This window comes from Equus asinus, unplaced genomic scaffold (genome assembly GCF_041296235.1).
Source record: "Equus asinus isolate D_3611 breed Donkey unplaced genomic scaffold, EquAss-T2T_v2 contig_615, whole genome shotgun sequence".
Classification (NCBI taxonomy): Eukaryota; Metazoa; Chordata; class Mammalia; order Perissodactyla; family Equidae; genus Equus; species Equus asinus.
The window spans coordinates 2,266-73,843 of record NW_027225311.1 but is presented as its reverse complement, the minus strand read 5'-3'; the positions used below and the strand labels follow the sequence as shown (position 1 = coordinate 73,843).

The 71,578-nt window shown below is 43.1% G+C and overlaps 2 protein-coding genes and 1 long non-coding RNA gene across 4 annotated transcripts in view; 2 read left to right on the top strand and 1 right to left on the bottom strand.

The window, feature by feature from the left end:
• Positions 1 to 5,844, top strand: part of LOC139044128 (uncharacterized) — a 13,565-nt gene extending 7,721 nt beyond the window's left edge. Inside the window, exons 5-6 of one of the 2 annotated variants that reach the window (XR_011501172.1) lie at positions 842 to 1,005; positions 2,886 to 5,844. This is a non-coding gene — a long non-coding RNA (uncharacterized lncRNA). The remainder of the gene's footprint in view (positions 1 to 841; positions 1,006 to 2,885) is intronic. The other variant, XR_011501171.1, reaches the window with a different exon arrangement.
• A 22,820-nt stretch (positions 5,845 to 28,664) lies between these two features.
• On the top strand, positions 28,665 to 56,178 carry LOC139039775 (protein piccolo-like). The gene is made up of 3 exons (XM_070503685.1): positions 28,665 to 29,312; positions 42,721 to 42,896; positions 50,364 to 56,178. The coding sequence occupies exons 1-2, from the start codon at positions 28,965 to 28,967 to the stop codon at positions 42,802 to 42,804; spliced, it is 432 nt and encodes a 143-aa protein (XP_070359786.1). The 5' UTR covers positions 28,665 to 28,964; the 3' UTR covers positions 42,805 to 42,896; positions 50,364 to 56,178.
• LOC123284029 (disks large-associated protein 5-like) lies at positions 42,817 to 55,035 on the bottom strand. Its single transcript, XM_070503686.1, has 4 exons — positions 55,021 to 55,035; positions 49,945 to 50,037; positions 48,141 to 48,357; positions 42,817 to 42,968 (listed from the first exon to the last, which is right to left on the bottom strand). The coding sequence occupies exons 1-4, from the start codon at positions 55,033 to 55,035 to the stop codon at positions 42,817 to 42,819; spliced, it is 477 nt and encodes a 158-aa protein (XP_070359787.1).
• Positions 56,179 to 71,578: the final 15,400 nt, after the last annotated feature.

The following is a 71,578-nucleotide window of genomic DNA, read 5'->3' as shown; positions in this document are numbered from 1 at the left end:
TCTTTCTTAACTTTGATATTTTTGAGGAGCACAGGCCAGTTATGTTTTTATAAGGTCCCTCAGTTTGGGTCTGTGTGATGCCTCCTTATGATTAGATTAAGGTTATGCATTTTTGGTAGAAATACAACAGAAGTGATACTGTGTTCTTTTTAGTGCATCTTGATAGGAGACACATGATGTCAATTGATCCCAAGACTAGTGATGATAATTTCGATCGCTTGGTTAAAGTGGTATCCACCAGATTTTTCTATGTAAAGTTAATTATTCCCCATTTTTAACCACTAAATAATTTGTGGGGAGATACTGAGACTGTGTAAATATCTTATTCCTTAATAAACTTTCACTTACTAGTTTTAGCATTAATTTATTACTATGACTTTTAAAAAATGTGGTGATTGATTTCATTTATTTTACGCTTACTGGCATTTACAAAGATGCATTTGAAGAACAACATTTTTAAAAGTTATTTTATCGTGGAGAAACGATGGTGTAAAACAGTAATAGGTCTCAAATTTGAAAATAAATTGCTATGATGAAACAAATGAGAATGTGGAGTCATAAAATATAATAGAAAATAGGGGTGCATGGGATTCTTGGGATTGCTGATTTCAGGTTCTTAGGATAGATACCCAGTAGTGGCATAGCTGGGTCATAGGGTATTTCTATTTTTAACTTTTTGAGAAATCTCCATACTGTTTTCCATAGTGGCTGCACTAGTTTGCATTCTCACCAACAGTGTATGAGGGTTCCCTTTTCTCCACAACCTCTCCAACATTTGTCACTTTTTGTGGTTTTGGATCAGCAATCCTAAGAATCCCATGCACCCCTATGTTCATCGCAGCATTATTTACAATAGCCAAGACATGGAACCAACCTAAATGCCCAGAAACTGACGACTGGATAAAGAAGATATGGTATATATACACAATGGAATACTACTCAGCCATAAAAAAGGACCAAATTGTTCCATTCGCATCAACATGGATGGACCTTGAGGGTATTATGGTAAGCAAAATAAGCCAGACAGAGAAAGACGAACTCTATATGACCCCACTTATAGGTGGAAGTTAACATATAGACAAGGAAAACTGATCGGTGGTTACCAGGGAAAAGGGGGGGTGGGGGGAGGGCACACAGGGTGAAGTGGTGTACTCACATCATTACTAACGATAATGTACAACTGAAATCTCACAAGGTTGTAATCTATCATAATCTTAATAAGAAAAATCATAGAAAAAATATAATAGAAAATAATACAAAGCCAACATATGGATAGGTCTATGGAAATTGTGTTAAAAGCCTGCCAATTCCAGATTTGTTCTATTTCTTGTAATTTGTTTAAGAACAGTTTGCAGAAAAATAACCCATGTGTAACAATTTGCTGCTTTTCCCATTTTTGACCTTTGGTTCCCGACCTTTCTCTAGAATAAAAAATACGGATTGTGGGGGAGATTTGTAGGGGAAAGAAAAAGAGACCCAACTGCTGAGCCTTTAATGAATTTTTATTTACCCTGCAGTCGTTAAAAACAATATAGACACATTAAATAAAAGAGAACTCTCCAAAAATCTTGTTAAAGCAGGATTTCTCAGCAGGATCACTGTTGATGTATTGGGCCAGATGATTGTTTGTCGTGGGGGCACTCTTGGGTGCGTCGTAAGATGTTTAGCAGTATCCTTCGCCCCTTCCCCACTATATGCCAGTGATGACCCCATCCGCTGTTGTGATCTCCCAAATAGTCTCCAGACATTGTCACATGTACCCTGGGGGCAAAATTGCCCCCGGAGAGAGCTGCTGTCCTCCAGCGGTGTTTTGCTCCAGCTCCCGTGGTGCTTTAAAATTCCTTGGACATGTGCGTGTATAATGTTCACATAGTTAGAAATAGTTTTGATTAAATTTGAGAATCAGTATTTTCACTTAAAAATGTAGTTTACGTAGTTATTTTTTCCATCTTTTTTATTGTGGTAAAAATATACGTAGCATAAAATTTACCATTTTAACCATTTTTAAGTGTACAGTTCAGTGTCTTTAAGTAAATTCATAGTATTGTGTAACCATCGCCACAGTCTATTTGCAGAACTTTTTCATCATCCCAAAGAGAACCTGTGTATCCATTAAACAGTAATTCCCCGTTCCTGTTCTCTCTATCCTCTGTTAATTTCTGTTCTGATTTCTGTTTCTTTCAGTTGTTTTTAATCCATTTAGCTATAGCGTAATTTACTCTATTATTCTCTGTGACAATGGCTTCATTCATTCTTATAAGGCGTTTTAAAAGGTTATTTCTTTAGTTTATATTCCTAAGAGAGGGATTAGTGAATCAAAGGTTATGACGTTTATGATTCTTCTGTAATTTACCAATTGCTTTCTAAAGGGTTTATACTTATTTACACTGTTAGCATAATGTGTGAGAGTACCCATTTCACTGTACCTTCATTGGGCATTATATTTTCAGTTGTTGGGTGTAAAATGGTACCTTGCTATAAAGAGGTTAAAGGTAGTTCAACACATTTTACTAATTGCATCTTTTGTGAGAATTGTTCTATTCTTTGTCCTTGATGTCCTTGTCTATTCCTTTGATGACAAAATTTTTTAAAATGTATTTGATATCTTAATAGAAATAGATGTTAGTTTTTCATCATATTTCTGGGGGTATTTTTCTTGGCTTGTTTTCCTTTTTATTTAAATTGTTACGGTCTTGAAACTTACAAATATAACTTGGCTTGGCTTAGGTCTTTCACCATAACAGATTATAGTTGGCAGGGATGGGGAATAGCATTCTGTGAAAATCAGAAGTAATTTTTATGTGACTGGAAATGTTCTTTTAACATGTTCATAGTCATGTCTAAGAATATACTGTTTATACTGTTTTACCTTTTTTTTTTTTGAGGAAGATTAGCCCTGAGCTAACATCTGCTGCCAATCGTCCTCTTTTTGCTGAGGAAGACTGGCCCTGAGCTCACATCCGTGCCCTTCTTCCTCTACTTTATATGTGGGACGCCTGCCACAGCATGGCTTGACAAGCGGTGCCATGTCTGCAGCCAGGATCTGAACCCGTGAACCCCGGGCCCCCAAAGAGGAACGTGCAAACGTAACTGCTGCACCACCGGTCTGGCTCCTGTTTGCTTTATCTTTAATAATTTAAGTGGATTTTTCTAACTTTTGTTTTATTTCTAGTGTTGTATTTGAATTTGCTATTCCTTTCTCTAAAAGAGAGCTCTGCAAGTTTTTATGTAATAACGATTTTAGAAGTGAAATTTTCATGGTTTTGAATCTTGTAATGGTATGGCTAGTCTTTTGCTTTCTAAGAACTGGCTAAGACCATATGCGTAGATACATTTATTTCCTCTTATTTACTGTATTTCTGTTTTTCAAGAAAAGTACCTGAGGACAGGATTTTTCCTCCATGTGGACGCTAGACATATTTAATGATATCCTTCTAAGGAAGCAAGGGTATGGTTCATATTTCCTTAGTTTTGAGTAGTGTGGCCTAGTTGTGATCCAGTTATAAAAGAGTGAGGAGTTCAAAACATTTCCTTTTATTCATAAATTTGTTTCATCAAAGTTATTGTTAAAGCCAACATTTATTTGTGTAACGATAGATAATAAATCTTTGTTATTTGTTGCATGTGCTTTTCTAAAAATTAGGAAACATGGTAGGGGGAGGAAGTCTGTCTTTACTCTTGGGCCAGATCTCTGTGAGGATTATTGAGTCTCTTGCTTTTGAAAAGATAATTAGTTAACAATGATAAACAGTGGAATGATGGGCAAAGTAGATTTATTATATGACACAGCTCCCGTTCAGCGATGATAGCTAGCTTGATTTACACTTAGACTTAAATAGTTGGTGAAGGAATGAAATAACTTTGAAACTTTGGGTGATATAAAGTAAGTCAAGGTATTATCAGGTTATGGGTAGTGTTTTTAATAGAATGAAATATTGAAAAAGCACTGGAGTAATACCATGCTTTCTGTAACTTAGTTCTGGGTCTTCTATTACTTGTGTGTCCCTAGGTCTCAATTCTTTCTTTCTTTCTTTTTTATTTGTGTGAGGAAGATTGGCCCTGAGCTGACATCTGTTGCCAATCTTCCTCCTTTTGCTTGAGGAAGATTGTTGCTGAGCTAACATCTGTTCCAACCTTCCTCTATGTTATGTGGGATGCTGCCACAATGTGGCTTGATGAGCAGTGTGTAGGTCTACACCCAGGATCCAAACTGGGGAAACCCATGCTGCCAAAGCGAGTGTGTGAACTTAACCACTTGGAAAGTCAAATATAAAGTTGGATTGATGATCCCTTTCAGAAGCAAATTTAATAGCTGGAACGTTATCTTAACAGTCATCTAGTAAAGTTCTCTCATTTTACAAGTGAGGAAATTGAGCTCTACTGAGGTTGCAGTTTGCTTAAGGTCATAACTCTAAGTAGTAATTAGGACTAGAACCAAGATTATTTGACTCCCAGATCAGGGTTCTTGGTGCAGTACTATGCTTTTAATAGCCCATTAGGATTTTTTGTATGTATTTTATAACAATGAAGAATGTAGAATATTTTTCTGTAAGTCATGTCAGAACTCTTGTTCAAGAAACCAAAGGACACTTGTTATGTCTTAAAGTAATTTTTACAGTTTTGTGTCATTGCTACAGTCTCAAGGAAGTAAATTAGCTACAATTCTATTGTTGTGACAGTGGATTATTTAGAATCTTCTTGATTCCTTGTGTTTTTGTTCATATGCTTCAGAGTTGTTTCCTTACTATTTAAATTAAGATAAGGTGATTATTTACTGAAATCACTACAACATAACTCAGAAGCTAAGGGAACTTTCTAGGAGTGTGCAATTAGTGACATAGTTGTTTTCGATCAGAAAAGTTTCCTTTTCTAATCTCAAAGTAGTTTGTATGTGTTCTTTGTTCTGATGTACAGTTTCTACTTTGGATTTGCATGCTCCATAGTTTTGACTCTGTTTTAAGTTCCATAACCAGTTTAACAGTATGACCTTTAGGGGTCAGAATAAATTCCATTTGCTAGGTAGAAAGGTCTTGATGCCTACCTATAGCAGGAGGAAGTCTGGAATAGGAGAAAAAAAGTGAGAGTAAACCAATTCTAGTCTTCTATAAAATTTGAGTAATTTAAACTAATCTTTCTGCTGTGAAAAAATATTCCTTATTTGACCTTTCCATCGTATGTCTTATATTAGAACTTGGAATTCCATTTCTTTATTACCTATGTGATTTTATTATGGTGAAAAATGTGGAATAAGTTAGAAGTTGGCCAAAGAACAGTTACCCTTCCCTTACATTCTTTGATCAGAGTGGGGAAAGTCCAGAAGCTTGGATCAGATTTATGGAACTCATGTCAAGTCCTGGTAACTCTCTTACTACTTTCCTAAATGCACACTATAATAATAGATCAAGAAATATGGAGGTACCCAGAAGATTTAGAACTTAATTGTCCATAAAAACAAGGATCAGTATCTTTCTACAAGATTATCGTTTAATGGGGAGCCAGGATTAGTTACACCTTTAATACTATAAATAGTTGAAACAGCTTATTTTATCTGCAAAGTAAAAAACATCCAACTATACAAATAAGATAAGGATTGTTTTAACCATTCAGCTTATTCAGCAAATACTTATTAAATGGCTATTTATTTACTAGGGGATACAGTCGTGACGTCCATACTATCCTGTGGCTCTAGAGAGCTGTTTCTTTCTAGTGTCATATGTATTTGTGGAATTTTTATGTAATCAAGTAGAATATGTTTAATTATAGCTGTGTTTGATTTGCTGTAAATTCAGGACATTGGACTCACTTGTTTAAAGCCCCCATCTAATTAAAACATTGCTAAGAATTGTTTTTCCTGAGTACTTTCTTTTTTTTCTTTTTTTCCTGAGTACTTTAAAAATCTCTCCCCATTTTTTACTTGCTATATTAAATGAAAGCAAACCTCTACTTCTTAAGTACTTTGTAATTCAGATCTGGCTAAGGTATGATTTGGGAGTTATCAACTACATTTAGATTCTGGCTCCACAATTTATTTACATTGTGACTTCGGGCAAGTTACCTAACCTCCCTGTGCCTCAGTTTTCTCATCCGTACAATGGAGATAATAATAGTACCTATCTTATAGGGTAGTTCTGAGGATTACCTGAGATAATGCGTGTTAAGCACTTAGAACAGTGCTTAACCCAGTAAATGTTACCTATGGCGGTTGAATCTTCTCTAGGAACACCCAGTGAGGTGTAAGGGCAGGGGACGCTTGAAATGAATGACTTGTATGTTTTTATGTCATGAATTCACAAATAAGCATTAATCCATGTTTAACTGAATATAATCAGAAGTGTGTGAGTTTAAATTCTAGATTTCCTTACTTATATAAATGCTTATCTATACAAATTTGAGTACCTACTGTTTATAGGCCACTTATTCTAGGGTATAGAACACTGAGCTAGGTGTTAAAATAATATTCTTTATATATTTAACTTTCTTATTCTGGAAAATCACAAGTGTATTCAAAAAGAAGAAAATAGAACCCTGCCAAGTACCTGTCACCAAGCTTCAACAATTACCATCTCATGGTTAGTTGAATTTCATATATACCCACCCAGGTCCCCCCTCACTGGATTATTTGGAAACAAATTCCAGACATCATATTATTATATTGAATTTTTTTGTTTTTTAAAAAAACTGTGCCGTAGAGGGTTTGCCTAAAATGAACTATTTGCAAAAAGACAAGTTGATTTTTTTTTATTTTCTTTTGGTGCCAATACAAGAAACAGGTAGCATTCTTGATTTCCTTTAAGTGGTAGTATCTTTGGTGTTTGGCGTCCATCATAATTGTAGTTTAGAGGTTATTATACTCTTCATGTTATTTTTTTAAAGATTTTTTATTTTTTTCCTTTTTCTTCCCAAAGCCCCCCAGTACAGAGTTGTACGTTCTTCGTTGTGAGTCCTTCTAGTTGTGGCATGTGGGATGCTGCCTCAGCGTGGTCTGATGAGCAGTGCCATGTCTGTGCCCAGGATTCGAACCAACGAAACACTGGGCCGCCTGCAGTGGAGCGCGCAAACTTAACCACTCGGCCATGGGGCCAGCCCCTACTCTCATATTATTGAAGTATAAATATTTCAACATTTTATTATGAAAAATTTTCAAACTTACAGCTAGATTGAAAAAATTTTACATATACTTACTGGAGTCTACCTTTAGTATTTTACTGTACTTATTTCATCACATATTTATCTATCTATCCAACTCTCCATTGATGTAACAATCCATCTTGTTTTCTTATTCATTTCAAAGTAAACTGAAGAGATCAGGATAATTGAAGTTTAATTTTTAAAGTTGCCTTTTCAACTAGATTTTATCAGATTTCTTGTTCTGCATAAAATTTGTTGTTGTGAATGATGGTTTATATCTGAAGTTCTGAGTTGTGACAACTCATTCTCTGTGGTTTCAGTGCTTCTCATTTTGAACTTTGCTTTCATACACTGGGAACCTTTCTTAGAGTATTTAGCTTATGTCCCAGTAATTCATATTTAGCCAACACTAAATAGAATGAATAATGAGGGTTTTGCATGTGTGTTTTCACTGGTCTTTTAAAAAACACTATTCTAGGAAGTCCTTGTGTGTCCCAGGGTGATACAGCAAACTAATATGCTATTTTAGGAATCTCCTTTAAATTTTTCCATTTAACGATTATTTTGAGGGCCAAAAGTCGCTGTTTTGGTGTGTAGCTCTTTTTCTTGGATCTTGGTATTCTGTAAAGTGCCTAAATATACTTTGATCTCCACATGACTGTGTAACTTGTGACAGAAAAAGCTGTTCTCCACACCATGAGCTTCTTGAATGCTAATGATAGCCATGTAGTAAATGCTTATTGAGTAAATAAGTAAGGCAAATGTATCAATTTTTATCTTTATTTTGTTTTTTGAAGTTTTCGTTTCCCTTAAAACTTACATGAAGGAAAGAAGGCTACTTTTATTCTCTGTAGAACAAAGTGAAGTAAGTTGTTTATATTCTAAATACTTCGTTAGCATATTTTCAGACTTAAGTTATTGTAAGGTAGAGGTAATGAGAGTTCTAGAACATGCACACTCTGAATTTATTTAATTGTGAAATATTCCAGACAAGAACACAATATAAATACCTTTCCACCTACTACCCAGCCTTATGAAATCTTATGTCACATTTGCTTCAGATTTCTTTTAGAGAAGTAAAACATTACAGGTAGACATGAGGTCTCATGGATTTTAAAATATTGTCTACATATATGAACATATAATGGACACGTTTTTACGTAGTCATAAACATTATTTAGAATTCTTTTGGTTTCCTAAGTTTAAGTTGCACCCTACAGTACATATTATTTTACAGCTTGCTTTTTTGTTTAGTGTTGTTTTGGGGAGTATGAAGTAGCCTCAGATCAGCACTATCCAAAACAATAGCCACTATCTCTGGCTATTGAGTATTTGAAATGTAGCTAGTGTGAATTGAGATGTGCTGGAAGTGTATTTGCACAATGGGTTAAGACAAAATGAAAAAATTATGTAAAATCTCATTACGAATTCCTTTATATTGTATATTGAAGTGATAATTTGGATATATTGGGTTAAATAAGATATTAAAATTAATTTCACCTGCCTTTTCAATTTCCTTAACTTGGCTTCTAGAAAATTTTACATTATATTTGTGGCTCATGTTTGTGGCTTACATTACATTTCTTTTGGACAACACTAATCTAGATTGCTCACTTTTCATTCCTGTTTAGTATTAAGTTGTATGAGTAAACTGTAATTTATCTACCCTTGGTGGATTTTTGAATCTTTTTCTAATTTGGTGCTATTAAATGTGGTTCCATAAACACTCTTCATCATGTCTCCTTTGAACATATGCTAGCGTTTCTTCAGGAGATCAATTTTACTTAGGTCATAATAGTTTATAACATTGTGAAATTCCAGTTGTACATTATTATTTGTCACTCACCATATATATGTGCCCCTTTAGCCCTTATCCCCACCCCCGAACCTCCTACCCTTAGGTAACCACTAATCTGTTCTCTGTCCATGTATTTATCTTCCACATGAGTGAAATCATACGGTGTTCATCTTTTTCTGTCTGGCTTATTTATCTTAACATAATATCCTCAAGTTCCATCCATGTTGTTTCAAATGGGAAGGTTTTGTCTTTTGTTATGGCTGAGTAGTATTTCATTGTATATAACTACCACATCATCTTTATTCAATCATCAGTCGATGGGCACTTGAGTTGCTTCCACATCTTGACTATTGTGAATAATGCTGCAAAGAACATAGGGGTTCATGGGTCTATTTAAATTGTTGATTTCAAGTTCTTTGGATAAATACCCAGCAGTGGCATAGCTGGATCATATGGTAGTTTTATTTTTAATTTCTTGAGAAATCTCCATGCTGTTTTCCATAGTGACTGCACCAATTTGCATTCCCACCAGCAGTGTATGAGGGTTCCCTTTTCTCCACACCCTCTCCAACATTTGTTCTTTTTTGTCTTGGTGATTATAGCCATTCTGACAGGTGTAAGGTGATACTTAGTGTAGTTTTGATTTGCATTCTCCTGATGATTAGTGATGTTGAACATCTTTTCGTGTGCCTGTTGGCCATCTGCTTTGGAGAAATGTCTGTTCATATCCTCTGCCCTTTTTTTTTTTTTTTTGGGTGGCTCAAACAGCAGAAGTTTATTTTCTCATAAGGAGGCTGTAAGTCAGAGATGAAGGTGCCACCAGAATTGGTTTCTGGTGAGACCTCTCTTCTTACCTTGTGGACAGCCACCTTTCCCTGTGTCCTCACATTCCTCTGCCCATTTTTTGATTGGGTTGTTTGTTTTTTTGTTGTTGAATTGTATGAGTTCTTTATATAGTATGGAGATTAACCCCTTGTTGGATATATGACTTGCAAATATTTTCTCCCAGTTGGTGGGTGGGTTGTCTTTTTGTTATGTTCTTGGTTTCCTTGGCCTTGCAGAAGCTCCTTAATCTGATGAAGTCCCATTTGCTTATTTTTTCTTTTGTTTCCCTTGCGAGAGTAGACATGGTATTTGAAAAGGTACTGCTAAGACCGATGTCAAAGAGTATACTGCCTATATTTTCATCTAGGAGTTTTATAGTTTCACGTCTTATCTGCAGGTCTTTAATCTCTTTTGAGTTGATTTTTGTGTATGGCGAGAAAGATAATGGTCTACTTTCATTCTTGTGCATGTAGCTGCCCAGTTTCCCCAGCACCATTTATTGAAGAGACTTTGCTTTCTCCATCGTATGTTCTTAGCTCCTTTGTCGAGGATTAGCTGTCCATAGATGTGTGGTTTTCTTTCTGGCTTTCAGTTCTGTTCCATTGATCTATGTGTCTGTTTGTGTACCAGTACCATGCTGTTTTGATTACCATAGCTTTGTAGTATATTTTGAAGTCAGGGATTGTGATGCCTCCAGCTTCATTCTTTTTTCTCAGGATTGGTTTCACTGTTTGGGGTCTTTGGTTGCCCCATATGAATTTTAGCCTTCTTAGTTCTCTTTCCCTGAAGAATATCATTGGGATTCTGATTGGGATTACATTGGATCTGTAGATTTCTTTAGGTAGTATGGACATTTTAACTATGTTTATCTTCCCAATCCATATGCCTGGAATATTTTTCCGTTTTATAATGTCATTATTGATTTCTTTCAATAATGTCTTATAATTTTCATTGTATAGGTCTTACCTCCTTGGTCAAATTTATTCCTAGATATTTTATTCTTTTTGTTGCACTTGTAAATGGGATTGTATTCTTGAGTTCTCTTTCTGTTAGTTCATTATTAGAGTATAGAAATGCAACTGATTTTTATAAGTTGATTTTGTACCCTGCAGCTTTGCTGTAGTTCTTCATTATTTCTAGTAGTTTTCCAGTGGATTCTTTAGGATTTTCTATATATAAAATCATGTCATCTGTAAACACTGAGAGTTTCACTTCTTCATTGCCAGCTTGGATTGCTTTTATTTCTTTCTCTTGCTTAATTGCTCTTGCCAAAATATCCACTACTGCATTGAATATTAGTGGAGATTGTCTTCTTCCTGTTTGTCTTAGAGGGATGGTTTTCAGTTTTTCCTTGTTGAGTATGATGTTGGCTGTCAGTTTGTCATATATGGCCTTTATTATGTTGAGGCACTTTACTTCTGTACCCATTTTGTTGAGAGTTTTTATCATAAATGGCTGTTGGATCTTGTCAAATGCTTTCTCTGTGTCTGTTGAGATGATCATATAGTTTTTATTCCTCATGTTGTTAATGTGGTTTATCACATTGATTGATTCGCAGATGCTGAAGCATCCGTGCATCCCTGTATAAATCCCATTTGATCATGGTGTATGATGCTTTTAATGTATTGCTGCATTCAGGTTGCCACTGTTTTGTCGAGGACTTTTGCATGTATGTTCATCAGTGATACTGGCCTCTAATTTTCCTTCTTTGTGTTTTCCTCATCTGGCTTTGGGATCAGGGTGACAGTGGCCTTGTAGAACGTGTTAGGAAGTGTTCCATCTTCTTGAATTTTTTGGAAAAGTTTGAGAAGGATAGGCACTGACTCTTCTTTGAATGTTTCCTAGAATTCTCCAGAGCAGCCATTTGGTCCTGGACTTTTGTTTTCTGGGAGGCTTTTGATTACTGTTTTAGTCTCTTTGCTTGTGATTGGTCTATTCAGATCCTCTGTTTCTTCTTGACTTAGTTTTGGGAGGTTGTATGAGTCTAAGAATTTATCCATTTCTTCTAGATTGTCCCATTTGTTGACATACTGTTTTTCACAGTCTTCTCTTATAATCCTTTGCATTTCTGTGGTATTCGTTGTAATTTCTCTTCTTTCATTTCTAATTATATTTACTTGAGCCTTTTTCCTTTTTTCCTTAGTGAGTCTGGCTAAGGGTTTGTGAATTTTGCTTATCTTCTCAAAGAACCAGCTGTTAGTTTCATTGATCTTTTCTACTGTTTATTTGATTTGTTTCATTTTTTTCTGAACTTAGTTTTTATTATTTTCTTCTTTCTGCTGACTTTGGATTTTGTTCTTCATTTTCTCTGTTAGGCATAGTTTAAGATTGCTTATTGGAGATTTTTCTTGTTTCCATGGTGGACCTGGATTGCTGTGAATTTCCCTCTCAGGACCTCTTTTGCTGCATCCCATATGACTTTGTATGATGTGTTTTCATTTTCATTTGTCTCCAGATATTTTTTGATTTTTCCTTTGATTTCTTCAGTGATCCATTGGTTGTTCAGTAGCATGTTGTTTAGTGTCCACATATTCATGACTTGCCCAGCTTTTTTCTTGTAGTTGACTTCTAGTTTCATAGAATACAGTTGAAAAAGATGCTTGATATGATTTCAGTCTTAAGTTCTTGAGGCTTGCCTTGTTTCCCAACATATGGTCCGTCTTTGAGAATGTTCCACGTGTACTTGGGAACAATGTGTATTCTGCAGTTTTTGGATGGAATGTTCTATACATATCTGTTAAGTCCCTCTGCTCTAGTTTTTCATTTATATCCCATGTTTCCTTGGTGACTTTCTGTATGATCTATCCATTGATGTAAGTGGGGTGTTAAGGGCCCCTACTATTATTGTTTTGCTGTTAATATCTCTGTTTAGGTCAGTCAGTAGTTACTTTGTGTACTTTGGTGCTCCTGTGTTAGGTGCATATACTTAAAAGTGTTATATCCTCTTGGTGTAGTGTCCCTTTTATTATTATATACTGCCTGTGTTGTCTCTCATTGCCTTTTTTATCTTGAAGTCTACTTTGTCTGATACAGGTATGGCAAGACCTGCTTTCTTTTGTTTTCCCTTAACTTGGAGTATTGTCTTCCATCCCTTCTAAGCCCGTATTTGTGTTTAGAGCTGAGATGTTTCCTGGAGGCAGCATATTGTTGGGTCTTGTTTTTTTAATCCATCCAGCCACTCTGTGTTTTTTGATTGGAGAATTCACTCCACTTGCATTTATAATGATTATTGACATATGAGGGCTTAATGCTGCCATTTTATCACTTGTTTTCTGGTTGTTCTGTATTTCCCTTGTTTCTCAATCCGGTGTATTTCTGACTGTGAATTAAGTTTGGCGACTCTCTATGAGGGTTTTCTCAGTTTTGTCTTTATTTATCATTTGTGTCTCTGTTCTGAGTTTTTGTTCAGTAGTTATCGTGAGGTTTGTATAAAAGATCTTGTAGATGAAATAGTCCATTTTCTGATAGCCTCTTATTTTCTTAGTCTGAGCAGGTTCCATCTCTTCCTTCTTCCCTGAGTTATTGTTGTCACAACTTAATCCGTTTTGTGAGTTTTGGTTAAAATGAAGTGATTATAGTTATTTTTGATGTTTTCCTTCCCTTTTTCTTTAACGTTATAATTGTTTGCTAACCTGTTGTGATAGAGAGTTGTAATATTCTGTTTTTGTCTATCTCCTCGCTCAAGGCTTGGTTAACCCTTTTTTTTTGAGGTATGAGGGCCTTCGTGATCATTTCTTTTATGTGAGGTTTTGTGGCAGTGAACTCCTTTAGCTTTTATTCATCTGGAAAAGTTTTTATTTCTCCAGCATATCTGAAGGATATTTTTGCTGGGTAGAGTATTCTCGGCTGAAAGTTTTTGTCTTTCAGAATTTTGAATATATCATTCTGCTCTCTCCTAGCCTCTAAGGTTTCTGCTGAGAAATCTGAAAGCCTGATAGGGGTTCTGTTGTAGGTTATTTTCTTCTGCCTTGCTGCCCTTAATACTTTTGGTCTTTGATTTTTGCCAGTTTTACTAATACATGCCTTGGAGAAGGTCTTTTTATGTTGATGTAATTAAGAGTTCTATTGACTTCATTTACTTGTAATTCCAGCTCCTTCCCTGGCTTTGGGAAGTTCTCAGCTATTATTTCTTTGAACAAGCTCTCTGCTCCTTTCTCCCTCTGGAATACCGATTATCCTTATGTTACATTTTGTAATTGAGTTGGATATTTTTTCATTTGTTTGTAGTCTTACTTCTATCTCCTCATCCTTCTGAAGCATTTGCATATTTCTTTCTTCTAAATTGCTAATTTTGTCCTCCATAATATCACCTCTGTTTAAAGACTCCAAATTTTTCTTTATCTTATTCATTGTGTTTTTCATTGCCAGCATTTCTGATTTTTTTTTTCTATATCTCATTGAGTTTTTTTGTGATAGTTATTTTGAATTGTCCGTCAGTTAGATTGTAATTTTCTGTGGCTTCAGGATTCATTTCTGGGTCATTTACTTTCTGGTCTGTAGTGTTAATATATCTCTTCATACTATTTGATGGGGTGGATTTGTGCTGTTGCATAGTGGTAGTATCTAGTCACAGCTGCCTCTTCCCACCACGGGAGGGCCGGGCAGAACCTGTGTATTCTGAGCCCACTGCAATCCCTGGCAGGTGTGCTTGTCCTTTGGAAGTTGTGCTGACAGGGCCCATCTGCATTTGCCCACTGGCCACCGCTGCTTTACACACATAGGTGTGCAGGCGCTCTGGTGAGAGTCCCTTGCTCTGGATGAGCTGATGTGCCAGGCAGGGGAAGGCTGCTTTCTTTTGCTGCGTGATCCTGGGGGTGCTCCTGCTCTGTACTCACTCTCTGCCCTTCTGGGCTGCTCAGCTTGGGGAAGACGCCCCCGTGATTGCTAAGCCTCCTCTGTGTGGAGTGTTGCCACAGGCTGGGAGACAACTCTGAGATTGAATGCGTTCCCCTGGAGGGCTGCCCTTTCCCCCTCTCTTCTCTCAGAGCCATGCATGGTGTTATGCTCTAGATTGCTGCCGTTCGAGGGGCGACAGGAGATCCCCTTACCTCCTTCCGCTGCCTCCTGTGTGGTCCAGCACCTTCATCTTCAGACATATGGCTGTGTGGATCTCTCAGACATCTCTTGTATTGTGTCAGTTTCCTCTGTTGGTTTATGAGTGTCCTTTTCATTGTATCTTAGGGGGGGAGAGTGTAAGGCAAGACCTCACTCTGCCATGATGCTGATGTCACTCCTTTGTTTCTTATTAGAATTGCCAAATTGCTCTCCATAATGACTTTATTAATTTACACTTCCACTGGCAGTTTGAGAATTTTCTTGTTCTGCAGTTCTTTATTGTGGCCAGTGTGTTTTTGTAGACACCTATAACTTACCACTGAAGTTTTTAACAGCGCAGACAAGCATTGGTAATTCTTTAAGTGAAGATAAAATAAGTGTCACCATATTTTTCTCAGCGAATCTTTTGTAATAGTTAATACACGTAGCCCTTATTTTTGTGGTACTTATGATCTGAATAAATAAAAATTGATTTTAAAATTTACCAGCTGTGCTATATATCCTATTAGTATGCAGCTGCAATTCTTACAATGAAAGCATATCCCTCTTTAAGTGCTGTTAGCTGGAAAAAAATCTTATGGCATCTTTACATGATGGAATACTATGCTGCCACTAAAAATTATGTTTTAGAAGAATATTTAATGATGCAGGAAAATATTTACAGTATATTAATGGACAGGAAAGGTTACAAACCAGTAGAGTAACCATTCAGTTTTGTTAAAACCAAATGTGTGTTAACATTTTCCCCTACGATTATCTCTGGATGGTGGGATTTTAGATGACATTCTATTTTGTACTTCACACTTTTCTTTATATTTTACTTTCAGTAGTGGATTTATCATCAGGGAAGAAGGATGTGGAGGAGAGTCCTTAGTAACCATATGCTAAAACTTCCACACCTGGACTATTGTTATAGAAAAGATAAGTGAGTAAATGAGCTGTAATTGTTTTCATTTTCAAAGACGAATTAGTGCTTTTCTTTTATTAAATATCAGGCTTTCCTTAAGATGCAAATGGAACCAAGCTATATTATTGTTTACCGGTTGTTTTTCCATTATTAGAGGAATATTTCAAAGAATATCTCATAAATTATTGAGGGATTGTCATTTAACTTAAGTAAGAGGTCTATTTGCATTTGGTATTTTCTCTTCTCGGGGAAAGGAAGTAGAGGAAAATCGATTAATCTCCAATCCTTTGGAATACAATTCAAATAGTTTGAGCTCTACTCTCAACTTGCTTTCATTTGGAATTACATGATATAGCGATAGATTTGGGTTCAAATCCAATTCTCTTGCTTTGTAACTTTGGGTGACTTTGGAAAGTTGGTTTTTCATCTGTGCAATGGAAACAATAACACCTAAATGAAAATCTTTATAAGATGTTTAGCATAGTGTACGCTCTTAACAAAATTGACTAGCTTTCTTTTCTTTTTTTTTGAGGAAGATTAGCCCTGAGCTAACATCCGTGCCCATCTTCCTCTACTTTGTATGTGGGACGTCTACCACAGCATGTCTTGCCAAACAGTGCCATGTCTACACCTGGGATCCGAATCGGTGAACCCCAGGCCTCTGAAGCAGAATGTGCACACTCAACTGCTGTGCCAATGGGCCGCCCCTCCCTTTTCTTTTTCTTAAGATTTTATTTTTCCTTTTTCTCCCCAAAGCTCCCTGGTACATAGTTGTGTATTTTTACTCGTGGGTCCTTCTAGTCGTGGCATGTGGGATGCCGCCTCAGCATGGCTTGATGAGCAGTGTGCCATGTCTGTGCCCAAGATTCGAACCAGTAAAACCCTGGGCCACCAAAGCAGAGCCCGTGAACTTAACCATTAGGCCACGGGGCCAGCCCCTTGACTTTCCTTTTTTGCTCCTTTTCTATTTTTTGGAGTGGATTTACTTAATAGTTGGAGAGAGAATTGATTAGGTATGAATTCTATGAAAAGAGCTATGAATAGCTGTGATGTACATATCCCAAAGTATGGAAGTTACCATATAAGTTGATTCTGATTTTTCATACCTTCCTTCTCAGGTGTCTATCACCTGGAGTATCGAGTTCACTACATTCTAAAGATGAGCTGAACACTGTTTTTTCGAAGATGATCTAATGTGTTTATATATCTTTTGCCTCTGGCATGATGGTTTTATTGCTTGTGTAAAAAGCTTAATATTATTTCAGAGCTTAATTAATATTTTTCAAAACTCTGTTTAGTTAGCCACTTGTGTTGCAGATTTTATCTGATTCAGTTTTTATTGATTAGGGAAATAAGCTTTGTTTTTATCTGGAGAGATTTGCTTTTTAGCACTCTCTCAAAATTGAGTAGTAGTCCACAAATTAAATGGTTACCATAGTAGCTTGTGGATGGGCTTAGTTATGACACTAAATATTTAGCTATAGAATAGGAACGTGACTTTTGTTTTCTCTCAGGAAATCTAGATTTTGGTTTTCTCCACTTTCTTCTTTACCAAAAGAGAAATAAGGCTTTTATTTAAACTGGGTTTAAGTACTCTTTGTATGACAATATATAGGGATATAAATTCACTCTGAATCAAGTTCTAGAGGAAAATAGATTTTGTTACAATGAGTAGAAGTAAAATTGTATTTCTGCTTCATTTGAGGGTAGTTTGTCTTTTAACTTACTTAAATCTAAATTCATTCCCTTTGAGCTAAAATAAACTTCATCCTGTTAAAAACCTCCTAAAGGTTTCCTTTTTTGAAAGAATTTAGCATGCTTTTGTAGAAAATAAAGGCAGTAATACTTGTTTACTTTTTGTGTTAAAGTGAATAGAATGTATTGAATTTGGGTAGATTTGCCTTGAATGGAATGATAAATCTAAGCTTTGCAAATATTTACCACCTTCAAGTGATCTACGTTTTCCCTTGACTTTATGTTAAACCATTACACCTTTCTCTTTTAATACAGGAAACATTTGTGGTTCAGTGTTTGCTTTTCCAAGGTATTCTTTCAGGAAATTCCTGACCCTCTAGCAAATTTTGGTTCTTAAAATGGAGGTTAGCAGTTGTTGGAAATAAGGTAAAGAGTTTTAACCCTAAAGGAAGCTATATAAAAATTAGGTGTAGTCAAAGATTTAAAAAGCATTAGGTAATTCATAGTTATAGGGATGGACCCCCCCTTTCTTCCCTAGATTACTCCTGGGCTACTTAACAGCCTTTTTTCACTATTAGATTGTGAGTTCCTTGAGGTGAGGTCTTAATATATTTTTTATTCCAATACCAAGTGTCCAGAATAGATTCAGCATTTGGTAAATATTGTAAAATGACTAAGTGAATCTAACTCCTCATGAATAAGACGTGAAATCTGACTGGTTAACTGGGTTTAAAACCCTTATCAATTCGGGAAGAGTTTAAATGGAAGTTTTCCAGGCAACAGATATTTGTGAAGGTGACCTGAATTGCCTTTGCTTTGTAATTTTAATGCTACACGGTTACTTTAAAGGATTTTCAAAAAAGCATCAACCATTAGAAAGTTATATCTATTAGTCTTGTTTCCTTATTATATTGTTACTCCTAGATTATGACTCATCTTTCCCCTGAGGCATCAGCCTGCTAAAACAGACCCATATGACTTTTTCATGTGTTAAACCAGACTGGAAAATTCGAAACTCAGGATCTTTGGCCATTTCTGAATCTCTTTTATTAATCATAATGGAATTATAAGAAAACCATTTAATAGTTAAAGAAGATAGGCTATTTGCATTCTGGGAGTGGTATTAATTTTAGTTTTCTGAGATCGGTGCCATCAGCTGAAAAGAAATGAATGAGGAAGTTTAACCAGAGTGACAAGGAATGAGTTGTAGTTTTGGGTGGTAAGACGAGAATTAGGTTTTACGTACAGGGCAAGATGCTCAACTATCAGAATGAGTACACACAGACTAGGAACTCTAGTTGTCTTGAGGTAGGAGGATTAGAGCTGATGTTGGACAGGTTTGTTGGGTTGTATTCTACTCCTCATCTATCAGAATTGCAGAACTTACTGATTTTCTCTTGTTTCTTCTTAGTTGAGCCCTCTCTTTATGCTAATCTTCATGTAACTTTAATGGTTAGGCACGGCGTACAGAATTAGTTTGCTTCTGATCAACTCCTTATGAATTCTTCCGTTTACTTCTGCAAAGTCTTAAGATGGCTTCTACAAAATGTAGAACCGCTATTCTGAGTTTTTACTCAAATGAGTTAGATCCAAGGTTTTGTGAAAAAAAAGGATCGCCTCCTTTTTGTTTTTAGAGAAATCTTCAGTGGTATTCAAGAGATTTTCCGTGGCTCTTTGTATGCAGGATACTTATTTGTGAAGGACTACCTTTTAATGTATCTTGTGTGAGGACTCAAAGAGAAGGTCTTACGTTTCAGTAATGCCATGTTGGTTGTGGTAAACTTTGGACGCTGTCTTTAGAAAAATAAAATTAATCTTCTAAGATGACTATTCTGTGTTACCCATGCTGGTGTGACCTGTTGTCTCATATACTTAATTTTTATATCCTTAGATGGCTGGGAGGCCTGAATGATTTTTTGAGATGATGTAGAATAGACACCAGTCTTGTTTATTTCTTGTTTCAGTATTTTCTCTTCCCCTCCTTTTTTTTCTTTTTGAAAAGGAACAAAAGTTTGTTATATTCCCAGAAATTTTTGAAGTTTAAGATGTTAATATTTCTCAAGGGTCAAGAGAAGCACGTGGGTTTAAAAAGTCTAGGTCTTTTAGAGGATCTCTAGAGAGATCTCTGAAGAATTAAAAAGGGAAGATACCATTTGACTTCCCTTACTTGTGGCACAAGCTTCCTGCCAGACTGTCTGGTACTTTGGTCCTTTCTGTGTCCCAGTACAAAATTAATATTAAGCAATTAATGTTAAATAGAAAGTAATACAATAATAAGATTCAAGTAGAGTTGAAGGCCAAAAAATCTTATTATAGAGAACAGAAATTGTAAAATCACATTGTAAAAACCTTGTGCCCTTGATGAACATAAAGTGTGGACACTTGGTTTTTTTCTTAATACTGAATGTGGAATTTTTCAGAAAGCAGAGCTTCATTAAAGAGTTGATATCCTAGGGTGAGATCCTTGGTGGAAGGAACTTGTGCTGCTTCTGCTCATTTTTAATATAGTCAATCAATGTTCACTACTGCTTGGCCTCAAAAGGCAACAAAATAATTGTCTTGACAGATAAGTTAAAAAATATGTATATTTATAACAGATTATTTTAATTTCTATTTCCATTCCATAATTTTATAATCTCTGCTGAAGCAAAAAATTCAAGCAATTACAGATTGATTACTTCCTATTTATTCCTTTTAAAGCTCAGGATTCAAATAATATTTTCAGATCATGTTAAATCTTTTAGTTTGAGTTAGGTTTTTCCTCCCTCGTTCTTCTTTGGGCTAGAAATTGTATTAAAGGACAAAATTCCAGTGCAATTACTGTCAAAAGATCTATCAGCAATTCAGTTAATGTGCGTCATTTTTTTAAAATAACAGCTTTATTAAAATAAATCACATTCCACACAGTTTACCCATTTAAAGAGTACATTTCAGTGGTTTTAGTATAGTCACCACAATATTTATCACTCCAACAAGAATCCCCATACCAATTAGTGGGCATGCCTCATTGCCCCTCACAACTTCTACCCTGGATCCTAACAACCACTCTTTTACTTTCTATCTCTATGTATTTGTGTATTCTGAATATTTTATATAAAAGGAATCATACAACATGTGGTCTTTTGTGACCAGCTACATTCATTTTAACATAATGTTTTCAAGGTACATCCACGTTGTAGCATGACTTAAAACTTCATTTCTTTTTATTGTTGAATAATATCCCATTCATCATTTGACAGATATTTGGTTTGTTTCTACTTTTTGGTTATTATGAATCGAATTATGAGTGTGTATAAATTTTTGTCTGGGCATATATTTTCTCTTCTCTTTGGTATATACTTAGGAGTGGAATTGCTGGGTCATGTGGTAACTCTGTTTATCTTTTTGAGGAACTTTCAGAACTGTTTTTCAAAGTGACGATACTATTTGACATTCATATCAGCATTGTATCATGGTTCCAATTTTTCCACATCCTTACCAACACATCCTATTGTCCATCTTTTTTTATTATACCCATTCTAGTGGATGTGAAGTAGTATCTCACATTTATTTTTATTGTGGTAAAATATATCTAACACAATATTTATAATTTTAGCCATTTGTAAATGTGCAATTCAGTGACATTAAATGCATTCACAGTATGTAACAATCACCACCATCTATACTCAGAGCTCTTTTATCATCCCTGACAAAAACTGTATACCTTTCTTGATAGTCTCTTCAGTGAATGGTGCTGGGTCAACTGGATATCCACATGCAAAAGAATGAAGATTGGATCCTTACCTTATACTTTATACCACAACTCACAATGGATCAAATACCTAAATTAAAGACCTAAAACTATAAAACTCTCAGGAGAAATCATAGGGGCTAATCTTCATGACCTTGGATTTGCCAGTGGTGTCTTAAATAAGATGCACAAAACACAAACAACAAAAGAAAAAATAGTTTGGATTTCCTTAAAATTAAAACCTTTTTTCACATCAAAGGGCACTGTTAAGAGAGTGTAAAGATAATCTACAGAATGGGAAAAAATATTTGCAAATCATATATCTGATAAGGGTTTACTATCTAGAATATATAAAAAACTCTTACAACTCAGTGACAAAAAGACAAACAACTCAATTAAAAAATGGCAAAGGACTTGAATATACATCCCTTTACTTTTTAAAAAAATATTGTGGTGAACTACCCATACATAACATAATATTTACCATTTTAACCTTTTGTTGTTGTTGTTGTTGTTGAGGTAGATTCACCCTGGCAACATCTGTTGCCAATCTTCCTCTTTTTGTATGTGCGCCACCACCACAGCGTGACCACTGACAGAGGTCTGTGCCTGGTAACTGAACCCGGGCTGCCGAAGTGGAGCGTGCCAAACTTAACCACTGGGCCACCTGGGCTGGCCCCCATTTTAACCTTTAAATGTACATTTCAATAGTGTTAAGTGCATTTACATTGTTGTGCAACCAATCTTCAGGACTTTCTCTTCTTGCAAAACTGAAACTTTATACCCATTAAACAACAAGTCCCCATTTCCCCCATCATCCCTTTACTTAAAATCACTATGGTTATGTTTATTTTTATTTACTTATTTATTCATTTATTTATTTATTGAGGAAGATTAGCTCTGAGGTAACTGCTGCCAATCCTCCTCTTTTTGCTGAGGAAGACTGGCCCTGAGCTAACATCCATGCCCATCTTCCTCTACTTTATATGTGGGACGCCTACCACAGCATGGCTTGCCAAGCGGTGCCGTGTCTGCACCTGGGATCCAAACTGGCGAACCCTGGGCCACCAAAACGGAACATGCGAACTTAACTGCTGTGCCACCGGGCCAGCCCCAATATTGTTATGTTTCAAGTGGGTTTCTTGTAGACAACATATAATTGAGTCTTGTTTTTTAATTCATTCTGACACCTGATTGTATCCACACTGACACTCTGACACACTCTGACTCTTAGTTGATGTATTTAGATCATTTACATTTAAAGTTAATTTTTATATATTTGGATTAATATCTGCCATGTTTGTAGCTGTTGTTTATTCATTGCACTTGTTCTTTGTTTTCTTTTTATCTTCCCCATTTTGCCTTTGGTTTTAAACATTTTATATGATTTCATTTTCTTTCCTCTTTTAACTTATAAATTATACTTCTTTAAAACAATTTTTATTGGTTGTCTTACAGTTTGCAATATACATTTATAACTAGTCTGAGTCTACTTTCAAATAAAACCATACCATTCACAAATAGTGTAGGTACCTGATAATAGAGCGTTCCCAATTCTTCCTCTTATCTGTAAGGGGATCACACTCACCCGATACATTTTTGCTATTAGGTAAGTTAAGAATAAGAAACATAAAAGATGTTATTTTCCCTTCATTTATTCCTTCTCTAATGCTCTTCCTTTCTTTATCAGATGTGTGTTTCTGACGTATATAATTTTCTTTCTCTTTGAAAAACTTCTTTTAACATTTCTTGCAAGGCAAGTCTCCTGGCAACAGATTCTTTAAGTTTTCATTTGTTTGAGAAAGCCTTTATTTTTCTTTCGCTTTCAAAGGATCATTTTGCTGGATACATTGTTCCTGCTTGGTGGTTTTTTTATTTCCTTTAAACACTTTAAATATTTTATTCCGTGCTCCTCCTGCTTGCATGGTTTCTGACCACATGTCAGATGGAATGCTTATCCTTGTTTCTCTTTAGATAAGGTGTCTTTCTTCTGCCTTCTTAAAATTCTTCTCTGTCTTTGTTTTTTTGCCTGTTTGCATATGATATAGCTCGGTGTAGATATTTGGTATTTATCTTGCTTGATATTCTCTGTGCTTCCTGCGTCTGTGGTATCTATCATTAATTCTGGAAGATTTTCCACCCACCATTATTTCAAACATTTCTTCTGCTCTTTTCTCTCTCTTTCTTATTCCATTATGTGTATGTTACAACTTTTGTAATTGTCCTATAGTTACTAGTTTTTCTGTTTTCTTTTTTTCTCTCTTTTCTCTTTTGCATTTCAGTTTGGAAAATTTCTGTTGACGTATCATCAACCTGACTGGTTCTTTCCTCTTCGAGCTCATTGATTCTTTCCTTGCCTGTGTCCAGTCTATTGATGAGCCCATCAAAAGCATCTTTATTTCTTTTACAGTGTTTTAGATTTATAGCATTTCCTTTTGTTTTATTTAATAGAGTTTCCATCTCTCTGCTTATATTACCCATCTATTCTTGCACGTTACCTGCTTTTTTTTATTGGAGACCTTATCATACTAGTCACAGTTATTTTTAATTCCCCTGTCTTATAATTCCAAAAACCTGTGTCTTATCTGAGTCTGGTTCTAATGCAGTCTTTGTCTCTTAAGATTGTGTTTTTTCTTGCCTTTTAGCATGACTTGCAATTTTTTTTGAAAGCCAAATATGATATTTCTGGTGATAGGAACTGAGGTAATCAGGCTTTTAGTGTGAGCTTTTATGTTAATCTCACTAGGAACTGGGTTGTGTTTAATATTTGCTGTACCCGTAGGTGACAGAGGCTTCATTTTCTTCTAGTTTCCTTGTTTTAATTTTTTTCTTCCTGTTTTCTTTGGATTTCCCTAAGTAAAAACTCCTTCTTAAACAGAGTCTGTTATCTTGCTGTATTCTCACTTGTAATTCACTGTTGTTATGGTGGATCCCTGTTGATGGGGTGATAAGCAGTTGGGGAGGGAAAGTGTTCTGTAATCTTACGATTAAATCTCATTTTTTTCTAGTGGTCCTGAGTCCCTGGACTGTGACCTTCAAAAGTGTCTTTTAGCCCTCCCTCCCTCCCCCAGCTTCGGTGAGACAAGAAGGCTGGTGGAGGCTGAGGTTGCCTAATTGCTCTTCCTCCAGGTAGATGATGCTCTGCTAAAGTACTTTATCTTCAGGGTGTGACTTTGTTAAGAAGAGAATGTTCTGGGCATATTTCAGTATGGTTACTTTCCCCTTCTCCTGCTCAAAGCAGAAGAGGATTTTCCTCAGATCTTCATTGTGAAAACCTGAAAACCTCCTAGGGTTCCTGGACGTAAAACCCAGGAAAGTGTGGGCCCCCCCCCAAAACTGGGACCCCAAGATATTTTAACTCTCAGGCTGATCCATACTTGGTCTCCTACAGTTTGTCAGTTACTGTTGAAGTGTTCCCACTCCAGATAAGCTGTGATTCTCTGTATCTGCCTGTCTCCAGTGTTTTCAGTGGTGATTTGCCCTGTGACCTCAGTTTTCTAAGATGTTATTGATTTACAGTTTCCTTTATCTTTTTTCTTGTTGTGAGCATAGGAGTGAGGACTTATAAGCTCCTTATGGGCTGTAGCTGACTGGTTAGTGTTTTTTGTTTTTTTTTTAAATGGTCCTATGTGAAATGCCATAGCTGTCTGTGGCTTTAGTTTTCGTACTGTCCTTTGTTTGAAATACTTTTGTAACGCCTGTCAAGTCTTGGTCTTTGTGAGGATCGGTTCCAGTTTTAGTTGGAAGTTTTAGGAATTGATTTTAAAATGATTTACTTTTCTTATTGTTAGTGATTTATCTTTAGTTGCTGCTATGTCCAAGTGAAAATAGTGTGGTAAGCACAGTGGCTTAAGCATGAGCAGTAAAGCCAGAGAACTCGGGTAATTTCATGTGTCCATAAAGTGTCTTATTAAAAAAGTAAATTAAATCAATGAGCGTATATAAAACAATAAAGATAGCAATGAACAAAGATGAAAAACTTTGGAAAAGTATGCTCTAGTAACTGAAAGCACTTTCATGGACGTCTTAGTTTGTCCATAGTCCTTTTAAGTACAGACGGTTCCCAACTTAATGGTGGTTCAACTTAACGATTTTTTGACTTTACAATGGTGCAAAAGCGATACACATTCAGTAGAAACTGTACTTCAGATTTTGAGTTTTTTGAGGATTATCTTTTAGGGTAACTACTTTTTCTATTCATTAAATTATATTTGTCACTGTGCCTGGAGTTCCCCTAAGGGGTGCAGTATAGCGTAGGCTTTGGTTGGAGATAGAATTCCTAATTTTCCACTTAGTAGCTGTAAGTGCAAATTATTTAACTCCCTTATTGCATTCAGCAAATAAGTGCCTTTCTGAGCCTCAGGTTCCTGTAATAAAGTTCTCATGAGGTTTAAATCAGGTCAGTGTGCATAAAATGCACATGTTAAAATTTGGTAAGTTTTTGTAAGGAAACCCAAGACACGTGGACCCACTGAGAAAAATTCCACCATTTACCCTAACAACCGGAAGCAGTGGTTAAGTATTCAGCAGCGTAGTGGAAACCTGTATGGGCCTGTATCACATTTGCGACTAAAATCAAGGCATAAAAAGTTTATAGACAATTAGACTTTATTTTATATGCTTATGTAATTAATACTTGGAAGATTTTGATAGAATTTCTTATAATTTTACTTGAATAAGGACATAAGATTTCTAACACTAAAGCAAGGAGTAAACTTGTAAATAAAGGAGGTGTGAAAAGCTAACTATCAAATACTGTTTGATTTATAACTGAAGTTATTATGGATACTAACAAATAAATGAGCTGTATATTTTATAATGCATTGTAAATAGATACTATAATTTTAAAACTAAAAACACATGCACATATGAGTAATTTCTTGAATGGGAGTGGATTACCTTGCAAAATCTTAGGAAAATTAAGTTTTCAACTTTTAAGTTTAGTTTACCTCATACATCTCCAATCTTCATTTATGAACTATAAAAGAAAATTACATGAATTAAAAAAGAAAACAGAACTTTTACAGCATAAAAGCGATAAATTTATAATATGAAAAGGTAGAAAAAGATCACCTATAATATTATCATCTAGATAACACCTACTATTAATATTTCTGACAGTATTTTACTGTAATAGTTTTATTTTATTTTATTTTATTTCCTTTTTTTTTTGGTGTGTGTGAGCAAGATTGGCCCTAGCTAACATCTGTTGCCAATCTTCCTCTTTTTGCTTGAGGAAGATTGTTGCTGAGCTAACATCTGTGTCAATCTTCGTCTATTTTATGTGAGATGCCGCCACAGCGTGGTTTGACAGTGGTGCTAGGTCTGTGCTCAGGATCTGAACCTGTGAACCCCAGGCTGCTGCCAACTTAACGACACTATGCCACCAGGCTGGCCCCCTATTGTATTTTTTTTTGTTGAGGAAGATTGGCCCTGAGTTAACATCTGTTGCTTATCTTCTTTTTGCTTGAGGAAGATTGTTGCTGAGCTAACGTCTGTGCCAGTCTTCCTCTATTTTGTATGTGGAACACCGCCACAGCATGGCTTGATAAGTGGTGTGTAGGTCTGAGACTGGGATCTGAACCCATGAACCCCGGGCCGCTAAAGTGGAGCACGTGAACTTAACCACTATCCCACAGGGCTTACCTCATGTGCTTTTAAACATAGTTGTGATCATATTTTGTCTACAACTTATAGCCTGCTATTTTTGGTTAGCATTGTAGTGTGAACTATTTTCCATATTATAATTGAACTTTTTTGAATTATTTTTAATGGATGGTATGATATTGTATGACTTTTATGCATACCTGTTTATTTAGCCATTATTATACATTTTAATTATTTACAGTGTTTTCGCTGTTGTAAATAACTCATAGATCAGTATCTTTTGTGAGTAAAGTTATTTATTAAGAATTATTTTCTTTGTATAGATAAAAAGAAGCAGAATTACTCAAGAGATCAAAGGCTTATTGCCAAGTTGTTTTCTAAATCCTTTTATTACCACTGTCCATATGTGAGAGTGTCTACTTCAGAGTAAGTTGTCCTACAATGGGTAGTCTTTTTTTCCCTTAAGTATTTGATAAGTAAAAAAAGATATACATTTAACACTTTTTTATGGAGTTAATGATAGGTTACAATCTTGTGAAATTTCAGTTGTACATTAATGTTTGTCAGTCGTGTTGTAGGTGCACCACTTCACCCTTTGTGCCCACCCCCCACCCCACCTTTCCCCTGGTATCCGCTAAACTGTTCTTAGTCCATAATTTTAAATTCCTCATATGAGTGGGGTCATACACAGATTATCCTTCTCTTGCTGGCTTATTTCACTTAACATAATTCCCTCAAGGTCCATCCATGTTATTGCAAATGGAATGATTTTGTTCTGTTTTACAGCTGAGTAGTATTCCATTGTATATATGTACCACATCTTCTTTATCCATTCATCTGTTGCTGGGCACTTAGGTTGCTTCCACATCTTGGCTATTGTAAATAGTGCTGCAATAAACATTGGGGTGCATAGGACTTTTGGGATTGCTGACTTCAAGCTCTTTGGATAAATACCCAGTAGTGGGATGGCTGGATCGTATGGTAGTTCTATTTTTAATTTTTTGAGGAATCTCCATACTGTTTTCCATAGTGGCTGCACCAGTTTGCCTTCCCACCAGCAGTGTATGAGGGTTCCTTTTTCTCCACAACCTCTCCAACATTTGTTAGTATTAGTTTTAGATATTTTTGTCATTCTAACGGGTGTAAGGTGATATGTTAGTGTAGTTTTGATTTGCATTTCCCTGATGATCAGCGATGATAAGCATCTGTTCCTGTGCCTATTGGCCATCAGTATATCTTCTTTGGAGAAATGTCTGTTCATGTCTCCAGCCCATTTTTTGATTGGGTTGTTTGATGTTTTGTTGTTGAGTTGCGTGGGCCCAGGCGACTCGGCCCCCACTGCAGCCTTGGTCCTTCCTGCGGGAGCGGGCGGAGGTGCCGGGTGTCCGTGTGTCCGCTGGCCGCATCCTCAGTGCACCTGCTGTCTGCTGCCCTGTTGACGTTTATGTGACTGGCTCCTACCTTATGGTGTGCGTTAGCGCTACATCCTGCGTTGTGGTTACGTTCTGCCCTGTTGGTACTTTGTGCACTGTCGTTATTTTGGACGTTCTGGTTACTTGGTACTTTGTCGTGACGTTCCACACTGTCGTTCCATATTGTTACCTTGTATGTTGTGGTACTTTCTGCCCTGTCCTGACATTCTACGTTTTGTCGTGTGGAACCGGCACCAAGACTACAGAAGCCAGAATACTCACCCCCTCACCCGATTTTTGAAGAGAAAACTTTCCGGTGTCCTCTGCAGCTTCAGTATGTTTTCTCAGCCTCTAACGAGCAGGGGAAGCTGGGGCGGGCAGACCCCTTTGTTCCCAGTGCGTTTTCAGGGAGGGAACAGCTGCTTGGCTGCATCTGGGTCCCAGGCTGGGGCCTCAGCGTAGAACCCGCTCCTCCGCGAGGAGCCTGTGGCAGGTCCCCTTTAGTCGTGGGCGGGCAGGCAGGCTTTGCTTCTGGGGAGAGCGCCACCTCCCCGCTGTGCGAGCGCTGGCAGGCGGCCCCAGATCTGCCCCAGATCGGCTGTCCTTGCTGACCTGTTTGTGCCCTGTGCGTCCACACTGAGCCACAGCCGGGGTCCCTGCAGACACCGCCCCCTGCAAGGCCTCCCGCACCCTCAGCAGCCTCGCAGAGAGCTGCTCCGTCAGGGCGCGCCAGCTGTCCCCTCCCACCTGCACAGCCGCCGGCCCGCCCGCCCGCGGGAGGGGTGGCCTGCCACCCCTCCTCCAGCCATGTGCCCTCCTCAGCCTGTGGAACGCGCGCCGCCTGGGCCGGCCCCCACAGCGCCTGGCCAGCGACGCACGGAGTGCGCTGAGCCCAGCCACCCCAACCGTCCTGCCGGGCGCAGCTGCCGCCCCGAGCCCAGCGGCCCCAGCCAGGCCCAGCCCCGAGAGCAAGAGCCAGAGCGAGGTGCCTGGCCCGGGCCCTGGCGGCCCACGCGAGCCGACATGCGGCTCCACGAGCCGTCGCTGTGCCAGGACCCCAGCCTGAGGCAGGAGCTGGCCTCACTGGCCCGCGGCTGCGACTTCGTGCTGCCCTCCCGCTTCAAGAAGAGGCTCAAGGCCTTCCAGCAGGTCCAGGTCTGCCGCATGTCACCCCCCCGGCCCACCCGGGTCCCTCCCGAGTCCCTCCCTGGTGTGGGGGGGGCGGGGGCTGCTCGCACCCACCCGTGCAGGGAGCGTGGGTCCCGCGTGAAGTCGCTGGGAGAGCTCCTAAGAGCTCGCCCGTTGCTGGAGTTTTGGCGGCAGGTGCCGCGGTGTGGCCAGGATGCAAGCCCCCAGCGCGTGGACAGGTTCTGGCTCGGGTGGGGACCTGACCCTGTGGTCCCGGTGGGAAGCCTGGCCCATGGTCACGGCCATCTCCGTGATGACACGGCCCTGTGGGACGCCTGGCCTTCTCGGCCACATGGTGTTTACTGGGCTGTGGGGATCTGCACACATGGGCCGGGCAAGTGGATGGCTCGGTGCTGATAGTGAGTAGTTGGCGTGTAGACACCCTCTCCATGGTTGTGTGTGCTCGGAGGAGTAAGACCTGCTGTGTCTACACCTTGGACGTGTTACGAGTTAGTTTGAGGGACCCAGTCGTTTGGAAGCATCAGACAGCCCGTGATCCCCAGAGTCTGTCTGTGACTCGAGGGGTCTCCGTGGCATATCTTGTCCTCGCCTCAGCTCTGGGCCGGTGCTGGGGGCAGGGCCACAGGGCTTGGGGCCGGGGCTCCTGCTCCTGAACGCCTCACCTCTTGCAGTTAGACACCCGCACTTTTTCTCTAGGCCAGGACTTAACGTCCTGTTGTGGCCAAAAAAAATGACATCCAATCAGACCGGGCCATCTGGGGGAAAAAAAGACCTGCCTTCTGCTGATATTTTAATGGGAGTTTTTCTGGGATCATATCTCAGCTTTTACACAGCTTGGGAATTTTTCCTGTCTTGTGTCTTCCAACTTCTGAAGTTTTGTCTGCAGCTGGGGAAGGTGTGAGTCTGTCCCTAGATTTTAAGGAAAGTGCCTGCATTTGGAGACCCAGGAGTGGAATCTGCCCCACGCGGGTCCTGCTTTGACGATAGGAAAACAGATGTGGGGCAGTTAGGGTTTCTCCTGATGGTCCACTGGGCTGTGTGGGAGACCCGGAAATCCCTCCAGCCTCGCCCAGGATGGTCGTGCCTGGGGGCCCGGCTCCCCACAGAGCCCATGCAGGAAAGTCTGCATTGCTTTAGGGCTGCTGCTTATCAAATGAAAATCACTTTTTGGGAATCAAACTTTATGAATTCATTTCATGGGAAGTTGTTTCTTGTCACAGAAAACATGTCTCAACCTTGCTTCTCAGCCGTGACGATGTGCATTGCGTAACGTGAGTGCTCCCTGGGCTGCAGGCGGTGGACCAGTGGGTCTTTCTCATGGGGGTTGTGGGAGGAGCAGAAGGAGAGTTCTCCTGGCTCCTTTCATCCCAAGATGTTGGAGGGCGGATTCGGGACACAGCCTTGGGGGGGTCAGCCAACATCTTTGGGAGAGGCTGGGGGTAGAGGGAGAGGCTGGGGGTGGAGGGAGGGAGGTGGTGCTTCAGCCTGACGGCCACGCCACCCGCTCAGTGGGCCCCCCTGGCCCGGAGCAGAGGACCCTGGGGCACGGCTGTGCCGTCCACAGTGGAGCCATCCCTGCTCCCGCCTCCCATGTCCACCCGCCCACCCTGCCCAGGGATTCTCGGGCCTTCTGGGCGCCGAGCAGCGCCAACTCCCGGTGGTCACTGCAGGCTCTCTCAGGCCCAGGACATGCTCGGCTCACCCCGCTGGAAGGGGTCCTGAGCGTCCTGTACCCCGGGGGTCCCATCACCCACTCTCCACAAACAGGCTCAGGCACAGTTGACGGGCGCCTCTGCTCCTCCACTCTGTCACCTTGCTGTGGGCCCGGACACGCTGTCCAGCCTCCCTGCAGGGTCCTTCAGGGCACACAGACCCCGCTGAGCGTCATTCCAGACCCCAGTGTGGCCACCCCCTGGGGACAGTCCTGGACTCTGAGCTGACCTCCCCTCCCTGGGGTGACAGCGTGGCCTCCCAGCTCTGCCTGTCCCAGATGGCAAGTGGGCCACAGTCTGGGGTCCTAGTCTGGGTGGGGTCACAGTACCCTGCAGGAAGGGTCATGAATACCCCCTTTGATCCACATTCCCAGGACCCTGGCAGCTGGAAGCGGCCCCTCTGTCCACTCGGCTGTGGATGCAGGTTCCCCTCACAGGCCACTCCAGAGCCGCACACACGCCCCCTTGGGAGCCCGTCCTGTGGGGCAGGTGCAGAGCCAGGCTGACAGTGTCCAGGCCGGGGACCCCGCTCAGCCGGGCTCCCCCGTCTGTGTCAGTGTTGGGAACACAGCTCTGCTCCCTCCTGTGAACGCGGCTGGCCCAGCAGCCTCCACAGTGAGCCCGGCCCCTCCTGTGCTGGAGGGAGATCCTTCGCACGAACCCGTGTGCAGGGCCTGGCTCCCCCGTTGTTGTCTTTGGCTCCCCTGTGTTAAACTTTGACCTCTGGCTCCCATCTGTCAGCGTGGAGTGTCGTTCACGCGTTTAGTTGGCGCACCTCCTGCCAGCTGGGGTGGAGGGTCCACGGGAGCCGAGGAGAAAGCTCGCGGCCCACAGGGGCCTCCTGTTGGGTGCAGCATCTTTGGGGCCTGGGCTCACCTGGAATCCACAGGCTGTCCCCCTGAGCTCCCTGGCCCCGTCCAGGGCCCCGTCCCGGCCTTGCTGCTGCATCCGGTCTCAGACGGGGCCGCCCAGGACGCTGCTGGGCTTGGCCGCTCCGGCCCAGCGTCCCTGCCTGGCCTGCTCTCATTCTGCCACCTGTGCCCTGTCCTGGCCCGTTGGAGTCGGAGGGACCCATCTGATGTCCCAGCATGTGCCGTCTGACCCCTCTGGGACCTGACCGTCCGAGGCTGGTGTTGGGAGGTGTGACCCCAGAGACACAGCTGGACGGATTTCTGCTGGGCTCCCCCATACCCTTCTGCGGGAGAAGAGATGCCTTTGCTTTATCCCAGGGCTTGGATTTTGGTCGTGGGGGCACCGCTCCGCCCCACTGTGTGTTCTGGGAGGCCCATGGGCGAGTCTGAGGTCCCAGGAGTGGGGTCGAGTCAGGGAGCAGGCGGCTGGGGCCCTCTACAGAAGTAGCTCTCCGTGAGGCCGTGCCCCTTGATCGGGGCTGCAGGGGGCCTGCGTGGGGCGGGGCGGGTGGGAGCCCAGGCAAGAGGCTTGGGGACCCGAATGCCCCTTGGTCGGCTGGTTGTCATTTTTTAAGAGGCCTGAGCCGTACTTTAGGACTCTCCTTTCACACACACACGTGTGTGTTTTTGCCACTTTTGTTCATTCCAGTCATCTGGCCGCGTCCCCTGGAGGTCGGGGAATGCGCCCCACGGTCCCTGCAGGACCTGCTGAGACCTGTTTTGCGGCCCAGGAGGTGGCCAGCCCCCAACGGCGTCCTGTGTGTTGGAAAAGAATGTGAGAGCTGCAGCTGTGCTGGGGCCGCATCTATTTCTGTCCCGGAGATTAAACTTGTAAATCTCCCGTGTCTGCAGCAGGCTGTTTGTTTCTCGTTGTCCCGTCAGCTCCGTCATCGCTCCGGGGAGCTGGGCCCGGCCTCCCTGGGGGCTGGACCTCTGCTTTTCCCTGCAGCGTCTGCCGTGTCCGTGTGGGGCTCCTGGGGCCGGCATTGGCCAGCTCTGAGGCATGTCGTTTCCCCTGGTCGCCTGCCCTGACGCGGTCCCTGTCTCTCTCTAGTACTGTCCACACCTCCACCTCTTGTGTGCACATCAGTCCAGCCACCCCACGGCCCCTCTACCCTTTTCCGTCTTTTGAGAAGATGTTCACCCTCTGCACCCTTACGTCTTATGTGTGTCTCTTGTGAATAGACACGATTCTCTTTTTCCTTCTGATCTTCATCTTTTAACTGTGCCGTTTGTCTGTTTCCACGTGTTATGACTGTTCGTCCATCTTGGTTTATTTTCGTCCTGTCCTTTCTTGCCTCCTCTTTCTCTTTTCCTCTCCTACTTTGGAGTATTCCCTTGCTCCTAGCTGACTGCTCATCCTAGAAATGGCCACTACTGGATTTTTCCAGGTGAAAAATTAATACCTTTGCCTTCCAGCTCAAAACACTCAGATGGGGGCTGGCCCAGTGGCGCAGCAGTTAAGTGAGCATGTTCTGCTTCAGCGGCCCGGGGTTCACCAGTTCGGATCCCAGGTGCAGACATGGCACCACTTGGCAAGCCATGCTGTGGTAGGCGTCCCACATATAAAGTAGAGGAAGATGGGCACGGATGTTAGCTCAGGCCCAGTCTTCCTCAGCAAAAAGAGGAGGATCGGCAGATGCTCAGGGCTAATCTTCTTCAACAAAAAAAAACAAAACTCTCAGACACTTCCATTCCATGACCCCATTCATTTTATACTGCTGTTGTTGCCTTCGGAGGGTTTTTAAAAAGAAATAAAATCGCCGCCTTATGATGATTCACACAGTCAGCGTGTTGAGATTTGCCCCCCATACGCCCCTTTCCTGCATCTCCGACCTGCGTCAGGAGCACTTGGCTTCTGCCTGACGCACGGTCCCCCGCACATCCTGGACCAGCGTCTGCTGACAGTGGCCGGCTCGCTTTTGCTTTTCTTCCGTTTTGGTCTCAAACTGTCTCCATGTTGGTTTTGTGTGGCAGACACCTCCCGGGAGGTGGCGTTTGGGCGAAAGGGCAGCCGCTCTCCTCCAGCTCTGGCCCCTGCATTTCTGTCGAGAAGCTGGCTGCAGGGCTCCTGGGTCGCTCCTTTGGAGACGGTCCCCTTTTCTGTTCCGTTCCGTCTCCTTGTGGCAGGTTCTGAGGATCTGCCGCTGTCTTGGATGTTGTCCAGTCTCGTCGTCCGGTGTGCAGTGTGGGTCGCTCCAAGGACTCCTGCTTGGGGTTCCTTGGGCCTCGGGTCTCAGGATGTGTCTCCAGCTCTGCAGCTGCAGGCTCAGCACCTGCGTCTCCTCCCTCCCGGGGCACGAGTCCCTCCCAGCTGTGCTGCTCTGCTCTCCAACCCAGAAAGCAAGTGTGTTTCCTGTTCTTCTGGACGTTTTATTTGGGGCTGTCTTAAGTCTCCTCACTCTTGCATCTTCAAGCCTCTCCCTGTCTTGATATATGAAGCGTGTCGGCTCTCATTCTCAACAACGTCAGAGTCCGGAGTCTTCGCCAGCCCAGCTGCTCCCTGCTTGCCGGCTCTCCCCCATGGTGCCTTCCTTTCATGTGTGTTTGTGCATTTTGATCATGAACGCCTCACTTTCCTTGGAACTTGGGGCGTTTTCTGAGTCCCGAGTTGAGGATGGTTCACCTCAGCACATCTTGCTGCTTCCGGGCACTGCTGATCTGTGGCAGCCTGATGTCGTCGGCTGGAGGGTTTGGGGACCAGGCACAGGATGTACATTTGGTTTGCACACTTGACTGGGAGTCTGCTGTGAGCTCTCGGGAGCTTCGCCACCACCCCTGCCCACAGCCCCTTGATGCAGCACCAGCTTTCAGGCCTATGATTGTCCTTTCCTTCCTGGGGTCAGAGGTTGGTGGGGATTTATTTCCACTTCATTCTTCTCACTGCAGGGGCAGCCCCCAGGATCCCGCTCAGGGGGCAGCCTCCGTCGAGGATGCTGGATGTTGCCTCCTGTCCCCGAGCTCTGCAACACTGTGAGGTGACGGTCACTTCACCCCCTTGAGTGCACTCCCTGAAGGCAGCGCCTGTCCAGCCTCTCCTGGCCTCGCTGGGTGCCCCTTCCCAGCGTCCGTGCCCTGAGAGTCCTTCCTCTCTTGCCAGTCCGTGAGGCACTCAGGAAGATGTTTGTCAAGTGCTCTCCCCAGCATTTCCAGCTGCCTTCCTCAGAAGGGCTGGTCCGGGTACCTGGGTCTTGACAGGGCCGCAGAAAGAGCACACATGTTAGCATTTACTTCTCCCTGAGTCGATCCTGCAAGTCCAGCACCAGAACTGGGTCATCCAGTGTTGCGCTGTGCCTCAGGGAGTGAGTTGGTGGGAGACGCTTGCTTCCCCATGAGTGTGAGAGACATGGAAGGTTCCAGGCTGGGAGAGACTCACTGTGGACAGAGGGAAACAGAGTCATGTGGCCAAGTTCTCTGAGGTAGCAGCTTTCCGAACACAGCGAAAGGTGTTTTCCTTTCAGGGGAGCTCTTTGGGATGTGCGTTCCATCACTGCATATTGCTGGGGGCCTGCTCTGTGCCAGGCACTGGAGGGTAGCTGCACCTTCTAGTTGGGATGACAGAAAAGCCTACAGAGCCTGACTGGGATGACAGTACCTGTGAAGGGGCGGCAGGTGGGGTGGGATGTGTGTTCTGTCAGGGATGACCTTGTGACCTGCGGTGATGTATTCTGTGAGGGGGCAGCAGATGGGGTGGGATGTGTGTTCTGTCAGGGATGACCTTGTGACCCGGGGTGATGGTTCCTGTGAGGGGGCAGCAGATGGGGTGGGATGTGTGTTCTGTCAGGGATGACCTTGTAACCTGGGATGATGGTTCCTGTGAGGGGGCAGCAGGTGGGGTGGGATGAGTGTTCTGTCAGGGATGACCTCGTGACCTGGGGTAACGGTTACTATGAGGGGGCGGCAGGTGGGGTGGGATGTGTGTTCTGTCAGGGATGACCTTGTGACCTGGGGTGAGGTTCCTGTGAAGGGGCGGCAGGTGGGGTGGGATGTGTGTTCTGTCAGGGATGACCTCGTGACCTGGGGTGATTGTTCCTATGAGGGGGCTGCAGGTGAGGTGGGATGTGTGGTGTGTAGGATGACCTTGTGACCTGGGGTGATGGCTCCTGTGAAGGGGCAGCAGGTAGGGTGGGATGTTTGTCCTGTCAGGGATGACCTTGTGACCTGGGGTAACGGTTACTATGAGGGGGCGGCAGGTGGGGTGGGATGTGTGGTGTGTCAGGGATGACCTTGTGACCTGGGGTGATGGTTGGTGTGAGGGGACGGCAGGTGGGAGTGGGCTCAGGCGGGGGGTGTTGTGTTGTCTATTGATGACATGCTAGTGGCAGGTGGGATCTGATCATGGTCTTAGATGAGGTAAGGCAGTGTTTGTGGGGCGCCTGGGAACAGTAGGCACAAAGGCCCTGAGGTGGGCAGTGACAGGGGCAGTCATTAGCGCCTCCACACACCCGCTGTGCCCCAGGGAGCTGTGGTGCAGTGGTTCTCAAACTCCTGACCCAGGGGACCGTCCTCCTGTACCAGCGTGTTGGTGGAAGGGACGTGTGGCACCCTCAAGGGAAGCCCTCCTGCTGGCAGCAGCCAGTGTGGCCATGCGGGGTGTCTGCAGGGCGCTGTCAAGAGCACCAAAGACCTGTGGTTGTGTCTTTGCCCCTAAGTTTGTAGCTGTCTCCCTTCCTCCCTCCCTCCATCTGCCAAATTCCCCCCAAATTCCCCCCGTCCGCATGGCTCTGACCACAGGGGCCGTCTCTCACTGCGCAGCCCATGTGGGCGTCCTCCCTCCACCATGGTCAAGCTCCCCAGGCAGTAAGCTCGCTCGTGTCCCACTCTGCTCGTCCTGTGCCGCTGTCCAGAAGGTCATGTCTCATGGAGCTATGCGTGTGTCCTCGGGGCCAGGCCTCAGGGCCCGGAGCAGAGGAAGACAGGAGCTCTGCTGTGTTCCAGGGTCAGAAGGACCCGGGCTGCCGCACGAGGCGAGGGGTTCCTGGAGATCAGCGAGCTGTGTGTCCACCCCCAGGAACAGACACACGAGCTGAGGCAGAGACAGGCCCTCGCGTGGCAGCCCTGGGCGTGGAGGCCTCATGCGTGTGTGTGCGTCTGTGTGTGTGTCTCCATCGCGACCAGCAGGCCCTTCCCCGCCAGTCCTGACTGGGAGGCCCATTTGGCTGTTGGGCCCCATCCCCTTCCTGTTCCTGCCCCTGGAGACAAGCGGACCAGCAGACGGTGGGGGATGGAGAAGGAGGAACAGGTGACTGAGCCGGTGCCATCGCTGTCGTGGGAATCTCTGCGCCATGTGCTCAGGAAGCGGGTAGAAACCGTCAGATGTGGTTCATCCCCTGCAGTGTGAATACTGCCTCCTAGAGTGCTCAGTCTTTGCAGCTTCGGAAGACACGTTGGCGCGTCTCCACCCACAGAGGTTTGGTGAACTTGCTCCTGATGCGTGGTTTCTGCCCCTTGCGAGGCCCACACAGGACCTGGGGCTCCCCGTGCCCTTGGCCCAGGCTGGCCCCTCTGCCCGGGTGGCCCATCAGCTTCTCCCTCTCGGACTGCGGCCGAGCCTGCATCACGGGGGCCCGGTGTCCATCCTCCTTGGAACTGGCCCCCCATGTCCTTCTCTATACCTCTGGCCTCTCCTGTTGTCCGAGGCCTCCCCGCCCAGCAGGGCCATGGGAGGGTCGATGGGCCACTGTACAGACCTCAGACGTTGTCCCCGTGGTGCCGGTCGTTCTGAGTTCGTGAGCACAGGGCACGTGCTCAGATGTCATAAAGTAGCTCCCAGTGCTGCCTTGGACCATCTGTTAGACCAACGAGAGAATGAAGCCGACTACAAACGTGATCTAAAAACTCCCGTGTGGTGACAGACGTCACAAAGTAAATAAAAAGACGTGGGGCCTGGGGACGGAGGACAAAACTCACAAAGCCGAAGACACGTGCCGCCCTGGGAATGGTCAGAGGAGGAACAGAAATGACGGCACAGCGTGGAGTAGAGAAGGGGCAGGGAAGATGGTGTCCTTGCCTTTTAGACAAATGAGGAGATGCTCCACCTGGTTCAGAGTACGGTGGGGGTGGAGCCTGATGCCTGTGTGGTGTCTTAGTTCCCCCAGACGGCGGAACCTCAGTTTGACAGCGCCCTCTGCTGACGGGGCAGGAGGGAATGCGGTGTCGGAGATGGTGGTGGCCCCCGGAGCTCCTCCCGCAGGAGCACGTGGACGAGCCACACTCTTGCGGTGCTGAGGCCGTGCCGGCTGCCTCCCTGTGCTCCCATTCAGATTGGGGCCTTTGTAAGCTTCTTGCACTCGCTCACCTTTAAACAACGCAGGACAGGCGCCTAGCCCGTGGTGGGGACCGCCCACCTTTAGGACTGTGGTGTGTGCAGACACCAGCACCAGGGACACCAGGCCCCCAAAGCCCCCTCAGGAGGTGCTCGCATGTATCCTCACGCCTAGGACAGGAGCCACGAGCACTCGCTGCTGCTGCTGCTGCTCCACAAAGGGGCATGCTGGCCTCCCGCCCTCCCCTCACGTGTGGTGGCGGCCGGGTCACCGCGAGGTCACCAGGGCACAAAGGCCACGTTACTTCCCCAGGCAGAGCCGCCAGGACCCCAGGGCAAAGCCTTGCTCGCGGATCCCAGCCTGGATTCGCATCTGCGTAGACTGCGGATTCATGAGGAGGTCTGGTCGCCACGCGTGACTTGTGCAGATGAAGACAGACTTCCTCGTGAGTGTCCAGCGAGGTTCCAGAGCTGTCGCTTGGCAGCCCTTGGGCAGGAAATGTCCCTATGTCTCCACAGGAGGGGGGCACAGATAGTGGGCGTGAGCGACACAGGGCCTGACACCACATGTCCAGGACGCCCCAGTGAGCCCACCCCGCTGCTTTCAGGGCTTCGTGTGGTGGAGTCAGCATCACGCCGTCACCAGCTGGAGTGTGCCTGTGGCCATCCAGGGGGAGGAGGGCACCCATGGGGACGCTCGGGCCAGCCAGGGGGGCGAGGGTGAGCCTCGTGGTGGATTGCTGTGCACTGACAGCCGCAGGAAGATTTGATTTAAGTTCTTTGTCACGTTCTGTCCATTTTGTCAAAGTCCATTTCTCAGGACCGGCCTGAGTATTAACTGTGTAACGGGTCTGGCAGAAGCCGGCTGACACGGTGACAGCAACCTCGTTTTCAGGAATCACACCTGGTCGTAGGCGAGAGGCCGAGCAGTGTGTCTGCATGGAGGCGTAGCAGCGCTGTCATCCCTCTTCCTTGTCCTTTCCCAGGTGACCAGGTGCGCGGCCTCCTAGCGCTGACCAGCAGCGAACGACGTCCCTGTGACTTAGCAGCCCAGGGGTCTGTGTCAGCCCAGCCATGGACTGGGGAGAAGGCACATGGTTGACAACGGCTCCAGAACCAGCCCAGGGGCAGCCACCCCACAGTGTAGGTGCCCTGCCCTCTGCCTGGAGCGCCAGACTCCTTGTGCCTCAGTTTTCCCACCGTGAATACAGGATGCTGGTGGCACGTCAGTCACAGATTGTCCTGAACGCGGCAGTTGAGTGAGATGGCTCATGGGAAGATGTGGTCGGTGCTCAGGAAACACCAACACCGTATTGCACAAAGGTACAAGGGCAGCGACTGTGGCCGACAGCTCAGGGCATTGGGCTCGCAATTCATTCCGCCTCGCGGGAGAGAAGAAAAGAGAAAGACGGGAAAACGGAACCACCGCCACAAGGCAAGGAAACAGGCACTCAGGGGCCTGCCCCGGGGGCACAGCAGTTAAGTTTACAGGCTCCGCTTCGGTGGCCTGGGGTTCGCGGGTTCGGATCCCAGGCGCAGACCTAGCACCGCTCGTCAAGTCACGCTGAGGCGGCCTCCTTCATATGAAGTAGTAGACGATTGGGACAGATGTTAGCTCAGTAACAGTCTTCCTCACAAAAAATTAAAAAAATGAAAAATGGCCCTCAGTCTTTGTTCCAGAAATCGAGGGGAAAAGTTATCTTCCTCAAAGCGAATCGTGGGCACCCCCAGCAGATCTGTTGAACCGAACCCTCTCCTTCCAAGGAGGCAGCTCTGGGTGTGGCTTCCCCTCCCGCCTGTCCCTGGGCCACGGTGGGTGTGGTTTTGGCTCAGTGCTGCTGTGCAGGGCTGTCACATCAGGACTCAGTGATTCTGACACTGTAACCCAATCCCCGTGGAACAGGACATCCCGGGCTGGGAGGAGGGGGATCAGCCTGTGTCCCTGGGTGCTGACTCGGGCCGAGTCTCGTGAAGGGTGGGCCCGAGGTCATCGTCCAGCCTTTGCTCTGCTCTGAGGCTTAGTCCACAGTGTGGTCCTCGTGCTTCCCACCGTCCATGGCAGATCCACCTCGCTCAGCACAGCCGGCCTGCAATAGGTGCCGGAACCTCAGGGCCGCCCTTTGCAGCCTCTCCTTTCTGATCACCGTGCCGTCCACATCTGCCTCTCGGCTCTCAGCACTGAGGTGACCCTGCGTCAAACCCCTGACTGTTTTATTTGCCCTGTTGTGATCACAGGGCTCATTGTCGTGCGTCTGCAGGCTCTCCCCATAGCCCCCCAGTACAGCAGACTCAGGACAGCAACACCTCTGGACGTGTTGCTGTCGTCTGTGGGTCACGTCAGTGGGGCAGGACAGAAAGCGTTTACAAGTGACTCCTCCTCCTAGTGCTGGAGGGAAAACAGACAGGTGACACAGGGCGTCCCGGGACATGACTGAGGGGACGCGAGGCCGTCCCGAGATGTGACTGAAGGGGACATGGGGCCATGCTGAGACGTGACTGAGGGGATGCGGGGCCACCCTGAGACATGACTGAGGGGGACATGGGCCCCTCCCGAGACGTGAGTGAGGGGGACGAGGGACCGTCCCGGGACGTGAGTGAGGGGATGCAGGGCCGTTCTGAGACGTGACTGAGGGGATGCAGGGCCGTCCCGAGACGTGACTGAGGGGGACGTGGGGCCATCCTGAGACGTGACTGAGGGGACGTGGGGGGCCATCCCAAGACATGAGTGAGGGGGACGTGGGGCCATCCCGAGACGTGACTGAGAGAACATGGGCCGTCCCTGAGATGGACTGATGGACTGAGGAGGACACTAGCCGGTCCCAGAGGCTGCAGCTGGGTGGTGAAGAGGCCCCCGTTGCAGGACGAGATGTGTAGGACACCCGCAGGTTTCAGTGGGGAGCCGTGTTGACTGTGTATCCTGGTGGCAAATTGGTAGTGCTGTTGGTGTCTGGTGTTCCAGCCCCTGGTCCCTGTGGCATGAGGCGGTGGCTGCATGAGCTGTGCTCTGTCACTCGGCCTTGGGGAGGGTGGCTGACATGTGAGTGCCCCGTGGCGCATGGAGGGGACCCCCCACCTGGGCGTTCGGGCCTGCTGGCGGTGCCATTCCTCTGGGTAAGAACCACGATGTGCCCGGTCACTGGGCCGGCCCTGAACCCTCTGTGGTGTTTCCTCGGCCTGCTGTGTTGTGTGTGTGTCTCCTGCACGCTCAGGGTCTGCAGGTCCTATGTGGTCCCGTGGTGTCCCGTGTGCATTGGGTTCCCCAGACCTTGTTGAGTTGGGGACCCTCACAGTGCACTCTCCTGACCATCTGCCCACTCCCGGCCCCATCAGCCCCCGTGGCCTCAGGCATTGGGTTTTTGCTGCTCAGTCCAGTCCTTCTCCAGTAGGACGCTGGGCTGTTCCTGCCTCCTGAGACTGTGGCCTCGTGTCCCCAGCCCTAGAGAATGTAGGGTGTAGACCGGAGATGCGTCCATGGGCCAGACTGTGCCTCCCCGTCACTGCCCGTCGAGGCCGACCGGGTGCCTGGTCCTCGGCGGCCGTCTACGACCCGGCTCCCAGGAGCTGTTTCTGGCCCCAGAAGGCCTCTCCTGAGTCAGCAGGGAGATGCTGCTGAGTCCTGCTGGGCGACCGTGCCCACCGTAGTGGGAACAGCGAGCCTCATGGGCTCGGCCTCAGAGGAGATTCAGAGCCTCTCCCCCCTCGGTGCTGCAGACCTGGCCTGGGGCCAACTTTCGGCAGTCATTCCTTAACCGGGTCCACTGAACAGCTCTTTCTGCTTGGGGGCATTTTAAACAACCGTGTTTTATATACAGAGTCCCCCCTTCCGCCTGTAACGACAGCCCCACAGCAGGTCAGCTCCCTGAATCCCCGAGGGCACGTCCCGACACCACTGTGTCTTGGAAAGCATGTCAGGAGGTCAAACTTCTCCGAAGTAGTTGCTGCTGAAGGTGCTGGCTTCACTTGGGGTGGCTCAGCTGCCGTTCTGCCTTCTGGCGAGAAAGAGGCTGCAGGGCCAGATCCTTTCCCGGAGGGCCATCCCAGGTCAGGTGACAGACGTACGTCCCATTCTCCGGGAGGCACACGTGGGAACCAGCGACTGCAGGTGTGGGCCCCAAAGAGAGGCCACACCTGTCCTGGCTGTGAGCGAGCGCCATTGACGGCCCGCCTGGAGGACCCTGACCCCAGGAGGACTGCGGGGCAGGCTCCCCACAAGGACCTGTGCCAGCCTCCCTGGCAGCCTGGGCCGTCAGCTGTCACTGTTGCGGGGTCACACTGAGGCAGGGCTGGGGGAGGCTCAGCAGTGTGGATCAGTGGTATGTGACGCTCTCTTGTGGTGTGTGACCTTTCGGATGCGGGTGGCCTCATGGCTGGAGTTGGCCCCCAGGATTGTCTGGCGTTCTGTGCACATTGGGGTTCCGTGGCCCCGTGCGCTCACTTTGAGAACGGTGCCGCCCCTGTCTGTTACGGGTTCATGTGAGGACGATGTTTCCTGTTCCCAAGTCCTCACCACCTGTCTCATTTCTCAGGTCCAGACAAAGGAGGAGCCCCTGCCACCAGCCAGAGCATCCCCACCTTCTACTTCCCCCGAGGCCGTCCGCAGGGGACAGTGAACGTCGATGCCGTCATCGCCAAGATTGAGCGGACCTTCGCCCAGTTTCCGCACGAGAGAGCCACCATGGAGGACATGGGCAAGGTGGCCAAGGTGGGTGCCCTGCGTGCTGCCTCTGGGCAGCACCACGTTCACGGGTTGGTGCTTGTGTTCTGTTTTCAGGATCTGAAACACAGTGGAGACTCTGTATTAACGGTTGTGCCAAATATTGAAGACAGACATGCCTGTGCGTTGTTGCCCTCCCAGATGGAGCAGCGTTCACCTTTGCATTTTTTAAGCAACTGATCCCCTGAGGTCCAGCCTGGCCCTTCCTCTGCGCCCTCCTGCCCCCTGTCTCTCCCTGTGTAGGGTGGGTGCTAGTGGACCCACAGTCCATGCGCAGCAACATGTCGATTTTGAACTTAGCCTAACACATGATCCCCCGTGCATTGTCTCACCATTTGGTTTTGAAATTCGGTGGCATGTCTCCAGGCCATCCATGTTGACATGTGTAGACACATGTAGACGAGCACAATCGTGGTTTCCCACATCGCCTCAGCCGCGTGGGAAGGCTCCCGTGTAGCCGGCAGCTGGCACGGCCCCTCCTGGGTGCTGGCGTTGACGCGTCCCGCTCCCCCATGGATCGGGCTGCCTTGGGCTGTGCTCCTGAGCTCCGCCTTCAGGCCGCATTGGGGTGCTTGTGCTTCCCCTTTGCCCCTGTGCTTCCGGGGTGCTTTCTCTCTCTTCATCCCCACCCTCCCCTCTGGAATGTCTCTTCCTATTCTGGATGCTGACCCTCCGTCCATGTGTGTTGTGAGCAGGTTCTGTTCCACCTGCTGAATGGTTCACGTGCTTCCTTTTGCTTGCAGTTTTTAGGGCTTGTCCTCTTTTCTTGTTGGAACTGCTTTATTGAGATATAACTCTCGGACCACAGTTCACCCATTTAAAACGTACAACTCAGCACAATGCAGTGTATGCCCGGAGTTGTGCAGCCATCATCGTAGTCAACTGGAGGACATTTTTGTCACCCCTAAAAGAAACCCTGTACCCTTTAGCTGTCATCCCCCCTCCCCCACCCCCAACTAATCCACTTCCTGTCTCTGTAGGTTCGAGTATCCTGGACATCTTATGTAAACAGATCCATACCATGTGTGGCTTTTTGTGTCTGCCTTCTTTCCCTCAGCACACAGCCAGACCCGGGCGACACTGGGGGCTCGGCTCCAGGCCCCCACAACAAAGTGAATGTCACCATAAAGCAAGTCACACGAATTGTTTGGTTTCCGAGTGCAGATAAAAGTTAGGTTTATGCTATGCTGTAGTCTAAGTGGGTGATAGCATTATGACTAAAGAAAAGTGCATACCCTAATTAAAAAATACCATATTGCTAAAAAATGCTAACCAGCACCTGAGCCTTCAGCAAGTCATCTTCTCTTTGCTGGTGGAGCATCTGGTGAAAAACGCAATAAAGCAAAGCGCGGTAAAGCGAGGAGCAATAAAGGAAGTGCTTTATTGCAAAATAAAGCAAAAATACAAGTGAGCCTGTGTTTTCAAGGTTCGTCTGTATTGGGGCGTGTGTCAGTGGCACGTCCTTTCAGCGTCCCGTTGTGCATTTATCCATTCATCAACTGATGGACGTCTGGGTTGGCCCACCTTTGGGCTGTGGTGCACAGGGCTGCTGGAACACGCGTGTGCGAGTCTTGGTGTGCAGGTGTAGGGTTCTCTCAGATATACACACCTAGGAGTGGAATTGCTGGGACACATGGCGACACCATGTTTAACGCTTTGAGGAGCCACAAGACCATTTCCCAAAGCAGCTGCCCCATTTTGCATTCCCACCGGCAGCGTAGGAGGGTTCCGATCTCTCACACCCTCGCCAGCACTTGTGTCTTGCTGATTGTAGACAGCGTGTCCTAGGGGGCACGAAGTGTCTCCTGGTGGTTTTGACTCGCATTTCCCTGAAGACTGTCATGTTGAGCAGCTTTTCATCTGCTTATTGGCTATTTGTGCATCTTCTTTGTAGAAATGTTTGTTTAGATCCTGTGCCCGTTCTTTAACTGGATTGTCACTTTATTGTCCAATTGTAAGAGTTCTTCATATATTCTAGATTCAAGTCCCTTATCCAATACTTGGTGTGCATTTTTTCCCATTCTCTGAGTTGTTTTTTCTTTTTTTTAATTATATGTACTCAGCACCTGAAAAACTGAGAATTGACCTGAGTCTTTTTTAACCTTTTCTTTTTTGCTGAGGAAGACTGGACCTGAGCTAACATCTGTGCCAGTCTTCCTCTATTTTGGATGTGGGCTGCTGCAACAGCATGGCTTGTTGAGCGGTGTGTAAGTCTGTGCCCAGGATCTGAACCCACCAACACTGGGCCACTGAAGCAGAGTGTGCAAACTTAACTACTGTACCACCAGGCTGACCCCTTTTTTCAGTTTTTGATAGTCTTCCATGATGCCAAAAAGTTTTTGTTTGTTTGATAAAGTTCACTTTATCTGTTTTTTCATTTGTTGCCCGTACTTTTGCCGTCATATCCAAGAAATCATTGCCAGATGCAAGGTCATGAAGATTTGCTTTTGTTTTTTCCTGAGAGTTTCTAGTTTCGGCCTTTACGTCTAGGTCTTTGATCCATTTTGAGTTAATTTTTGAATATAGTGATGCAGCGGTCAAACTCCATTTTTTACGTCTGGAAATCCAGTTGTCTCAGCACCAAGGCTGAAGAGACCATTCTTTCCCCGTCCAGCGGCCCTGGCCCCCTTGTTGAAAATCAGTTCCCCATAAATATGAGGGTTTAGTACTGGATTCTGATTCTAGCCCTTGACCTGTCCTTGTGTCTTTATGCCAGTTCCACCCTGTCTTGATTACTGCTGCTTTGTAGTCGGTTTTGAAATGGGACGTGTGAGTCCCTTCTCAAGCTTGTTTTGGCTCTCCGTGGACCCTTGCAACTCCTTATGGATTTTAGGGTCAGCTTGTCAGTTTCTGCAGAGACGCCAGCTGGGGTTCTGCTGGGCTCGCGTTGACTCTGTAGATCGGTGTGGGGAGTATGGCCGTCTTACTACTGTCTTCTCATCCGTGTACATAGGACGTCTTCCACTCATTTAGGTCTTAGTTTCTTTCGAAGATGTTTTGTAGTTTTCAAGTATAAGTTTTGCACATCTTCTGTTAAATTTGTTCTGAAGCATTTTATTCTTTTTGATGCTATTATAACTGGAATGCTTCTCTGAATTTTATTTTCAGCTTGTTCATTGCAAGTGTATAAAAATGCAATTAATTCCTGTGTACTGATCTTGTATCCTGCAGTCCTCTGAACTCATTTATTCGTTCTAATAGTGTTTTAGCGTATTCCTTAGGATTTTGTGTGTACATGATCATGTTACCTGCGGCTAGAAATAGTTTCGCTTCTTCCTTCCCGGTGTGGATCTGTTATTTCCTCGTCGCTCCCGACTGCTCTGGGAAGAACCTGTAGCGTGGTGTGGTGTTGATGTCCGAGAGTGGAGGTTCTTGATCCTGCCCTTGGGAAAAGCATCCAGTCCTTCACCGCTAAGCATGCTGTGAGCGTGGGTTTTCACAGATACCCTTTATCGGGTTGGGGACCTTCCTTTCCATTCCTGGTTTGGTCAGCGTTTTTATCAAGAAAAGATGTTAGCTTGGTCGGATGCTTTTCCTGTGTCTGTTGAGAGGCCCGTGTGGTTTGGTTCTTTATTCTATGGATGAGGTGCATTACGTGAGTTGGTTTTTCCAATGTTAAACCAACCTTGCGTTCTGGAGCAAATCCCACTTGGCCATCGTGTGTGGTCCTTTTTCTGCGTGGCTGGATTTCACTGGCTGGTATTCTGTGGATGGTTTTTGTGTCCGTATCCAGAAGAGATACTGGCTGGCAGTTTTCCTGTGATTCCTGTGTCTGGTTTTGGTATTAGGGTAACACTGGTCCAAGAGGAAGATCGGAAGTGTCCCCTTCTCTTCTGTTAGAGATCGCCTTTTTAAAGTATGTTTTTAAATTTTGTTTTATAAGTATGTAAAAACGTACATGGTTCCAAGGTCAAAACTCACAAACCAGATATATTCCCATAAGTCCAGAGTCTACCCCTGTCTGTTCAACTCTGCTCTCTTCCTCCCCCATAAGTAACAGTTTTCATAAATTTGGCTTATCCTTTATTTTTTAATATGAGCAAATACCTACAAATATACATCTGTGTATGTACACACATATTTAATTTCTTCCCTTTCTTGGATGAGAAGTAGCACGCTGTTCTATGCTTGGGTGTGTTCTCTCTGAACATTATGGGTGGCGATCACTCCCCATTGGCGAGGTGGCCCTCGCTTTGCATGTTCGTGTGGGAGCATGAAAGTGACCCCACGAGCTGAAACCTGTGTAGCTTTTCTACTTCTTTGGCGGCTTTCTCCGGGCACGGTTGCTGGGCGAGAAGCAGTGGGTGTCTGCTGTGGACAGTTTGGTGAGTTCCAGTGGGCCTGTCAAGCCGTCAGCACAGTCAGCATGATGAGCGTCTCCACTGGCCCCTAAACTCTGCTTCATTCTCATCCCTCCCGCCCCCAGCCCCAGGCTCCCTGTGGTCACTATTGATTAGGGATTTCTAGAATTGTACATAAACTAAATCATACTGCAGATACTTTCATTCTTTTTATGGTGGTAAAATTCACATAAAGTTCCACCAGCATTTTAACCATTTTAAGATGTACAATTCAGGGGCCTTTATTTCATAGACAGTGTTGCACAACCATTACCACTGTCTGGTTCCCGAACATTCACATCCCCCTACAAGGGAATCCCGGGTTCTGTAGCAGTCACTCCCCATTCCCCACGCCCAGCCCCTGGCAACCATGAGTCCCCTTTCTGTCTGTGGATTGGCCTGTTGTGTTTCAAAAAGATCTGGGCAAAAGTTTTGATACAAATGAAAATAAAACCAAACCCACCTTCCCTAAGCGTCATTTTTTAAGAACAGCCAGAGAAGTGTGATGGTTTGGTGCCTAAGCTTCCTTTCCTGCTGAAATTCTCATCCAGCCTGGCACCAACCTGAAGGAAATCACCTCACTCCTCATGCTCATCGCCCTTCCCTCTTGGGACCTGGGACCTTCCTCCCAGGACCTTGGGGTTAGGGGCTAATAATGGAAGTGAAGTCACTTAGAAAACACAGAAAAGCAACTTTAGGAGATATGTCACTTCAGGTAATCTAATCCCATCCATCAAACAAAATCTGCAAGTGTTTGGTGGTGAGGATGTGGTCTATTTTCCAGAAATCACAGACAGCTTATATTGCTTCCTGTGAAAACTTTTTCACCTCCTGTACAAGCTCCCATCCAACCCAAGTACGTTTCTTAAGTAGTCTCAACAGAAAAACTAACCTGAGAATGATTTAACGGGACTTTCAATTCTAAAAGATCCAGTGTCAAACGCTTTATGATCAACTTCCTTTGGCACCGCAGAGCCCACGGCCTCAGCACGCTCTCCCGGCTGCATCCTCTCTCTCATTGCCTTCTTCACAGCAGCGAGGCGACCCCCATCTGCGATCCCAGCATCATCATGTTTTGGTTCACTCGCTATACCCGAGACAACTTTTTCCTACAAAGAGAAATTATGACATTTACTAAAGCAACTCATTACCATCTTATAAGAAAAATGAATAAAGCATGCCTAAAATATTTCACACATCCATCTTATGCTTATCAAGTTCCTAGTATGTGCTAAACATGCTGGGGGTCAAAGGTAAAGGACAAAGTTCCTGCCCTCAAGGAGTTAGTTGTGGTTGTCGTTTAATGTAAACAAAGATAGGACCCTTCAACATGTCTAAAAACTGATGGAAAAGAGAGAACAAGGCTAAGTGATGGGATGAGAGGTCAATGACTAAGAGATCTGGGGGAATGGTTCCAAAGTACAGATAAAAGATTAGTTTGATTTTAACTGTTCAGTAGTCTTAACGGTGGCCTATAAAATAATGTAGGAGAGAAACTCTGGTGGTAAGGGGCAGAATTACAAGGCTCCGACATAATGCTGTCTTGACACAGCCGTTATCTGCGTCACTGATGGTGTTATGTCCCCAGGACTAAGCACCCGATAAGAAATCGCACGGCAGGTCCAAATGTCCCAGCATCCTTCCTGTTTAACAGACTTGAAATTCATTCAATCAATCTCGTCACTGTCCTCAGGGCCTTTGTCATTAGTAAGACATTACTAACGTCTTACTAAGACATTACTTCATTAGTAAAATAAGGAGACTTCATTAGTAAAACAATCCTACAATAATCCTTTAATACTCTAACATCTTAAACTCCTAAGACAGAATTCAAAACAGAGTTTTTATTTGGATTACACAGCATAATAAAGTACCAGTTTAGAAACCTGATTTTACAACCAGAGGCATTTTTCTAAAATCTAAAAGAAAAAGTGGCAGGGCTCCAAGCTGGCTTGAGAAGTAGCAATTCTGAACCAAAAGCTTGGAGTTAAAATATTTTGGGAAAAAAATTAGTACTAATAGATAAGAATGGAATCTATCATGTCAACAAAGCCAATTTTACAGAGAAAATAGGAAATTTTACATGATAAAATTTGGGAAGAAGAGAGAGAGTCTAAGAGTCATTGTTCCTCTTTTCTACTTAAAAAGTTCTTTCATTTTGAAATATATCACGCACAAGAGTATAGAAAGCAGAGATGGCATAACCTGTGGGTTAAGAACATGGGTTCTGGAATGAGAAACCCAGCTCCACCCTGGGCACGTGCTCGAGTCTTCCTGGCCTCAGATTCCCCACCCGGGGATAACGGCACCCACCTCACAGGACTGTTGTGAGGATTAACTGAGTCAATGTGTGTGAGGGCCTGGGAAGCATAGTTGGCACATTATATAAATTATGTACTACTGCTATTATTACTGCAAAACAATGTATAGGTACAGTTTAAAGAATAAAACACACTGGTACATACCGTTACTTAGCAACTCAGAAGCTCTCAGGAGGACCAAATCCAATCTCAGCCCCACCTCCCCCGCCAGAAATAACCATCCTGAATTTTGTGTTGACCTTTCCTCACTCTTTCAAGACAATCAGGACATTGTAATAGATGACACGTTTTGTGAAATGAAAAACCTGAAGCTAAATGTTTCTAAAGCTTAAATTCATTAAAGTAAAAGTCTATATTAGAAATCCACAAATTTACCTGAAACACATCTTTGCTCGTATTGCTGGCTTTCTCCCATCCACACTCCTCAAGTATGGTCAGATTGTTGAATTTCTGGCGTAGATCCTGTATCTGTTAATAAATGAAGCACAAGTTTATCAGATTAATGCTAACCATATTAAATTTACAAATTAATGCATAAAAGCTTCAAACAAATTGACAACGACTTGGACTGGTGACATAAAATTAGACTGTCATTGTCAATTTTGTATTCAAATGAATTCTTATGGTAAAATTGTTCATTGTTATTTTATGTTAAAAATCTACATAAAGGATGTCATATGTGAATAACTCCCAAACTATTTTGATGACTAAAATGGTAGGAGAGATATCCTAAATTATACAGTGTGAACACAATCTCTCCGTTTTTTTTTTGTTTTTTTGTTTTTTTTTTACAGTTTATTTATCCCTTCTCCTACTGAGGAGCATATCCATTGCTTCCAAGTCTTGGCAATTATGAACAATGCTGCTATAAACATCTGTGCACATGTTTGTCTGGACACAGGTTTTCAGCTCATTTGGGCAAACACCAAGGAGCGTGACTGCAGCATCGTATGGTAAGACTCTGTTTAGTTTTGTAAGAAACTGCCAAACTGTCTTCCAAAGTGGCTGCACCATTTTGCACCCCCACCAGCTATGAATGAGTGCTCCTGTTGCTCCACATCCTCACCAACATCCGGTGCTGTCAGCGGTTTGGATCTTTGCCATTCTAATAAGTGTGTACTAGTGTCTCATTTTACTTTTAACTGGCAATTCTCTAAGGGCATATGATGTTGAGCATCTTATCTTTTCATACACTTACTTGCCATCCATCTGTCTTCTTTGATCAAGTGTCTGTCTGTTCAGTTCTTTTGTCCATTTTTAAATCAGGTTGCTTGTTTTATCATTGTTGAGTTTTAAGAGTTCTTTGTATATTTTAGAAAACAGTCCTTTATCAGATAGGTCTTTTGCAAAAGTTTCCCCTAGTCTGTAGCTTGCCTTCTCTTTCTCTTGACATAATCTCATTTTATTTTCATTTTTATTGTTTTGGTGAGGAAGATCGGCCCTAACATCTGTTACCAATCCTCTTCTTTTTTCGCTTGAGGAAGACTGGCCCTGAGCTAACATCTGTGCCAGTCTTCCTCTATTTTGTACGTGGGTCACCACCACAACATGGCTTGATGAGTGGTGTAGGTCCATGCCTGGGATCAGAACCCGCAAACCCTGGGGCAATGAAGTGGAGTGTGCCAAATTTAACCACTATACCACTGGGCTGACCCTGGCACAATCTCATTTTAAAGGATTCAAATAATATACATACTAGCAGGATGGGAATGTATGATCCCATCCTTCTGGTATTTCCAATCTCCTCAAAGTGGTAACCACTGTCAACAGTTGGGTAAATATGCTTTGAGTCTCCGTTTATACAAATAGGTACTCTATTTGCATTTATACAAATAGGTACTCTATTTGCATTTATACAAATAGGTACTCTCAATCTCCCTTTCTCAAAAAAATTTAAATGTCAAAAAGACTCAGGATTACACTTATGACCAATTGATTTTCAACAAAAGTGCCAATGCAATTCAGTGAGGAAAAGATAGTTTTTTCCAACAAACAGGACTGAGAAAAGTGGATATCTGCAAGAAAAAATATGAATTTGGGCTCTTTCCTACACCATACACAAAAATGAACTCCAGAGCCAGCCCTGATAACCTAGTGGTCAAAGTTCAGTATGCTGTGCTTTGACAGCCCAAGTTCAGTTCCTGGGTGTGGAACCACATGACTTGTCTAGCAGTAGCCATGCTGTGGTGGCAGCTCACACAGAAGAACTAGTAGGACTTACAACTAGAATACACAATTATGTACCAGGGCTTTGGGGAGGAAAAAAAAGAGAGGAAGACTGGCAACAGATTTGCTCAGGGCAAATCTTTCCTAGCAAAAAATAATTAATCACAACTTAATTTTTTTAAAAAATGAACTCCAATTGTTCACAGACCTAAGTGAAAGAGATAAAGCTTTTAGAAGTAAACATAAGATAAAATCTTTGTGACCTATGGTTAGGCAAAAAGAGTTCTTGGAAATAATGCCAAAATCACAACATTAAAAAAATTGATAAACTGAACTTCATCAAAATTAAAAACAGCTGTGTTCCAAAAGATACCATTAAGAAAATTAAAGAACAAGCCACAAACTGGGAGGAAATATTTGCAAATATTTCTGATAAAGGACTTGTATCCAGAATATACAAAGAACACTTACAACTCAATAATAAAAAGACAGACCCAATTAAAAATGGGCAAAAAGATTTGAATAGATATTTCACCGAAGACGACATACAAATGTCTAATAATAAGCACATGAAAAGATGCTGATCATCATTACTCATTAGGGAAATGCAAATCAAATCTACAATATGACAGTTCACACCCCACAGGATGGCCGATACTAAGAGAGACAGGAGCAAGCACTGGTGAGGATGCGGAGCAACAGGAGCTCTCACACACTGCTGGCGGGCACGTGAAAGGGTGTAATCAATTTGGAAAGCAGTTTGGCAGTTTCTTAAATAGTTAAACAGAAATTTACCACATGATCCAGCCATATCTACCCAAGTGAAAGAAAACATGCCCACATGAAGATTTGTAAGTGAATATTCATAGATTATTCGTAATCGTCAAATAGTGGAAATGTCCATCAACTGGACGATACAGACTGATGTCTCCATGAACCGCTACTCAGCCATGAAAGGAACAAAGTACAGGCATGTGCTGCAACATGGAGGAACCCCAGAGACACCACGCCGAGGGAAAGAAGCCACATACAAAAGACCACATATTGGGTGATTCTTAGAATGAAACGTTCAGAAAAAGCAAATCTACAGAGACAGTAAGGAGACTCGTGGTTGCTTGGGACTGGGAGTGGCAATGGGAACTGACTGAAAACAGGCAAGAGGCATCTTTCTGTGGTGAGGAAAACGTTCTAAGTTTGGATTGCAGCGACGGTTGCACAACTCTGTAAATTTACTAAACATCATTGACTTTTACACTTAGAATGGGCAGATTTTATCATATGTAGATTGTTTATCCTCAGTATAGCTCTTTAAAATAAATAAAAGCCCCAGGAGCCAACTTGAAGAGGCTCCCACTGGCCAAAACTGGGAAATGAGCATCACTAAAGATAATGACTGTAAAAGATGCCAACACAAATACTTTTAAATCCATAAAATAATTATGATACTAAGAAAGACAAAATTAATTGGTCACCATTGAAGGATGCTAGTGAACCAACTCATTATTATGTCAACTGGTCATAAAGTGACTCCATAAACACTATTCACTTCTGCGCCATATAATTACCAGAATATTGTGTTTCTTCACATTTTTCTCTAGACTTCATCATTGCTTTGCTTTTTGTTTGCTTAGTTTTTTAATGTATCTATCATCAATTTGCCTCTAAAGTCTGCACAGTATGTATAAATTCCCTCTTAATACAACTAGAAAAGCAAACCACTCGGGTATTCTGTTCCGTTCAGCCTCAGAGACAGTATCTCGCCGAGCCCCAGCCTCCTGCTCCAGTCTGAACAGCTGCTTCCTAAGCCTGCTGCTCACCCTCTTTACTCACCTCAGCCACAATTCCCTTAGACTTTTTGGGGATCTGTCCCAGCTCCTTCCCCTTTCTTGGCTTACTCCCTCATTTTTGTGAGGGCCGTTCTCAGTTTCCTGAGAAAGGGTGCCTGGGAGGTAAAATTTCAGACTGTGTGTGTCTGAAACATGCCTTTCCACCCTCAAGCGTGACTGGCTGGGTATACAACACCAGGCTGAGTGTTATTTTCCCCGAGAAGTTCGAGGGCCTTGTTCTCCCAGCTTTCGATGTCGCTGTTGAGAAATCTAGGGATATTCTGATTTTTGACCTTTTGTATGAAACTTGTTTTTGCTCTCTGGAAGTTTCTAGATGTTTCTCCTCATCCCAAGAGTTGTACAATTATATTTCATTGTGCATTGGTGTGTGTCTACACTGACATACAGTGCTAGGCACTCAATGGGCTCCTTCAATCTGGAATTCAGGTCCTCCAGTTCCAGGAAAATGTCAAACTATTTCATTGATCATTTCCTCTCCACTATTTTTTCTGTTCTCTTTTTCTGGAATCCCTGTTATTTGGATATTATACTTCCTAGACTGGTCCCCTTAATATTCTTATCTAGTCTCTCCTCTTTTATCTCTCTCTTTTTGCTCTAATTTATGGGAGATCTCAGCTTCATATTCCATCTTTCTAGTGAATCTTACATTTCTGCTCATATAGTTTTTAACTTCAAAGAGCTCTTGTTGTCGTTCTCTGAATGTTCTTTTTTGCATAGCTGTTCTCATTTGGCAGAAAAAATGCCTGGTCTCTTTGAGCATATTAACACTTGCTTTTAAAGTTCTTTCTCCTGGATCAGCCCATGGCCTCATCCAGACAGCTTCCTTCCTGTGCTGCTGCGGCCCCTTCTTCCAGGTTTCGGGCTGTCTGCAAATGTCTCATGGTTCTTGGCCACTGGTTCTTGAATTAGTATTTTATATGCTTATTTCTAAAATAAGCTCAAAAAGCTAGAAATTGTCATCTCCCTACCTTCACTGATTTTCCTAGTAACGGCCTCTATCAGCGCTTTCTACACCAGATTGGTATGAGGGCTATGTCTGACTCTGATAAAACTATAAACTCCTCTGGGGTAGAGAATGTGCCTATTTGTCAGCTCCTCATACAACGCCTGACACACAGCAGGGACAATAACTGCTCGATGGACCCAGCTACTGAAGACTCGTCCTCATTTTCGCACACATGGAATCATCACAGACTAGGCAACAGCTGAATAGAATCTCAATTTCCAACCCATATAGAAATTACCCTGACAGTATGCAGGAGGAGGGGACAGCAGCCATAAAATTTAGACAGTGCTTTACAGTTTGTAAAGGGGCTAATATCTCCTTTAATATTACAGATACCTAAGCAGCCTCTACTACTCCCATTTTACTACTGTTACCTCACTTCCAAAAACATGCGACTCGAAAGTTAAGCCATTCCAAATCCTGGCCACATACCTGAAGGCTGGCCATGTTCCAGAACCCATCCAGGTCTGCACAGGTGGTATCCTTTTTGCCTCATTTGTATTCCAAATTGTCCACCAGTTCTTCAAACCGTTTGAATATTTCTGCCTTAAGGAGTCTTTTTTGACCAACTGCGAGGGGAATAAGATCTTCTGCTAAGGAAAAGATGAGATTTTTAAAAGCTAGAGAACAAAACAGGACCTTGATTGCAAGTCAGCCAGCTGATAAGACGACCTCACCCCAAATATCCTGGGGCTTCCAGAATCAAACTCTTACCTTAAAGCAAAACAAAAAAACATCGACTACAAAACTTTGTCATACAAATACTGAGCATTAACTGTCTGCTTCTGTTCCCACTAAAACGTAGCAATATTCATTCTCATATATGTTGCTACATAGTAAACAGCATTCTGCTCACCTTGTATTTTACAAGAATTCAACCTCAAACAACTCACTGTACATCAGCATCTAAGGACTTCACACAGCACACAAATGATTTTTTCTAAAAAGCTTCTCCAAATAAGATTAAGGAAATATCAGAAAATTTGTTCCATATTTATTTAGGTCATTTTCATTCAGAAAATATTTTGCATAATTAAACAATACTAGATATAGATGTCACTCAAAAAGTCATAAAAAATCTAACAATAAATAGGCAAACGTTTAACTCCCAGGAATGATTGCTAACATTCTAATTACTTACACCTTATAAGTCATCTACCATTTTAGCACAGAGATACTAGTGAACGTATGTTGAGAAATGAAAAGTCTTGCTATTTTGATTAACAAAACTATAAAGTTCGGCAACACTAGATTTTTGTTTCAGATAAATGTAGACATATTAAAATAAACAATGCAGAGCCACCCTGGTGGCCAAGTGGTTGGGTCCATGCACTCACCTTCAGCAGCCCAGGGTTCACTGGTTCAGATCCTGGGCCCAGACCTACACACCGCTCATCAGGCCATGCTGTGCTGGCATCCCACGCAGAAGAACTAGAATGACCTACAACTAGGATATACAGCTATATGTCAGGGCTTTGGGGAGAGGGAAAAAAAGGAGGAAGACTGGCAACAGATGTTAGCTCAGGGCCGATCTTCCTAAAAAGAATAAATACATAAATAAAATAAAATAAACAAAGCTAAGACAAAAAACATAAATGTTCCCTCCCCTTTGTTTGGAATCTATACTTCAAGCTTCCTTTCCCACTCAAGGCAGTCGGTCAATATTAATTCCTCTCTTTCATATCAGAGAATCTTTCTAAAATTATGACATGTTTCAGCTTTACAAATGTTTCTCATACTAATATCTAAGTATTAGCAATATGACACTTATACAATAGCGATTTTCCAGAGCTGATGCTTATTTTATGAACTGTGATATATTAAAATCCATAAATACAAGTTGATATCCTATACATGTCCATCTTTCTACACCTAAAACTTACGTGGATGGTTAATGCCAAGAGCAACTTTCCAAGCTAATATTTCTAGTTCTTTCCGTTCTCATTTATCAGAGATGAAACAGAAAGAACCAGACATGCCTGAGTTCTGTCTTTACTTCTGGTATTGCCCATGGAACTGAGACCAACCCAACTGCCCAGAGTAAGTTGAAGCTAAACCCTGTAAGACTGGAATTACAGTGTCAGGGCCTCACAGATTCTAATTAGTAGGCTTTGCTTGTCCAAGGGCGGTAGTTCTCAACACTGGTCAATTTTGCCCCCCAGGGGACATCTGGCAGTGTCTAGAGCACCTTTGTCACAAACCAGAGGAGTGCTACTGGTCTGGGACGTTACACAACATCCTGCGATGCAGAGGACGGCCCCACAACAAGAATTATCCAATCTGAAATGTCAGTAGTGCAAGTTGAGAAACCCCGGCCCAAGATAAATTGAATCTGTCTCTTTATAAAAAGCATCTTAGCAGGAGAAACTGAGGATAGTTTTTTTTCTTAGAAGAAAAAATTAGCTGTTTATATCTAATGAAAACTTAATTAATGAGAAAGGAGACTTGTCTTAGATCCGACATTATTTAGTTGGGTAAATTGCTTATTATCTCAATGTCTCAGTCCAACAACACGGTGGACTAGCTCATCTCTAAAATCCCTTACAATCATAAAACCTTACGTTCTACAAACAGCTGAAGTGGCTCTGAAATATACTCATTCATAATAGAACAAATGAGTATTAAAAGTATAGGAAGATAATATTTCTCCTCTATTTGATTGTCAAAGCCCAAAAAAGTGGTTAGTACTGTATTGGAAAAGATGTGAGAATCTCCTTGCTACATTCACTCAAGAACATAGTATGTCATCATTTCCTGTGTGATGTGGAGCGTTGGGGCCTTTCTCCAGATGCAGTCCTCTGATCTGTGTCCAAGGCATTTAGGTGACATGGCTTTTAGGTTCCCAAACAGGAACTCTAATTTTCAGTCTTCATAGTTGGAGAAACATAATCCTATCTTATGATTTAGTGGGCCAAGGAGCCTACCATCATCTCCCTCTATCCTTCTTTTGTAAAATAAACATTAACTTAGTTTCTTTGTTTGAAAAAAAAGGTATGATAAAATAGGAACTCCCATATTTTGCTGAGGGAATGTAAATTGAGGTCTTTATTTATTTGCACAGGAGAGGATTGAAAAGCATCCAGGCTTGTTTTTTGCAGGCTTGACAGTAATACTACCAGACTGAACTCAATGGAAACAACCAGCAACAGGGACCTACTAAGTAAATCGTGGTGTAGCCATACAATTGGATACCATGCGGCCATTAAAACACACACAAAAACAGCATGAGAAAGTTCTTAAAGGACTAAAATGGAATATCTCCTACATTTAACATTAAATGAAAACAGAATAGTATGCTACTGTTTACATTTAAAAAAAGTTTATCTACATATGCATTATGTATCTCTGGAAGAATTCACAAGAAATGAATAACACTTGCCTCTGTGGAAGGTTCGAACTGTAGGGTTGGGAGCAGAGTTGGAAAAAAGGCTTCTCACTTGTACCTCTTTCTATCTTTTAAGTTAGCAACCACATGAATATACTAGCCATTGAAAAAGATTTTTAATTTAAAAGATAAATAAAAATCACTCAAGGTCAGTTTCCTCCTAATTCATCTACGTATTATATTAAGGTTAAAATAGTTTAATTTTGGTTTTAAATGTCTAGACATTAATACAAAATGCTTACACTGGGAACAAACGCACAGACCTGAAATGCAGCACATGTCGCTGCTGAGATGTCTGATCCTCCTTTATTTCAAGTGATGGGACTTCTTTTATTGGAAAGCCATGTAAATTTTCAGTAGTAGTTTCATTTTTATTTAAGACACGATCTATAGATTAAAGAAAACATTACATATACATTTCAAAGCAGCAACTCCTATAACGACATCCCCCACAAGACAAATTTCTTAAATCCTTCAATTTTTTCAACATTGAAATTTAAAATTGTAAATAAATTTAAAATTTAAATAAAATTTTATTTCTGCCTCAAAGATTTCATTCATCAGATCTCCTTTTACAGTGTCTCTCAATGTTCTTCATCTCTTGAAATTTACATTTCGGTCCCCCTCTCAGTCTGCAGTCCTCATTCCAGCTCTGTTTCCAGATAGCCCTCCCCATGCTTTTCCGTCTCTTCTGACCCTGAGATCACACCCTGAGCTACATGGTGAGACACATGGTGGAAAAGACTCTAAACGATCTCTGATAAACCATAACCCAGAGAAACAAGTAAAAAATTCATGAAAATACCATACCTGTGCTCCCAACTGTCAGAGAACTCAAAGGACGGCGTAATTCGTCGGAATCTTGATGTACTGAAGTTTCACTTTTGTGTGCCAACATTTCTTTTGTTACTTCTGGAGCCTCATCACTAAGCAAGAGCAAAAATACACTTCGTAAAACATGAACCCATACATCTCACTGAAGGATTTCAAAATTATGTTGTTTTTTAAAAACATGGGATAAAATAGAAATATGTTTCTGTTTTTTAAAACATGTCTAATCTAGAGGGAAAAACCGTAAACACCTCCAGCGGGAAGGCCCGTCTCTGCCCCCTGTGATGAGATCCACAGATGCAAAGCCCTCTCAACCGGACATACACACTTAGGAGTCTCAGATGCCGCAGAGCAGTTCTCGGTCAATCTGCCGCCAGCCAGCCTTTGGAAAGCAACCTTGCCATTTCTTGTAAAGATTCAAACTGATTTTTTCTCCCCACTTTACAAGTTAATCATTTTGTCTTTTGAGATAGCTTTTATAAAGTAGTACTCAGTAAAAAAAACACAAACAAAAAAATCCAAACCATGTCTGAGCTGCAGTATAGCAATTTCTTCTTTCTAAAAATTTATTTCTAAGTGTTGCAATTAAGTCACTTCTTAAAAGCAAAAAAAAGCAAATTGAATCGTGAAAATAATAATGCACACAAAATATCAAATCTGACAAATACATTATTGTATCCTTCTGAAAAATTTTTTGGAAAGGTCAAATTTTCATGATTTATAATGAACATAGTTTACTAACTAAATAACTTAAAAAGCACAGGCCAAATTTAAGAAAGGCATTCGTTCTCCATGTCAGCAAGGAATTCATTCATAACATCTCATTCTGTCACTGGCTGTCAAAGTAGCGGTGCTTGTTGGAGTCTAGGTGTTACGTCATAGCTCTTCAGACCATCTGGTGGCCGAAACAGAAAATCTACTGGTGCGAAGGATGGCCTCCCTTTCACTTCTGCAGGATTTGTCTCAGGTAACTTTTCCACTTTGGATAAGACTCCATCTGGATCCCTTCCGTTTGTCACACTGGTTTGTGATTCCAAAGTATTTACTTCGCTATCAACTTTAAAAGACATGACCTGGATGTGAATAAACAGAATAGAGTGAGAGTCTCTCTTCTTGGGATATATTCCACCAATTTTTTAGGCCCGAAAATGTGAAAGTTAAGAGATATGTCCCACGTACATAATTTAAGAAACAAAAACAAATACAATTAAATGTTTACATGGAGTCAGAAGACCAGCTACATAAACCATTGCTATGGTCCAGAAAGAGGGAGAACCAATCCATATTAAAAAAACTATATAATAGGTTTTAGGTATTACCAAAAATTAAAATATATGAAAACTAAGGTGGAAAAATTCTCTCACCTAACAAATACGTATCTTTTTACTTAAATTATGTTGATAATTACAAAGGTTTGAGAATCAGAAATCCAATGTTTATTGGATTACCAGTATTGTCAAGGACAAAATCTTTAATAACTTTGGATTATTATAAATAAGTTTATCATATGAGCAAAACTATTTTTCAATGTGGCACAGTAAGATTAACCATATAAAATGTGAAGCGTATTTTCTTTTTCAAGTCAATTTGTTATTTGGTAGTTTTTTTTACTGTAATATAATTGGCATACAACATTACATTAGTTTCAGGTATACAACATGATTCAATATTTGTATATTGTGCAATGATCACCCCAGTTAGTCTAGTTAACATCCATCACCATGCACAGTTACAAATTTTGTTTTCTTGTGATGAGAACTTTTAAGATCTACTCTTAGCAACTTTCAAATATACAATATTATTAACTGTAGTCACCATGCAGTACATTACATTCTCTACTTACTTATTTTATAACTGGAAGTTTGTACCTTTCAACCACCTTTGCCAATTTAATCCACTCATTTCAACATAATTTTTAGAGGTTTCTACGTTTCTGAGTTTTAATGAGATACGTATTTCTACCCGGACTAGAGTTTAAGGGTAACACTGTGCTTGAGGCCTGTGTGGCTGCAAAGGTAGACACTAGCGATAATCCTTAAGGAGAAAACCAACCTTGAGGGAGGAGCTGTGAGGTCCAGCTGCTCGCCTGTGAAGATCACCCTGTACTGCCTTCCTTGGAGGATCTATGTCTGATTTTTGGTAAGAACCTAGCCAGGTTTCTTACACTTTGGCATAACTTTGTTTTTTTTTTTTAAGGCTAAGGAATTATAGCATGGATTATAAATTAAGGGATTGGGTCCTCGAAATGGTGGCTCTTTTTGAAGACTCTACCAGGCACTATGCTAGATGCTGTCAGAAACGTCAGGTGATTTCATTCTTGAAACTACTCTGTGTAGATATTACATGTTACAGCTGGGAGAACAAACTCATAGCTTCCCCAAGATTATATAGCCAATTGGAAGCGAGACAATAGGCAAACTCAGGCCTAGCTGAATCCAGAGTCAACGCATTTCACCCACTGCACCCATCTCCTAGCCGATGCTCACATGAAGGTTTCCGTCAGCTGTGTTTTTATTTTCTCTCTTCTGTTAACCAAACTACACATTCTCTACCTATAAGGTTTTAAAGATGAGACACCTCACAAACCATAACAGTAAACCCTCTTGACGCTTCCTTGTGCTTCAAGAGGTTTTCACACACGTGGAGGTTAACCTCTTGAAGCAGTTTTGTAAGCTTAATTTCAGCTTCATGAAAATAAAAATGAGATTTTCCAAATGTCTAGAAATAAACAGATACTTATACTCTACCTTGCCTGGTTCTTCTTCGATCTTTTTGGCAGGCCTTCCTTGATCTGGTACTTTTCTTTCTGTTATATTATCTAAAATAAAAATGACATAACAGATCCATTTTGACTAGATAGAAAATTCTGCATTAAAAATGCTAGGTAAGGAGCCGGTCCAGTGGCATAGCAGCTGAGTTCATACACTCCACTTTGGTGGCCCGGGGTTTGCTGGTTCAGATCCTGGGCATGGACCTATGCACTGCTTATCAAGCCATGCTGTGGCAGCTGTCCCACATATAAACTAGAAGAAGATGGGCACAGATGTTAGCTCAAGGCCAATCTTCCTCGAAAAAAATTAAAAAGTACTAGGTAATTTGGGAAAGAAAAAAAGGCAACAATATGAATCTATGCCTTAATGGATTTTGTGATTAAAAGTCATTTTAAAATATCCTATTTAAAATACCCTATTTAAATACGATAAATACAGATAAAACTTCCTGCCAAGTATAGGATATCTGTTTACAAAACCAAAGGTGCTAAAGTATTTTACCTTTTGCCTCTGACTATCAAATGCATATTTATTATAGAAAATCAGGAAAAGCAAAGCACAAAAACAATGCAAAAAACATCACCCCAGAGGGGCTGGCCCCGCTGCGCAGCAGGTAAGTTCACGCTTCTGCTTTGGCAGCCCAGGTGCTCAGATCCCGGGTGCGGACCCACCCACTGCCTGTCGAAACCATGCTGTGGTGGGTGTCCCACATATAAAGCAGAGGAAGATGGGCACGGATGTTAGCTCCGAGCCACTCTTCCTCAGCAAGAAAGAGGAGGATTAGCGGCAGATGTTAGCTCAGGGCTAATCTTCCTCAAAAAATAAATAAATAAAAATCACTCAAGATGACCTTACTCAGAAATCATCACTGCTGACAATTCAGGGTATGCTTTTCCAGTTTTTTTCCTATGTTCACATATTCACATACATATTTTAGAATTGTGATCACACTGTTCAGAATTGGACCTGTTTTCTTTGCCCACTTAATACATCCTGGACCATGTCATGAAGTGTCTTTCACAGGATCGTTCTTAAACGCTACACTGTATTCCACCAAACAAATGGGCTGTAATTTACTGGGGCCATTAATCTTCACTTTGTGGCGCTGCCCACCGATGCACACGCTTCACCGCTTGAGCGCCCACTGTGTGCTAACTGGATGGTGGGGCACTGAACCTGTCTTGGGGACCTGGAATCTCCCGTTTCCTCCTCGCCTACTCAAAGAAGTACACGATGACTTTAAAAACTGAACACGAAAAACCTCAGGGACCAGAGCATTCTACTTCAGCCACTGATGAAGGAACAGTTCTCACCACGTGCCGCTCGCGTGGCCGGCACAGCCAAGGCTGCTCCCGCAGAGGCTGCACTGGCGGTGCCTGCCCCCGAGGTCTGCTTCGCTCTTTGAGTCATCGACCGAGTGGTTCTCACGCACGTGGGCATTGCAGGCTGCCCTGCTGCGGGAACCATGAAATTAAATGCTTTCGGTAATTACTAAAGCATTGTTGCGGCAACGTCAGAGCTTACAATAATAAGCTACCTTTTTCTCGTTGGACACTTTCTTTTCAGAAGTTTGTCTTTGACCAGATCGTGTTGCTCGAACATCACTCCTATTAATGATCTATTGAAAAGATTAGGTGGTATGTGATTTAATTGCTTGATGAATCAAATTACCACATTTTCAATCGGTATTTTGACCCCTCATCTGAAATCTATTGTAAATGACCCAGCAAAAAATCCACCACCCCAAATAAGATGAGATGAAAAAAGTTTTCCATTATATAGATTTCCTTACAAACTTTTTGTAGAATCCTAGAATTTTGAAAATGCTAATAGCCTAAGCTATTCTAAATAGCTGACTATAATCTTCTGAGAGTCCTTAAACATACCAGCATGTTTTCGCTTCAAAACTTTTGAATTTTGTCTGGAAAAATCTTCTCCTGGATAGAAAACTCTTCCCACAGTGCACTCTGCAACTTCCTTGGAGACTGCATTCAAAGCGCCACCGTCTCAGTGAGGCCCCATCGGAAGCTCACCCTGTACCAGCTTCAATACTCCCCATCTGCCTTCTTTTTTTTTTTTTATTTCCCGCATAATACTTAGGACCATCACATACTATATATTTTTCTTTTCATTGCCTATCTCACATGTAAGCTCCATGAAAACAGGGAATGTTGCTTTATTCATTACTATATCCTAGAGCCTAGAGGAACATGGCAGTGACTCAATTTATTGAATACGTGAAACGGAGCCTTCTCACCTGATAAAGAGACATGCTATTTACCTCCTTGCCCACTTCACTTTATTTTAGTAATCGTCCTATTAACTTTGTCCATAATGGTGTTCTGAAGACCCGTAAGTTTATCCCCCACCCTACGTGCTTTATATCCCTATCTGCATTTTATAGTGACATGGATGCATAATAGAGCCCAGTAAACAAACAGAGTGACACACAGAGTTGGTATAGATCTCATAAGGGATGTTTGGCAATGAATATTTCAAGTGAGTACTTCCTTAGCATCTAGCCAAAACTGCTCTATGTCACCATGCCAATAACAGGGAGTTTGGTACTGTTAACTCTAGTAAAATAATCACTCTGATTGAAGCTGATAATAGATTTAAAATGAATTTACTTACTCTGAGAAAAGGAGCACGATTCATCATTTTAGTAACAATTATCTACTATCAACTTCACCCTAGTCAGCTCCATTTGGGCTTTGGCCTTTGACCTGGCAATCCATACAAGATGGAACAGCATTAAAACAATCAAAAGCAGACAAAGTTAAAAAAAATGAACTGCCATAATTTACTTCCATGTCTCATTACAAAATAAAGTCTCCATTTTAAAGTTAAATTTTACCCTTAGTCATCCAACCCTTAATCATTTATGGCAAAAAGATACTTGCTAACTTAAATTACTCTCTTTTCTGGTTCTGGTTTGATTTAAATTATGCTTAAAAGCCTCAAAACTTACTCATATTTCTCAGTGAGCACAAAGGAGAAATTTCATACTATATTTTCCAGGTATTAGAATCCTTGTTAATATGATGAACTGGAAATATTTGGAAGGGGTCAATGAAGAAACTAGAGTATTAAGATCTCTTCTCTCCTGTTTATGAAAAGATACTGCACAGCTTACTTTCTTAGCTTTGACAGTTTGCCTTCAAATCCAATGATTGTGCACTTGTCCTCTGTCCATAAGAAAATGGAGACCTGATCACAAAGCAAGGAAGAAATCCAGCAAGAGAAGGATTGATTAAAAGTGATAAGTTATTTATCAACTCTAAAATTCCTGAAGAAGCACAATCAGACTTCTTCTGTAGATTAGAAGCCACTTGCTTCTCCAAATCTCAGGGAAGATCTAGTGCTGAAGAAACGAGGCACAAAGTAAACAATATTCAGCGATGGCTATTGTCTAAGTAGAATAAAAAACTACTGGTGAATCGTATTATTTAACACAACAATGTGTGTCTTTTTCCCCCTACATATAACACTTTGTAAATAGCTGTTTACAGTTTAGACCAATGACTGGTGCCTTACATACTCTTGAGAAGCCAGATTAAATTCAGCCCCTTCCAAGAGGTCTTCTCTGATGTTCCTCCAAACAGAAACAATCTCGCCCTCCTCGAACACATACACACCATATTTTTCTGTATCTTTCCACCTTGAGCTACATTCTACTAATTTTGGTCACTTCCACCTTATCCTAAGGTCACATGCAGAGTAATCAAAGGTCTCTCAAATCAATGACATTCCTGAAGCAAACAAAAACAGGCGATATCTTGAGCTTTTATATTATTCAATTCTTATTTAAATCAGGAATGAATACACAGCCAACAAGAGACGACCTTGAAAAGAGCAAATCACCAGTGACTACCTAATTTACAAATCCAGCTGCCTGTGTTCAAACTTCATCCCCCTTAACTCATGGATCATTCTCTTCTTTAGATCACCCCTCCTCCAGCTTCTGTCCTGTTTTAGCTCTCCTGACAATCTGACCTATCACTGGTACCTGACTTCTGCCCACTTGAAGGTGCTCTCTAGTCCTCACTCTTTCACAATGTGTATATCTTTACTGGAGTGGTCTCATTTAGCCCTACAGCTTAAACCCCCATCCATACTCCCAATATCATATCCTAAATCCACCACTCAGCATGGATCTCCGTCCTGATTTTCAAATTTTTATTCCCAACTGCCTGTTATCCAGATGGCCCAAATGAGCTGCAGAAAAAGCAGGAAAAGCATTATCAATATGCACCCACTTAGGCATGTTCCTTTTCCTGCCTTCCACCCCTCTTTTAGCAGCAGCACAATTTATATGGTTGCTCAAACTAATTTATCTTCAGAATCATCTTATCTCCGACTCTTCAATTTCCTTCACCCCTCACCATCTGCTTGGTCCCCGTCAAATTTATCTCCTGAGATGTCTCACACCTGTTTCTTCCTTTAAGCCCACTGCCCCAGTCCCCTTATCCTGTCTCATCTATTCCATCACGACAGTCTCACTACAGTCTTCCTACCTATAAGTTCTTCCCCTTCCAGACTACGATCTTCCAGCCTAGGGTAATCTTCCTGAATTATTAATCTGATCATGGTACAAGCTCATGTATAAGCCTCTCTTGACTCTCCGCATCCGACAGGGTGGACGCCAGATCCTTCGCCCGGCCTTGCCCGTCCAGCCTGGCTCTGACTGCTTTGCTAGTTTTATCCCGTGTCAACCTACCTATGGCTGCACCAAGAGACCTCATCTCCATCTTCTGAACTATTAGGATGTCACTCCCAGCTCCTGCCAACTAGCTAAGTGAGTAAAGGGACTACAGGGAAAGGGTTGTTTTAGTCATTTAAACTCTCAAATAATCGCTTCTTGGCCTCTTGGCTAAGATCAAGTATAATCTCTTAAAGAAAAGTCTGGTTAAGAACTATTCCTGAATATCAAGTTATGATACTAAATTTACCTTTTTTGGTTGGTGTGCTGGTATTCATTAAAGAAAAATAGTCTTATCATGTCTATAAACACCCACTATAAATGGTCATCGCTGAAGGTTTCTCAATTTTTCAGTCGCTTTTCCTCTAGGTATTTCTGGAACATTTGTCTTCGTTGATCACTTAGAAGAGACTTTGCTGATCCTAAGCAGGGGGGAAAATAGCATATAAAACATTCAAATAAAAAGTTATCCAAATGTCTAAAATACCATTATCTAACTTCAACAGCTGCTAAGCAATACTTTCAGTAACTTCGTATTGATTCCTTAGCACGCTAACCACACAAGTCATTTCAACCCCTGTTCTTTCAAAATTTCTCTCCCTTTTGCCTTCTCTTGTTCACAAATTAACTGCTTGCCATCCCCTAGGCATCCATTACTTCACTTTTAAATTAATTAACTTCTATGATCACCCACCTCCAAGCTGACCTCCAACAATTCTCACCTCCTGGTAGTCATGCCCTTGTGTTGTCCCCTCCACACAGAATAGGGCTGAGCTGTGTCACCAAGAAAAGTGTGGGAATGATGGAGTGTGGCTTCCAAGACTGTATCATTAAAGACAGTGCAGCTTGGCCCTGCTCTCTCTCAGATCACTTGCGCTGTGGAAGTCAGTGGCCATGTGGAGCCTTAAGGAGATTCAGGCAGCCCTATGGAGACACCACATGACGAAGAACTAAGGCCTCCTGCCAAAAGCCAGCATCGACTTGCCAGTCATGTGAGTGAGTCATCTTGGAAACAGCTCCTCCAGCCTCAGTCAAGCTTCAGAGGCATCCCTGGATGACACCTTGACCTGTCAGATTCCTTATCTCCCACCTGTGATTCTCAACTCAGGTTTCTACTATGTATTTTCATGTTTATTTAAACTTGTTTGAAAAATGTGAGTGGCTACTATGTACCAGACATTTTTAGGAAGTAAGAATAAGAGAATTTCTGCCCCTGAAGGGCTCACAGTATCGTGGGGGAGATGAGCACAGTTTCAATTTGGTTTAGCATGGAATGAAGACTACGAGAATGCACAATCGAGAATCAGTATAAACCTGTCTGGGGAGGTCAGGAAAGGCTTGTCAGAAGAGAGAATACCCGAGAAGGTTTCTGAAGAATGAGAGTGCGTTTGCCCACTGGGTGAGGGTTTAAAATAATCCAGGGAGATGACTGCACAACTCAGTAAATTTACTAAACAAAAGGCATTTACTTAAATGGGTGAATTTTATGGTATGCAAATTCTACCTCAATAAAGTTGTTTAAAAGAAATAATCCAGGCAGAGAACAGAAGATGCGAAAGCTCAGATGATGAAGTGGTTAATCATCGATGAAACCCCTATATCCTCAACTTCCCTGAAGTTCCTCTTCCCTTCATCTCTTGATCTAACCGTAACCTGGCTCTCCCCTGAAGACAACGCTCCCCTAGTTGTCCTCTCAAGTGGTTGACTGTTTTCTTCTCCCACAAAGGTCATATCACTGGGCCTGAAGCGGGCCGGGGTGGGGGGTGGTCCCTCATTGCTGTTTCTCAATTATTTCTTCCTCTTCACTAAAACAGCCCAGCTTTATATTTCACATCATCAGACCATACTAGACAGCACCCTGACTTGCCATCTATAGATGGCAAGTTCTTCTCTCAGTATTTTACAACTTAGTAAATGGCCACTCCATTTTTTTAGTTGCTCAGGCCAAAACCCTTAGAACCATCCTGACTTTTCTTTATCAACCTACATCCACTCTATTAGGAAATCCTATTGGTTCAAACTTCAAAATGTAACCAGAATGAAACCACCCAGGGTTGCCGTTCCCACTGTGGTCAACCATGAGCTAAATTATTGCAGTTATCTCCCAGCTGGTCTTCTGGAGGCCATGCTGGTCACCCTACCATCCGTAAGTGATGCTTTAAAACATAAAGCAGATTATAAACACACTAATCCAATAATGGCTTCTCATGTCACTCAGAGTAAAGCTGGTCTCCCTGTAAAGAAGGCCCTTGGGCTGCATATTTCACTGGTCCTGGAAAATGACAAAATTGAAGCAGTGAACATTTAAACAACTTGAGACCTGATTTAGCTACAAAACTTCTATTTTAATGTCCCTTATCAATTAATCTTGTCAACACTTATCTTATTCAAACTCCAGAAGTCAGAACTTACAACACTCCACAAGCGAATGGAACTTTCACAGCCTTTACCTTAAATAGGAAGTATTTAGTCATAGAAAATATCAAGTTATTTAGAATGGTATTTCAAAACTCCATTCTTCTGGTAAGTTTTTTTTTTTTTTTGATGTGGAAGATTGTCCCTGAGGTAACATCTGTTGCCAAAGCTTCCTCTATTTTGTTTGCTGGATGCTGCCACAGGCTTGAGGAGCAGTATGTAGGTCCACGCCCAGGATCCGAACCCACAAACCTCGGGCCGCAGAAGCAGAGTATGTGAACCTAACCACCACACCACCCAGCTGGCCCCTGGTCAAGGATTTTTTAACCTCAGGTATTAAACCAACTTTTTCCCCTCTTCAAAGCAGTTAAAATTACAATAGCTCTTTACTTACTTTGCCTCACACTCATCTCTTCTGGAATAGGCTCTTGAGATGTCTCCTCTAATTCAAGATTTCTACCTTCCAAGGTTGGAAGGTTGACATCCGTCAAACCAGAGTGTCTTTTTCGTTCATATTTATCATATCTGTCTGCTTTCTGAGAGAGAAAACTCTCCTCAGCAATTTTAGTTCTAATCATCTCAATACTTAAATCCTTTCTCAGTTGACTGGCAAAATGTGATGCAGCCATCCTGCCAGGGAAAAGAAAGGTAGACAACTTATATAGATTTTCATATTATTTAAAAAATTAAGATTCCAGTTCACCTCCTGCCCCACCTCAGAGAATTCTGAAATAAAAAATTTTCAGTACAAAATGGAATAAATATACGACACTGCAGAGTGGGAAGAAAGTTATCAAAAGATAGTACGATCTATTTTGGGCTTCTACATAGGGCCTTGCTTGACAGATGAAGTGAAGCCCAGGAAGCTGTGGGCCATAACACAAACAAGAGGCTCTAGGCTCACCGCACAGCATTACAAAGTGACAAGAGTGAAGGAAAGGAGAGAATAGGGAAAGTAAGTGAAGGACAGTATACAGAATCGTTTCCTAACCTTTCCCTGTGATGAAGGCAGGCAGCCTGGCATTTTTTCTCAAGCCAAAAAACAAAACAAAACAAACACACGAGATGCCTATTAGACAGACAGGGATGATAAGCAGGCAGTTGGATATACAAGATTGAGCAAAAGATGGGATTTTAGAAGAACTACCATGGTGATACAGAAGGATAACCATAGTTTGCCATTTGAGGGCATAATGAAATTATTTTCGGCCATGTGAAAAATCATATTGTTTACCTGGCCCATACTCTTTTCTTAGAAAGATTCTTGAGAACGTGTTCAAGCAAAACAAGGGAGAAGGACAAGAAACAGGATGCCATGTGTTCCAGGAAATCCTTCATTCAAATGAGGAAAAGAATAAAGGAAAGTGGAAAGTCTAAGGGAGTCACCTATGCAGCTGGTATAGAAAAGAACCAAGCCCAATGGGAGAAAGATGACTGATTCTCCACAAGTGTTGCTGGCTCAAAAGAAAAAAAAAGAAAGAAAAAGGGGAAGGTCTGCAATAGGAAGATAGAAAAGTTCTAAGCACACTATACTCTTCAACAACAAGAATAACTGAGACAGTCCACTAGAAAACTCCAGATAAAAGAAAAATCTGCACAAGAAATGCAACCCATTAAAATGTTACATGATTTTAAGCAATCAACAGAGTATATAAAAAATGAGAATTCTTCTGACCTGGATGCTAATAACATTCTCCTGTAAGAGCCCAGGGGAAGTGACAAAGGACTCTACTTTTCAGTAAGCATGCTCCTCTACTATTTGACTTGCCACCTCCTGCAAGTATTAATGTGCTAAATGTTAAACAATAAACCATTAGTTATTTTAAAATACTGCATAGGACTATGCTCCACAAAGAGAGACAGGGTGTGTGCAAAAGCTCGAGTTAATAGTAAAGGCGTGTTTAATTGTCACCTAAACCAGCACAGGTGGTTAGTGTCATCGCTGTTACACAGGTGAGGGAGAGAACTGCCAACAGGCGCTGGAGCTGGGATCTCAAGCCCCGCAGCCTGGCTCTTCACATACAGGACATCTAAGTTCCCCTCTTGGCTGAGTGGAGTTTCTTCCAGCTTGAAAGTCTAGAATGCCTTCGTCTTGCTTGCCTAGAGGTTCCCAACCAGGGCCTGTTTAGTTGTCGCTGGCTCTGGGGGCAGCTACTGGAATTGAAGGTCGGGGCCAAGGATGCTAAGCATCGTCCCGCCCCAGAGGCCAATCACGGCCCAGTGGTGAAACGCTGACTGCTGCATAGATTATGGCAACAAATACTTACTCTTCTGGAGGACGGAGCCATCGGCTGCGGGAAGGACAGGTAAGTGGTCCTAGAGGAGCCTCCCCCAAGCGGCGTCCAGCTCGCCACTGCCCACCTCAGACCCTTCCAGACCTTCTAGGAGGAGGCGAGCCAGCGCCCTTCCTCCAGCTCCCAGCACTCACCTTCCTCAGGCAGCCTGTCGCGTGAAACCTCAGTCAAACCAAAAGGAAAGGAACGCTCCCTGTCTGGAGAGCCGCCGCCGCCGCCTCGGAGCAGTGCCGCCTACACCTGAGCCGCCCAGAATCCGAACTTCCCACACCCAGCCTCTGATTGGAGGGCCTTTGAGCAACCCCTGCGGGAAAGGGGCCCGCCCCTTCTCTCCCACGAGGCTTGCGATTGGTTCTCTCCCTGTGCTATTCGAACTGATTGAAAGGTGAACGCACGGTTCAAAGGATGGGCGGGTACGACGGGATTATGCCTGAGGGGCGGGGCCGGGGCGCAGGTGAGGCGTTAGGGTCCCTAATCCGACCGGAGCTCCAGGGCCCCAGCATCCGAGGAAAAATGAAAGCGCTCCTCGGAGCAGAAGGGATTCACTGTTTGCAGGGCTTTTTAACGTCCTTATTTAGTCACACAAATACAG

Excerpts from the sequence above, each read along its gene's own strand:
- LOC139039775 (XM_070503685.1), top strand. The coding sequence starts at position 28,965 with ATGTGCCCTCCTCAGCCTGTGGAACGCGCGCCGCCTGGGCCGGCCCCC. Across the intron at positions 29,313-42,720 it reads AGGCCTTCCAGCAGGTCCAG|GTCCAGACAAAGGAGGAGCC; the intron begins GTCTGCCGCATG and ends CTCATTTCTCAG.
- LOC123284029 (XM_070503686.1), bottom strand. Across the intron at positions 48,358-49,944 it reads CGAGCAAAGATGTGTTTCAG|GAAAAAGTTGTCTCGGGTAT; the intron begins GTAAATTTGTGG and ends TTCTCTTTGTAG. Across the intron at positions 42,969-48,140 it reads TCCCGTTAAATCATTCTCAG|ATCCTGAAAACAGAACACAA; the intron begins GTTAGTTTTTCT and ends ACTGTGTTTCAG.